Source organism: Mastomys coucha, unplaced genomic scaffold (genome assembly GCF_008632895.1).
Source record: "Mastomys coucha isolate ucsf_1 unplaced genomic scaffold, UCSF_Mcou_1 pScaffold16, whole genome shotgun sequence".
Classification (NCBI taxonomy): Eukaryota; Metazoa; Chordata; class Mammalia; order Rodentia; family Muridae; genus Mastomys; species Mastomys coucha.
Window position 1 is genome coordinate 41,109,180 of NW_022196898.1, and position 60,544 is coordinate 41,169,723.

General features: G+C 38.3%; 4 protein-coding genes and 1 pseudogene across 4 annotated transcripts; 2 read left to right on the forward strand and 3 right to left on the reverse strand.

The window, feature by feature from the left end:
• Positions 1–7,615: 7,615 nt before the first annotated feature.
• On the reverse strand, positions 7,616–9,012 carry LOC116093342 (late cornified envelope protein 1F-like). The gene is made up of 2 exons (XM_031374674.1): positions 8,905–9,012; positions 7,616–8,267 (listed from the first exon to the last, which is right to left on the reverse strand). Exon 2 carries the CDS (start codon positions 8,242–8,244, stop codon positions 7,801–7,803), a length of 444 nt encoding a protein of 147 aa, XP_031230534.1. The 5' UTR covers positions 8,245–8,267; positions 8,905–9,012; the 3' UTR covers positions 7,616–7,800.
• Positions 8,909–21,182, forward strand: LOC116093233 (annotated as a pseudogene).
• Positions 21,183–24,793: 3,611 nt separating this feature from the next.
• Positions 24,794–26,562, reverse strand: LOC116093344 (late cornified envelope protein 1C-like). The gene is made up of 2 exons (XM_031374676.1): positions 26,483–26,562; positions 24,794–25,437 (listed from the first exon to the last, which is right to left on the reverse strand). Exon 2 carries the CDS (start codon positions 25,412–25,414, stop codon positions 24,977–24,979), a length of 438 nt encoding a protein of 145 aa, XP_031230536.1. The 5' UTR covers positions 25,415–25,437; positions 26,483–26,562; the 3' UTR covers positions 24,794–24,976.
• Positions 26,563–33,941: 7,379 nt separating this feature from the next.
• On the forward strand, positions 33,942–35,634 carry LOC116093345 (late cornified envelope protein 1A-like). Its single transcript, XM_031374678.1, has 2 exons — positions 33,942–34,037; positions 34,969–35,634. The coding sequence occupies exon 2, from the start codon at positions 34,991–34,993 to the stop codon at positions 35,414–35,416; it is 426 nt and encodes a 141-aa protein (XP_031230538.1). The 5' UTR covers positions 33,942–34,037; positions 34,969–34,990; the 3' UTR covers positions 35,417–35,634.
• A 4,544-nt stretch (positions 35,635–40,178) lies between these two features.
• LOC116093343 (late cornified envelope protein 1C-like) lies at positions 40,179–41,996 on the reverse strand. The gene is made up of 2 exons (XM_031374675.1): positions 41,903–41,996; positions 40,179–40,855 (listed from the first exon to the last, which is right to left on the reverse strand). Exon 2 carries the CDS (start codon positions 40,830–40,832, stop codon positions 40,389–40,391), a length of 444 nt encoding a protein of 147 aa, XP_031230535.1. The 5' UTR covers positions 40,833–40,855; positions 41,903–41,996; the 3' UTR covers positions 40,179–40,388.
• Positions 41,997–60,544: the final 18,548 nt, after the last annotated feature.

The window sequence follows — 60,544 nt, forward strand, 5'->3', positions numbered from 1 at the left end:
AGGTCCTGTTCTTCATTTCAGGCAAGTCTGAAATCATGTCAGCACCCCATGTTGATTTGTACTATTATGTATAAAATCATAATAGTTCTTGTACTCGGTGTCTTAAAAATTCTGAGCAGCCTGTGATCAAATTACAGATTTATGGCTCTGTGTGTTCCAAGACCAAATATCCCTTCGTGCCTTCTCCTCACTGTTAGTCTTGCTTTCTAGGCCTTCCCATGGAAGAGGGAGCTATCAAGGTCCACAGCTTTCTGTATTTCATGTTTTCATCCTGAGCCCCATTCCACCAGAGGACACATTATCCACTCTGGATTCTTCAGTCAGAGGTACCCAATTCCTTCTAATACCTCCCATGAGATTTAGAGTCCCTTTGACTCTATCACTGCTACCCAGCCTTCGTCTTTCCATATTGCTCTCTGCTCTGCTAGCATGTCTCTGAACTGTGTAGCTTTACCCAGCTCTTTTCCACTTGACACCTCTCCCTCTTAGCTTCCCTCTAGTATAGGCCATGTTCCCAATCCCAATGGACACTCACCAAGATTTCAGGTACACAGGATCTGTGGATACCTCAGAAGGCGAGTGAATGGAGATGTTCTGTCCCTCAGCCCTTTTATTCTGATCCATGGCTCTGCCCAAATCTGTGAGACAGTCGTTGGGCATGAGAGGCCTTGCCTACGCTCACATGATCTTCTGAGTAGTGATGAACAGATAGGTGTTCCTCACCAGCCTTCCTCTGTGGGGCTCATGGATGCTGCATCCAGCTTGGATGATGATGTAGACATGAGATGAGGAAATAGATTCCTGTCAACCTCAATCTTCCATAGGTAAAGGATCCATGAGAGTATCTCATTGCTCAGTTGATCACTTTGCTGCTCTTTCTGAAATGATCCACACTCCAAGTTTCAGGTTTAGGGTAGAAATCTGTGATTTTGCATCTTTCTCACTCCAATTTGCCCATTATTTTATATTTATATTATATTTTATGTTGAGAATAGTTTCTTCTCTTCTCTTTGTCTCACCTTTACCACTATCATTAGTTCCATTTGTTCTTATAGAAAGTTTCCCTTTAAATTTCATGTCACATATACATATACAGCTTTATTTGTCTATGTCTAATTCAGGAATGAAAACATGAGAGAATTCACATACTTTTCTTTCTTCAATTGCCTTAATTCAATTGATAGAATTATCTTAAGTTATTTTCATTTCTCTGAAAATAACTTGCTTCTTTTGGAGGAAAAAAAATTTACCTCATATTTTCTTAATTCATTCCTCTGTTGTTATATATGTAAATTTGTTCTGTAATTTTTCTATGGTGAAGACCCATGATAGTGATATACAAGTATCTGCGCTATGTTGGCTTGTTGTTCTTTGAGTAAATGTTCACAACTATATAGCTAGATATAATAGATCCCTTTTTCATAATTACTAGTATTACCCTTGGAATAAGGTAGAAACTCAATATAGTTTGGATTTGGATTTGTGTTTCTTCTATGGCTATCAAACCTGCTTTTTTCAAATTTTTGGAAGCCATTTGTATTTCTATTTCTGAGAAATGTCTATTAATTTCAGCAGCCCATTTATTGAGTTAGCTTAGTTCTTTATCCATAATAGATATTATTCCTCTGTCAGGTACATAACCAAGATTGCTACTCATTCTGATAATTTATTCCACTGTTTCCTTTTATGCACAGAAGCTTTTTAATTTCCTAAGGTCTCATTTGTTCCTTATTAGCTTTATTTCTTGAGAAACTGAGTCCCATACAGGAAGCCCTCACCCATGCCAGCATGTTGAAGTATTTCTTCTGCCTTTTCATGTCTTATTTTAAGGACTTGGATATACCTGGAGTTGATTTTTGTACAGGGTAGGAGATGGGATTCTAGTTAAATTCTTTGTGATTATATACTTTTCTCAGAAGAAGTTGGTTTTTCTCCTGCATGTACTTTTGGAATCTTTGTAAAAGAAAAGGTGATTCTGGCTGCATGGCTTTGTATCTGGTCCTCTATTTAATTACAATGATCTATATGTCCTTATGTTAGTACTATCATATTTTGTTACTATGGTCCTATAGTGTAACTTGAAATTTCACCATACTTGATAATTCCAGCATTATTTTGTGCTATAATTATCTTGGTCTATCAGTGGTCTTTTTTTATTTGAAAACAAATTTTAAGATGCTTTTTCTTTCTATTTCTGCAAAGCATGGTATTGAAAGTATAATGAGATTGTGTTGAATCTACTGATTGCCTTTAATAAATAGTTTTTACAGTATTAATTATTCTAATCCAGGAGATGAGAGATTTTTCCATCTTTCAGTGTATTCCTCAGTTTCTTTATTCAACCTTTTAAAAATTTTTATTGTGGAAGTTGTTTCAATTCCTTGATTAAAAAAGCTTTTCTTTATGGTATTGATTACTCTCCATGGAACTGCACAATGAAATATGCATGATGTGGTGAGGCCACATGACTTGGGAGATCTGCCATTCTCTCACCTAGTAAGAACTTCTTGGTCTTCTTCAGGTTCCTCCAAAGGTCTTAGTAATAGGGAGAGGTCAGGAACTGATTCCTGAGTTTTCACATTGACAAGTCTGCTCTGCTCAACTTCTGACTTCCAGAATGATGAAGTTTAGATGTCATCTGGTCCATGTCTCTGCTGCTGTGCTGGAGAGCATCCATGTCAACTGACATATGCAATCTTTCGTGAGGAAGACTGAAATTTATCCTCTGAGTGTGAGCTCTGCAGGCTTAAATGTCAGGTTAGTGTAGCTACCTTGACTAACCAACCATTGTTTGGTTTCCATTTGTCATGCTGCCTCTCTATTAGAATGACTAATTTTATTCATTTCATGATTGCAAAAACACTGCTGACTTATAACTAGAAGTAATTCAAATGAATAGTGGGCATTTTTCTGTGCTTCTGAGCTAGTACCAAGTAAATTATTCATTTCTTCTTTGTTTTTCTCATTTTAACCCCTTGAACAGTCATAATCAATGATGCCATGATCTCAGAGTCTAAAAGAAGGTTTAGTTTCTACTTATATATCATTGCTTAAAATTATATTATTTGGTTGCTCCAAATGCTACATTTTAAATTTATTGGTACAACACACTAATAAATAGCTATTTTTCTCTGTTTTTCTTTTTATTGATATGGCATTGTTTCTTCCTCAGCTTATTTAAGCATTCTCTAGTGTTGTATGGTCTCTGAGTATATATATGTAGTTTTATTTTCCTCTGACATTGTTTAGAAGATATTTTTAATACTTGTAGTTCATATTATAATTATATTATACACCCATTGATGTTTTATAATTAACAGACAAAATTACCTTGAATTTTCTTCCTTTTTTCAAAATAGCATTTCTTTTGCCTTGTGGGTTCTAGTCCATAGTCTTGTGGATGTCTTTTTTATGGTGAGTAATCTTAAACTTCTCTTATTATTGTAGTTTTTATACATTTATTAATTTATTTATTTATTCATTTACTTTGGCTGATATTAGTACAAATTCATATGAAATTGATTACTTCACTTTAGTATGTAATTTCAAACCTCAATAATTATTTGAATGAAGAAAGATTACCTTGACCTCATACCTCCACTCTCATGCACACACACATATATGCCCACTAAGTGAACATGCATAGACATACAAACACTATATATACATATATATATACAAACATAACATACACACATATATATGTAACATACACACATATATATGATTATGTATACGTAACATGACATATACGTGTGTGTGTATGTGTGTGTGTTTTTTCCACATACCAGTACAAATAAAAAATTTAGATATATTAAAGTAAGTAAGTATGGGGGCTGGTGTTCCATTGTGGTTCTGAGTCTGGGAATGAATGCTGGACAGAGAGAAGTCCTTCTCTGAGAATCTTAGGGTTACAGCTCCTTTAGATGAATGCCTTCTCCAAGGATCTTCAGTGAAACAACTTCCTTAGATGGCTTTTATCTTGTGTACTTTCCCTTTATTCAGGGTAGAAAAGGACTATGTATGAACTTTGCTGAGTGGGAAGGAGTTTTCAGAATAAATGGAAATCATTGGTTAGCAACTAAAGTACTTCATTTTTATGGAGAGGCATTCCAGGAATATCAGGTACTTGGTGGGAGGGTCCATATCCTGCAAAGGATGAGATTGAATCTGTAGGTCTGCCAAGGAATTCTTCCCCAGGTAGAGGACATGGGGGTCAATGCCCCAGACAAGGCCAGAGAAGTGGGAACCCTTCTGATAAAGGAAGTCCTCCATTTTGTGCCTATCTCAGAAAGCTACCTTGTGACAAAGACTGTAGCTTTAATTAGCAGCGTTTCCTCACATAACTTTACCTTTTGTGAGAATTTTTTGTTTATGTTTTAATATGTGCATGTATTTATAAATTCAATATGAAAATTGACTCGTTGGAGATTTACCAGGAAAAGGAACAGAATGTAGGGTCTAAAGACGTGAGGAGAGTGTGGTGAAAGGGATGGCAATAGCCACTTCCTGCCACGGTCTAAGAATCAAGTGACAGACATAAAGGGAATCACAAGTTAAAAAAAAACAAAAATGTCTGTGTTAATGAAGTGCTTTGATAATTTTATTTATTATGTATTATTTTATTTTCCTTGATTTTTTTTGAAACAGGATGTCTCTATGTAGTCTTAGATGACCTGGAACTCACTCTGTATACTCCCCTAGCTTTAAACTCAAAGAGACAATGCTTTCATTTAAAGGCAAGACACAGAATTACTGGGAAAGACAGACATATGGAAACCCTAATTTCCACATTTAGTATTTGTCTTAATCTCCTACCTTCTGAGACATTACTAGCCAGCAGCATGAGAGATAGGCATTAGGCAATGACAATTCAAGCAGGAAAAATGAATCATCCAATAAGCACTTGGGGACATTGATGTAGGTTCCACGTCAGCACACTGCATGCTTTGGGGGATTCAGAACTTCAACAAGGTGAATGTGGCTTTTCAATGGTTTTGAAAAAAAGTATTTTTTTCACCCAGAGATTAGTCCTCAGATATGATTCAGACACTTAAGCAGCCTCAGGTGGATGAAGAAGTAAAGTACTAAGTGGTCACAATACAGATTTCAGGTAAGAAAAGGAAGTGAAACACAGTATATGTGCTATATCAGAGGCCCAAGAGCATCAAGGAGGAAAGTATGTCAGGACTATATGGGTGAAGACACGACCACCAGCGTTCTCAAAACACTTCTGCTGTAATATTCATTGAAATTCAGCCGACTTTCAAGGCACCTCTTCATTTTATGTTCCACCTCTGGCCTGAGCCCATGTCCAGATTCTTATATTCAAAGGTTTCCCTTTGGGGATCTTATGAAGTTCTTTTGAGTAATCACTTACCAGCACCACAGGGAAAACCAAAGAGCACCAAAGAAGGTGAGTAGATATTCTCTAGTCTTAAAGCCCTTTGTCTTGTCCTTGTTATCTTCCTTCAGCCTTTGACATTGGGCCTGGTTATGTCAGCACACAACTGACCCAGAAATTGCTCCCATAAGTGTTGACTGTATACTCCTCGCTTGCCTCCTTCTTTGAGGTAAAAGGAAGCTGTTTCAAATCTGCATGTAGGAAAAGAGTGGTGAGTTAAAGCTTCCTATCAATGGCCTCATCATCTCCTTGGTTGTGCACACTTTCTACTTTCTTAGAACTTGGTCTACAAAATTTTAGCTACCGGTCTTCAGGTGCAAGCACAGAAAAACAGATCCACTTGAGCTTTTTCATGCTTCTCATCATGCTCCTACTGCTTGCGAATCCTGTGACCCATATTATTGATGTAGGCTGTTATTCTACTCACTTGCTCATAACACTGATTTGGAAGTATGCTGTTGTCAAAAATAAACACAAATCAGAAGATGAAAACAACCTAGATGTTCCGCAACAAAAGAATGGATACAGAAAATGTGGTTTATTTACACAATGGAATACTACTCAGCTATTAAGAACAAAGACATCCTGAGTTTTGCAGGCAAATCAATGGAAATAGAAAATATCACCCTGAGTGAGGTTACTCAGACCCAAAAAGATATGCATGATATGTACTCACTAATAAGGGGATATTAGCCAAAATAAATGTACAGAATACACAAGATACTGTTCACAGAACTCAAAAGGGCCAACAAGCTCAAGTGTCCAAGTGAGGAGGCCTCAGTCCCACTTGGGAGAGAGAAGAAAGCAATCACAAGTGGGGAGGGTTGGAGAGAAGGACATAGGATGGAAACAAGACAAGGAGAGTTCGGGGAGGAGAGGGGAATCTGATCTTGTATTGGGTGAGGGAAAAGGACTGAAGCCCTGAGGGCCAGCAGAAAGAATGGAAACAGGCAATAGGAGAAATAGGAGGTTAGGGGGACCCTCCAGAAAACATTAGAGACCTTGGAGGTGAGAGACCCTCAGGACTCAAAGGGATGGACCTTAACTGAAATGCCCGACAGTAGGGTGAGGGAACTCATAGAGTCCACCTCCAGTAGGAAGACAGGACATCAAATGAAGGATGGGGTTGCCATCTGTCTTAGTCTGGGTTTCTATTCCTGCACAAACATTATGACCAAGAAGGAAGTTAGGGAGGAAAGGGTTTATTTACCTTACATCCACATTGCTGTTCATCACCAAAGGAAATCAGGACTGGAATTCAGCAGGTCAGGAAGCAGGAGCTGATGCAGAGGCCACAGAGGAATGTCCCTTACTCGATTGCTTCCCTGGCTTGCTCAGCCTGCTCTTATAGAACCCAAGACTTCCAGTCCAGGGATGGTACCACCCACAAGGGATCCTACCCCCTTGATCACTAATTGAGAAAATGCCCCACAGATGAATCTCATGGAGACACTCCCCAACTGCAGCTCCCATCTCTATGATAACTCTAGCCTGTGCCAAGATGAAACGCAAAACCAGCCAGTATATCATCCCACACTCACAACTCTGAGCCATAATTGTTTCTGTCTGAAAGAATTACAGGGATGGTAATGGAGAGGAGCCTGAGTAAAAGAAGGGCCAATGACAGGAGCAAAGTGGGAACAAGCTCTAGGGGTGGTCCCAAGACCTGAAAGTATTACTGAGGCTATAGAGAGCTCACAAAAAGGATCCTGTCATGATTACTCTCTGAAAGACCCAACAAGCATCTGAAAAAGACAGATGCAGATATTTGCACCCAACCAATGGACAAAAACAACTGACCCCTGTTGTTGAATTAGGGAAGGCTGAAAGAAGCTGTGGAGAAGGGCAATTCTGTAGAAGGACCAACAGTCTCAATTAATCTGGACCCCGGAGATCTCTCAAAAACTGGACCACCAAACACACAGCATACATCAGGTGATATGGGCCCCCCTCCAACACACACACAGTAGAGGACTGTGTTCATTCAGAGATGATGCAACTAACCCTCAAGAGACTGGAGGCCTCAGGGAGCTTAGAGGTCAGGTGGGGTCAGGGTTGGGGACATCCATGTAGAGACAGGGTGGTGAAGAAGAAGTTTGGGATGTGAAACAGTTGAAGGGTGGACCGGGGTGGGGGTGATGGGAATAAAATATGAAGTGTAAAAAATAAATTAAAAAAATTAAAATAAAAATTAAAAACACACAAATTCAGTCTTATTTGAAAGGAGAGATTTTATTATTGCAGCTTGGTCATTTTAGGTGAAAGTCACAACTTAGTAGAGGATGACCAAGAGTCCAGAATACAAAGCACAATAGAAAGGAGGAGTGGCAGGCAGGAACAATTCTTCTGTACATAGCTTCCTTTTCCATATCTTGTCTGAAGTGCAATGGCCCAGCTCAGCAGCAGCCCCCAGACTGCTGACTACTACCACAGCAGCCACTGCTGCCACCACTGCTGCCACAGCAGCCACCACTGCCACCACTGCTGCCACAGCAGCCACTGCTGCCACCACTGCTGCCACAGCAGCCACTGCTGCCACCACTGCTGCTGCCACTGCTACAGCATCCAGAGCTGTGACGATGGCGACGGAGAGATCTGCGGGGTCTGTGGTGGCTCAGGCAGCAGCCTCCACCCCCAGAGCTGCAGCAGCCTCCAGAGCTGCAACAGCCACCAGAGCTGGAACCACAGCAACCCCCTGATCCCAGGCTACAGCAGGAAGACACAGGGGGGCACTTGGGAGGGCATTTAGGGGGGCACTTTGGGGTCTGGCACTTGGGAGGGCACTTGGGGGTGCACTTGGGAGGGGGTTGGCACTGCTGCTGGTTCTGCTGGCAGGACATCTCTGCTGGTGAGTACTCTGGAGCTGTGGAAGTGTCACACACATGTCAGAGTTAGGACTCGGGACCCTCTTAGCCTCTATAATAGTCATAGACACACTATCTCTAGTGGTTTCTGTTGTAGAATAACCATCCTCTTACATCCTCATTATTATTTATTGGAAGCTTCAGAAACTTACACAAGCCAGGTAAAAACTGACATTTAGTGTCCAGCATTGAATGACAAGCTAGGCATTATGAAATGTATCTAAATCCCAAACTTGTAAATTTACTGTTTAAAGTATCATTTCAGGGAAAATGATAAAGAGAGACTGCAAACAGAGCCTTGTACCCTATTCTGTCTCCATCTCTTCCTTTCAATGCTAGGCCAGGTCTATGATTCAGAGTGCATCAATTGAATATGCACAATTTTCTGTGGTTCTGAGAGACCCACACCATTAAAGAGAAGCTTATTCTGTGCAAAGCCCTAAGTCAAATGGATCCTTATGCGTATGCCTCCTATGAATGTCAGAATGCTCTTTTCTTTACTAATCACTCCAGCCCACCCTAAGTCCTCTGTAAGAATGGCTTCCTGGCTCTCTGGTTCTTCACAGCTTCCCCTCCAGCTCTCCTCTCAGCTTTCCTCTAGTACTGTCCATGTTCTTGCTCCCAATGGACACTTACCAAGATGACAGGCAGCACAGGATCTGTAGCCACTTCAGGAGAACTGAATGGAGGTGCTCTGCCACTCAGCCTTTTTATTCTGACACTGGCCTCTGCCCAACCTGTGAGACAGTGACTGGGCATGGATGACCATGGCTCCTGATACCCATGTGACTGGAGATGACAAGAGTTCCTCACCAGCCTTCCCCAATGGGACTCAAAGATACTCAAGCATGGACTATGTATTAGGCATAAGATGAGGAGGAAGTCCTTAACTTCACATACCTGAAGGGCATATGCTTTAGAGACTGCTCACTTCTTAGTCTTTCTTACTTGTTTCCTATTTCTAGTGTAACCTTCAGTCTTGATAGTCTTTTAATCAAGTGCACTCTAGAAAGAGCTCCTAAAACTACAGTGTTCAAACTTGTCTGCTTGCATAGCTTTCTATACTCTCCCTATCTGTGTGGCACTATAACACAGTTAGACATCTACACAGGTAAAACACTGGCCAAGAAATTTGAGTCAGCAAAGGGATGATGTGAGGCTTTAAAACCTGTTTGACCTGTACAATTTTCCTTTTTAAGTGTAACTATTAAATATAGAAGACAATTGCTTATGTATGTAGTGTAACTCAGTAGTGTATTTGAAAGGGTAGGAGCAAATAAACCATTCTTCTAAAAATTATAGATTATTGAAAACTTTTTTTTTTTTGGGGGGGGGGGGACGGGTTTCGAGACAGGTTTTCTCTGTGTGGTCCTGGCTGTCCTGGAACTCACACTGTAGACCAGGCTGGCCTCGAACTCAGAAATCCACCTGCCTCTGCCTCCCAAGTGCTGGAATTAAAGGCAAGTACCACCACTGCCTGGGAAAACTTTTAACAAACAATATATATTTAGCCTGCTGAATAAAGGGGGAAAAGTTGGTTCTTTTTAAAAAGTTAACTGAATGTGGGTTGATATAGTCAAAATATGTTGTATGCACGCATAAAATTTCACATGGAAACCTCATACTTCATAAAGTTAACCTAATGTAAGAGTAATTTTAAAATTCTTAGTGTTTTCTAGAGAAAATTGATTTCATTGTTTATTGGTTGATTGATTATTTTTCTTAGGGTCATATGGGATGGAGGAAATGATGTCTGATGTCTACAGATGAGAAATAGGTAGAAAAGAGAAAATTCTGTGAAATAAGGTATGTGCATTCTTCCATGTGAGTCAAAGTAGGTAAAAAGAGACACATTTTTCCCTGACAAGAGCAGGGAATTTCAAGGGCAAGAATCATTACTAATTTATGGGATGTGTTTGGACTGTGTTTTTAGGCACATGTACTCTCTTCATTGCCCTGGTTTCCACAAACATCTACTGCTCTACAGTTTTTATGTGAATGGGATTAGAATGTCCCCATTTTGGAGATTCACTGGAAATATATAAGGTTTAATTTAGAACAAGAAAATTATAGAGACTGTCACATAGTGATAACTGACCAAACCCAGGGAGATAACAAATCAAATCAGAAGGAGTCAGGGGAGAAGCAAGGCCTCTTCTCCTAGCTGCCTTGGGCTCTGGGAATGCTTTGGTTAAGACTTTGTAAATAATGTTCAAGTCACGTGGGAATAATTAACACCAAGGAAATGTGAGAGAGATGACATCTACCTATCTATAGATTTGGGTGATATTTGACTGCAATTTATCATGACTCCATTTGTTGATTTATCCATTATCTGTTGTCTATCATCTGTCTATTATCTATAATGTACATATCTGCTATCTCTCTATCATGTACCATCTATCTTTTGTCTACCTATATATATCATCTAATTTTAATCTGTTATCTATTAATAATGTATTATCCTTTATCCATCTTTCTACCTATCATTACTTACCTGTCACCTATCATCTACCTACTACTGCATGTATCTGCCATATATGCATTTATCTATCCTCTAGCTACCTATTTATTCACATATCATTACTACTCAATTTTTCTCAGTCTTCACTATTTATAAGCATTAACACTCCTTGTCAGAATGTTGGCACCAGACTATATGATTTTCCTGAATTACTTTCTAATATCAGATGCAATATTAAATAATTTACATTAATTAATTTTTTAGTCTTGTTCAGGACTCCATACAGGTTAAAATAAAAATACAAAGTACTATCAGATATAGCCTTTTACTTGGCCTCTATGTTAAACATTTTCCATTATATTTTATACTTGGTACAAATTGCTTCATCCTACAACACATGCTGAGCACTTTGCCCTGCCATGTCGACTCATCTCAGTTCCTTTGCTTTTTTTTCTTTTCATGTATCATGTTATTTATATAAGCCTACAGTAAATCATTTGACAACCTTCCCTGCATTTTGTATTTATCTTTGTTAATTCAACCCAGGATGACACATACATTGGCCATTTTAAGACTTTTAAATACTCCAACATTATCAGTGGTATTTCTGTATAATAGTTACTCCTAATGACTAGAGTCACCCAATAGGAACCTGTACTTTGAGACTGCCAGGATGAGGCGTAGTGGCACATCACTTGCAGATCTGCCACTGTCTCACTAACTGTGACATTTGTTCTCCTGGTGAGGTTGCCCCAAAGGCCTTAGTAACAGGGCGAGGCCAGAAACTAACTCCTGTGTTTTCCAGTGGTAGCTCTGCTCACCTCAACTTCCAGCTTTGGGATAATGAGGAGGTGGCTAAGATGCCAACTGGTCCACACCTCTACATGAGTTCAGGACAACACCCAAGTCTTCAACTGACTTGGATAAGTGATGTGTGAGTATGTTGCTTACTTCAGAAAGACTGGAATTTAATCCTTGACTATGACCTGAACTGTATTAGGTGTCAGGTCACTGCAGCTGTCATGCTCAGCCAACCTTTGATTTTCCAAGGCTCACTTTGACATGGTTCTCTCTTCTGGGGTAAAATTTCTTCTTCATCAAATAAAAGAGAAATCTGTTGAATTATTACCATAACCAAATCATACTGAATAGTATTGTCTTCTTTCTTATCCCACAATACTTAACGCATTAGGTCTTCCCTTCAGTTTTATAAACCTGTTACACAATCATTATATAAGGATTTGCATTTTAAAACCAAAAGAATAGGGAATTGGCTGGGTGGTGGTGGTGCACGCCTTTAATCCCAGAACTTGGGAGGCAGAAGCAGGCAGATTTCTGAGTTCGAGGCCAGCCTGGTCTACAGAGTGACAGCCAGGGCTATACAGAGAAACCCTGTCTCGAAAAACAAAAAACAAAAAAACAAACAAACAAACAAAAAGAATAAGGAATTTGGGGAAGCACAATACTAGATACAAGGAAGGTTTTACTCTCTAAAATTTTAACTAGAGGGCCAAAAGAATTTCGTCAGAGATATAAAAACCACTGTTCCATGTTAAATAAGGTAAGCCAGTTACTTTAGCCAAGTCATAGAACATCTGAGTGAATTATCTAAGTTTATGAAAAATGAGACTTAATAATGATTAAAGTTGACTCAACAGACAGAGATCACTGCAGAAAAGTACAACTAATCAAATGGTCACAACAAACAACCATGTTATGCCTAGCTCCTGCACCAAAGTAGAATGTTCAGTTGTTAAAAATCATGCTAAACTTATCCTTCAGCATTTATTTTTCTCCAGAACTATTACTGAGGACATAATAAAATATTAACTTTTACTCACTGAATCCTGTTTTCATAGACAACATTATTAAATAATACTCAGGGTAGAAAACATATTTGAATCTCTTCTCTAGTAGCTATCAAAACAATAACATAATGTAAATTATGACTAATATTATCCTTTCACAAATGAAAACATTTATGTAAGAAATACCAAAGATAAATGGCTGTTTCATGCTGATTCTGCTCATTAGTTTCAAAAGGTGACTGGTAACTCAGTCTCTACCTTTCAAAATGAAAATATTATGTCATTTACCCTTTCTTTTTCTCTCTTCAACTATTCCCTTATAACTCCCATTTTGATCCATTCAAATCCATGGCCACTATTCCTTTAATCATTTTTTACATAGTTATATGCATATATCTATATATATATATCTATATATATGTATATATATACATATATATATAGTCCTAAGTATATAAATATAACAAAATCACTCCATATAATATTACTTATTTGATTATGATTTCAGAGCTAATCCCTTAGTATTGGATAATCAATTTCATGGCTCTTCCCAAGGCAGAATATTTCTCCTGCTCTCAGAATTCTTTAGTTGCCTATATTTTCTTGACTAGAACAGAATCCCAATGAGGTTTCCCACTTCCATGTTAACATATCTATTGGTGCTATCTTTTTTCAGGTCTTGTTAAGGCAGTAATGTTGGTGAGATTACATGGGATGTAACACTATGAACAATTTTAGAAAATTAAATCTCACAGACTTCCTGTTTTTCTGTCTCTTATAATCTTTCTTCCTCTTCTTCCACTATGATCTCTAAGCCTTGGGAGCAAAACCTGTGTTGTTTACATATCAGTTGGAGCTAGACACCACATGGCCTCTTGTTCTCTGCATTTTGATTGGTTGGGACTTTCTGTAATGGTCTCTGTCTACTGCAAAAAGAAGTTTCCTTGGTGAGAGATGACACTTACCTGTGGGTATAAAAATAGATTTTTAAAAAGTACTTAGGAATTATGCTGATTAGCAAAGTGGCAGTTTTAGAATGTCCTCCAACATCCGTGGTTTCATTAGTTATGGGCAGTTGGCTAGATTTCCAGTACCAGCCATGACTTTACTCTTGCTGAGCGAGTTTTAAGTCCAGTTAGAGAGCTGTTGTGTACTTAAAAGAATCTTTGCCACCATTTTACTGTTAGGAATATCTTACCATGCTTGTTGCTCCTGTGGTTCATAGATTTCATATCTGGGTGAGTCTCCTGGTTGCTTTTGTCCCTTGTAAGCTTGCATGATGCCTTTTTGAATTGTGAGAGCTAGTCCTCAGAGAAGCTTTTGGGTCAGAACCAGCTAGAATCCTCTACATACTATGTGTGAGGCCTCACATATAAATTGTTGGCCTAAATTCTTGGGTAACTGGGTCCTAGTCAGAAAGTCCTTTTCTATGCTTATATTCTAGAGGGTACTACATATGTTCTCTTTGGTTTTCTTTTCTTTTTTGTTTTCTAGAAATTTCAGCATTTTAAGTTTTACGTTCTGTTTTTTAAGCCATTTGGAATTGGATTTTGTGAAAGATGGCAGATACGGGTTTAATTTCATTGTTCTACATATGGACATCAGTTTGTCCTAGCACCAATTATTGTAGATACTGCCTCTACCCCAGTGTGTGACTTTGGCAAGTTTACTCAGAATTAGATGACTAGAGTATAAGCAGTTTTGACTCTTCAGTTTTGCTTTAGTATTTTTTTTTTTTTACTTATCTGTTTTTGTGCCAATACTTGATTGTTTTTATTACTATGTCTCTGTAATATATCTTTTTTCCATAACATTTTTATTAGATATTTTCTTTATTTACATGTCATATGATATCTCCTTTCCCAGTTTCCCCTCTGAAAAAAAGAAAAAAATGAAATAAAATAAAATAAAAAACAAAAAATAAAAAAAACTGTTCCCTCTCTCTCCCTGCTCACCAGCCCACCCTCTCCTACTTCCTGGCCCTGGCATTCTCCTACACTGGGGCATAGAACCTTCACAGGACCAAGGGCCTCTCCTCCCATTGATGACCGACTAGGCCATCCTCTGCTATACATATGCTGCTGGAGCCACTAGTCCCACCATGTGTACTCTTTGGTTGGTGGTTTAGTCTCTGGGAGCTCTGAGGGTACTAGTTAGTTCATATTGTTGCTCCTTCTAAGGAGTTGTAAATCCTTCAGCTCCTTGGGTCCTTTCTCTGTCTCCTTCATTGGGGACCCTGTGATCAGTCCAATGGATGGCTGTGAGCCTCTACTTCTGTATTAGTCAAGCACTGTCAGAGCCTCTCAGGAGACAGCTATATCAGACCCCTGTCAGCCAGCAGTTGCCAGCATCCACAATAATGTCTGGATTTGATGATTGAATATGGGAAGGATTCCCAGGTGGGTCAGTCTCTGGATTGTCCTTCTTTCAGTCTCTGCTCCATAGTTTGTCTCTGCAACTCCTTCCAGGGGTATTTTGTCCCCCCTTTTAAGAAGGAATGAAGTGTCACACTTTGGTCGTCTTCTTCTTGAGTTTCTTGTGGCTTGTAGATTTACTTTGTATACTCTGATGATCTTCTGGGCTAATATCCACTTATCCGAGAGTGTATACCATGTGTGTTCTTTTGTGATCTCACTCAGGATGATATCCTCCAGATCCATCTATTTCCCTAAGAATGTCATAAATTCATTGTTTTTAATAGCTGAGTAGTACTCCATTGTGTAAATGTACCACATTTTCTGTATCCATTCCTCTGTTAAGGGACATCTGGTTTGTTTCCAGTTTCTGGCTATTATAAATACAGCTGCTATGAACATAGTGGAGCATGTGTCCTTATTACATGTTGGAGCATCTTCTGGGTATATGCCCAGGAGTGGAATAGCTGGGTCCTCTGGTAGTAGTATGTCCAGTTTCTGGAGGGACCGCCAGACTGATTTTCAGAGTGATTGTACCAGCTTCTGCAGTATATCTTAAGGCACAGACTTGCATTCCTTCCAGAGGTCTTTGCTGTTCAGATGTTTTTTCTTTTTTTTTTTCTTTTTTGTCTATACAGGGTCTTTTGTCATTCCATATGTATTTATGTATTTTAGAATTTTTTTCTATTTCTGGAGGAGATAAATGGGGATTTTAATTCAGATTGAATTAAATCTGTAGATGGCTTTTGATAGAATGGTAATTTTCACAATATTAATTTTACAAATCCATAAGCATTTGACATCTTTCCATTTTGTAGTCTCTTTCTCTATTTTCTTCAGAGGCTTTGTTTGTGTTTTTGTTTTTGTTTTGTATTATTGTAGAGGCTCTTTATTTTCTTTGTCAGGCTTATTCCTAGACATTTCATTTTCTTGAGGTTATTAAGAATGAAAATGTGACTATGGTTTCTTTCTCTGTGTGTTTGTTGGTGGTGAATAGAACAGCTATTGATTTATACAAGTGGGTTTTAGATCCTGCCACATTGGTAAAATTGTTGATGATTTCTAGAAATTTTGAGGTCAGGTTTTTTGTTTTGTTTTGCTTTATTACATGTTTTCTTTATTTACATGTCATACAATATCTCCTTTCCCAGGCTCCCCTCCAAAATAAAAAAATAAAAAAATAAAATAAAATAAAAAAACAAAACCAAAAACAAACCCCTGTTCCCTCCTCTCATTCCCCCCTCCCCCTGCTCAGCACCCCACCCTCTCCTGTATTCTGCCCCTGTCATTTGCCTGCACTGGGGCATAGAACCTTCATAGAACCAAGGGCCTCTCCTCCCATTGATGACCGACTAGGCCATCCTTTGCTATACATATGCTGCTGGAGCCATGAATCCCACCATGTGTACTCTTTGGTTGGTGGTTTAGTCCCTGGGAGCTCTGAGGGTACTAGTTAGTTCATATTGTTGTTTGTCCTAAGGGGCTGCAAGCCCTTCAGCTTCTTGGGTCCTTTCTCTAGCTCCTTCATTGGAGACCCTGTACTGAGTCCATAGTTCAAGTTTTAGGCTCTTTTATGCATCCTTTCATGCCACCTGCTGATAGAGGTAGCTTGGTTTCTTTTTTCCCTCTTGTATTTCTTTAATTTATTTCTCTTGTCTCGTTCCTCCAGCTAGTGCTTCAAATACAATATTGAAAAGTAATGCAGATAGTAGATATCCCTGTGTCATTCCTGATTTCAGTGGGATTTCATGTATTTTTTTTCTCCATTTAGGATGATACCTTTTATTATGTTGAATTATGTTCCCGCAGGTTCTTTATTTTCTTGGACTTTTACTATAAAGTCATACTGGATTTTGTCAAAGACTTTTTCTGCAATGATTGAAATGACCATGCGACTTTTATCAGTTAATCCATTCATGCTGTTCATTACTTTTATTGACTTATGTTAAGTCATCCCTGTATCTCTAAAAATAAAGTCAACATACTCCACCTGTACAATTTTTAAATGTCTGTATATATTCTTTCTGGAAGTATTTTCCTGAGTATTTTCTGTCTATGTTCATCCAGAATATAGGTCTATAGTTTCCCTTATTAATTGTGTCTTTTTTGTGTGTTTGGATATTAAACTGATTCTGGTTTCACAGGAGAAGTTTGGAAGTGCTTCTTCTTTATCTCTCTCCTTTCTCTCTTTTTTTCTTATTTTCTCTCTTGTGTTTGAATAATTTCAGAAGTACTGGCTATAGATTTTCTTGGAATATCTTTTAGTATTCTGTGAATCCACCTAGCCTTGAACTTTGTGTGTGTGCCTCTGTGTGTGTGTGTGTGTGTGTGTGTGTGTGTAAAGGTGTTTAACTATTATTTGAATTTCCTCATCTGTTGTGAATCTGCTTAGGTTTGTTATTTTTCTTGGTTTAATTTTGGTGTGCTGGCTATTTGTAAAATTTAATAATTTTTCTTTTTTAAATTTTCCAATTTAGTGTAGTTCAGGTTTTGAAAGCATTACTTTATAATATTCAGAATTCCTTTAGTGTTTATTGCAATGTTTGCATGTTCATTTATGATTTTGTTATTTTGGGTTGTTTCTTTCTTTCTTTTAGTTAGGTGGTCCAAGAGACTTATTTATTATCTTATTATTTATTTATTAATATCTTACTTATTTATTTATCATCTCAAGGAACAACTTCTTATATTAACTGGTATGTGTATTATTTTCTTTGTTTCAATTTCATTAATTTTGACTCTGATTTATTTTATTTCATCTTTATTTTTGGTCACTGAGTTTGGATTTAGTTGTTCCTACTTTTACATAGTTTTGAGTTGTACAAGTAAGTCATTTATTTCTGCTCTTTCTGATTTATTTTTAAAGATGGGCTTAGATTTTCAAATTTCCCTTATAAGTCTGATTTTAATGCATCAAAAGTTTATTTTCATTTAGTTCAAAGAAGGTTTGTATGTATTTTTTTATTTAACCTTTGACTTTCTTTGGTTTTTTTACTTTTATTACTCAGTAACAAATTGTTCATTTTCTAAAATTTAGTGTATTTACTGGACTTTTTCTGGGTTCTTTTTTCCTTTCTTTTTTGCTTTCTCTTTCTTTCTTTCTTTCTTTCTCTCTTTCCTTCTTTCTTTCTGTCTTTCTTTCTTCCTTTCTTCCTTCCTTTCTGGCCTTCTTTCTGTCTTTCTTTCTTTCTGTCTATTTTAAGACTTACTGAACACAGGACTTGCAGGGATCTGCAACAGTTACTCTGTTGTGACTGTTCACTTGGGTAGTTTGGGGAACTACATCTGTGGAAGTGGGTGTGTCATTGACTCCTTTGTCCACTCTTGGGACTTTCTTCCTCCTAGGAATTTTTCTTTCCAATCTTAGTGCGAGGGCTTTTGTCTTGTCTTATTGTATTTTGTTTTGTGATGTTTGATTTTTGTCTTTTGGAAGCATGCTCTTTTTTTTTCCAGAAAGATGGGGGACAAAGGGAGTTGATCTGGGGAAGAGGGAAAGTGAAGAGAGCTAGGAGGGGTGGAGGAAGGTGAAACTGTTGGTAGGATTTATTATATGAGAGAAGAATCTATTTTCAATTTTATAAAGGAAAAAAGATTTCTTGTATTATAAAAAGATAGGACATGTTAAGTTATTGCAATCTTTCTGAATTGTTTAAGATTTGTTTTGTGTCTCAAGGAGCAGTATATTTTAGAGAAGTTTCCATGTACTTCTGAGAACATTTGTTCTCAAACATTTCTGGATGTTTGGGTAGATATATGTAAATCCATCTATTGAATGATGACATTTAATTCTGATGTTTCTTTTATGAATTTGTTTGTTTGGTTAATGGCCTGTCTATTGGAGTAAGTGAGGAATTGAAATCAGTATTATTGGGTTGATGGTAATCAGTGTCTTTAATTATGGTAGTGCAGTTTTTTGAAATTGGATACACCAAAGTTTGACTCATAGACCTTAGATGTCTTCGTAGTTAACTGTTCTTTAATGAGAATGAAGACTGTCCTAAAAGGCATATTAATAGCACTAAGTGCCTACATAAAAAAATTCAGAGTCACTATGGGTTAAAGCTGGATATCAGCAACAATAGAAACTACAGAAAGCTTATAAACTCATGAAAACTGAACAGCACACTTGAAAGCTGTAGAACAGATTGAAAAACATCACACCGAAAGGTATTCGGTGGCAAGAAATAATCAAACTAAGGGTGAAATCAATAAAATAGAAACAACAAACATCAATACAAAAAGTTAGTGAAACAAAGAGTTGATTCTTTAAGAAACACTAATAAGGTTGACAAACTCTTACCCCGATTAGCTAAAAGGTAGAGAGAGAAGATTCAGATTAACATAATTAAAAAAGGGTGACATAACTACTAGACATTAAAGAAATCCAGAGAACCACAAGGATATATTTTAAAAGCCTGAACTTCATCAAATTGAAAAATCTAAAAGCGAATAATTTTCTATTTACTTTCCACTTACCAAAGTTAAAAAAAATTAGATAAGCAATTTAAACAGCTGAATAAAGATTAGTAAAATACTAGTCATTAAAAGTCTCCTAAACAGGCCTCTTTGAAAAGAAAGGAAGTGGGGGAGGGGAAGGTGGAAAGAGGGACTAGGAGAAGGGAGAAGAGAAGCTATGATCAGGATGTAAACTGAATTAATGAATTAATTTAAGAAAGAATAAAACTAATAAAATAATGTCTTCCAAGGCAAATAAAAAATAACAGAAAAATCAAACTCAGGGCCACATGGTATTAGTGTAGAATTCTAACAGATTTTCAAATAAAAGTTAATGCCAGTACGCATCAGATTATTCCACAAAAATAGAAACAGGAGAAACATTGCCCAGTTTATTTTATGAGGCCACAGTTCCCTAATATCCAAACCACGTAAAGACCCAACAAAGAAAAAGAATTAGGGACCAAATTCCCTTATTAATATAGACGCAAAAATTCTCAATAAATGCTCACAAGAACGCATGAAAAAGATCATCCATCATTATCAAGTAGGCTTAATCACAGAGATGTAGGTATTGTTCAACATACATAAATCGATAAATGTAATCCACCATACGAACAAACTGAAAGACAAAACATACAGGATTATGTCACTAGATGCAAAACAAGACCTTTGACAAAATGCAGCACCCCTTCATGATAAAATTCCCTGAGATGTTAGGAACAAGGGACAAACTTCAACATAATAAAGGCAGTTTACAGCAAGCCTTAAATAGTCAGCATCAACTTAAATGGAGAGAAATTCAAATAAATTCTATTAAAATCAAAATTAGAACAACGTTGTCCACTCTCTCCATAGTTATTCAATATAGTACTTGAAGTCTTACAATAAGAAAACTGAAGGAGATCAAAGAAATGCAAATTTGAAAAGAAGTCCAAGTATTTTTATTTGCAGATGATCTATAGTATATAGATAAGGGACCCAAAAATTCCATCAGGAAACTCCTACAGCTGATAAATACTTTAAGCAAAGTAGCTGAATATAAAATTGACTCAAAAAATCAGTATACTGATATAAGAGACAGGCAAGGCGTCCAGCTGGAATGGCATGATCCTGAAGCACCACTTTCATAAGGATTGGCAGCAGCAAGTGAACATTTGGTTCAACCAGCCAGTACGCAGATCCACAGACACAGGCTGAGCAGGTGAAAGCTCATCGCATTGCCCCTCGTTCCGCATCCGGTCCCATCATTCCCATCGTAAAGTGCCCTACAGTTAGATACCACAGCAAGGTTAGGGCTGGCAGGGGCCTCAGCCTGGAGCACTCAGGGTGGCTGGTCTCCACAAGAAAATGGCTCGCACCATCGGCATCTCTGTGGACACAAGAAGGGGAAACAAATCCTCTGAATTGCTGCAGGCCAACGTGCAGCGCCTGAAGGAGTACTTTTACAGGCTTCATACTTTTCCCCAGGAAGTCTTCGGCTCCAAAGAAGGGTGACAATTCTTCTGAAGAACTTATAGTGGCCACCCATCTGACAGGACCTGTGATGCCCATCCAGAGTGCGTTCAAAAAGTTAAAGACTAGAGTCATCACTGAAGAGAAGACGAACTTCAAGGCTTTTGCCAGTCTCTGCAAGGCCTGTGCCAATGCCCGGCTCTTTGGCATCCAAAAGAAAAAAAGGAAAAAAAGAAAAAAGAAAAAAAGAAAAAAAAGAAAAAGAAAAAAAAATGGGCAAAGGAAGCTGCAGAACAAGGTGTTGAAAAGAAAAAGTAATGCCCGATTGGAGTGTTGGAATCATTTGTCCATAAAGCAATAAATAAATAAATAAATAAATAAATAAATAAATAAATAAATAGAAAAAAAGAAAAAATCAGTGTCCCTCCTATAGATAAAATACATAATCAGAAAGAGAAATCTGGGAAACACTACAAATAATAGCCTCAAATAATACAAAATATCCTAAGATAACTTTTACCATGCAAGGGAAAGACCTGTATTATAAAAAGTTCAAGTCGCTGAAGAAAGAGATTGAAGAAGAATTCAGAAGATGGAAATATCTCCAGTGCTCATGGATCAGTAGGATTAATATGATAAAAAATGGCCATTCTACCAAAAACAATCTATAGATTAAATGCAATCCCCATCAAAATTGCAAAACAATTCTTCACGGACTTTGGAAGGACAACTCTAAGCTGTGTGTGAAAACAAACAGCCCAAGATGGTTAAAACAACCCTGAGTAGTAAAAGAACTGCTGAAGCTATCAGAATCCCTGATTTCAAATTGTACTACAAAGCTACAGTAGTAAAAATAGCATCTTACTGGAATAAAACCAAACATGTTGCTCAATGGAATTGAATTGAGGACCCAGACACAAATCCACACACATGCGGACACCTGGTTTTTTATTCAAAGTCCAGAAATATTCATTGGAATAAAAATATTAGTTTAACAAATGGTCCAGTCAAACTTGATGGCTACATGGAAAATAATCTAAAGAGATCCATATTATTATCCTGCTCAAAAATCAACTCCAAGTGAATCAAAACCCTCAACAGAAAACTAGCATTGAACGTGATAGAAAAGAAAGTAGGGAATAGCCTTGAATTTATTGGCACAGGAAAAGGCTTTCTCAGCAGAACAGCATTGGCACAGGCACCAAGATCAACAATTAACAAATGGGATCATATGAAACTGAGAAGCTTCGGCATGACAAAGTATAACATCATGTGGCAGCCTACAGAATAGGAAGAGATTTTTACCTGCTACACATTCAATAGAAGATTACTAATATCCAAACTAGATTTTAAAAAAAAACCCTCAAGGAAAACATATACACAAACAAAAGATGGGGAGCAGATCTAAGCAGAGAATTCTCAATAGCAAAAACTCAAATGTCTGAGATATGCTTTAAAAAATGTTCAACATCTTCACCCACCAAGGAAATACAAATTAAGGTTACTTCTATCTATAAATATACATATATATGTATATATAAATATACATGTTTTTGTTGATAGATGGATTTTTTTTCTTGATCCATTCAGCCAGCCTGTGTCTTGTGATTGGAGAGTTGATGCCATGAATATTTAAAATTATTATTGAAGTATATGTGATCAGAACTCTAAATAGGATGCTTCCATTAAATCCCTCTCCACAGAGCTCAAGGAACCCTATAGAAGAGAAGACTGAAGGAACTGGGGAGACCAAACAGAGGACTACAGAACTTACCCCTCTAAAACAACTAAGCAAAGCTTATCTGAGCTCACAGACACTGAGGCAATAGTCTCAGGACATCCAAGGATCGGTACCAGGTCCTCTGCACATTACTTTAGCTTTTAGTGTAGTTCTTTTATGAGTCTTCTGAATGTGTGAACAAGTAGGTCTCTGATTCTTGTGTCTTCTATTGGGGCTCTTATATTTTTCTGTTGGCTTGTCTTCAATATAATGGTTTTCATTTTATTTTATATGCTTTGTTGTTATCTCATAGAAGTCTGTTCGTTTTATAAGAAACATCAATGTAGTGGATCCAGATGGGAGAGGAGGTGGTGAGGAACTGGTAATAGTAGAGTAAGGGGAAACTGTATTCTGATTATATTGTATGAGAAACAAACCTAGGTTTAATACAAAAGGAAAAATGTCTATATTAAATATCATGGTGGTGTTGCCTTTTTTGTTGCTCTTTCTTCTGGTATCAATAGTACTTTGCATTATAGTAATTATGGCTCCATATTTTATTCTAGCCTATTGATTAATTATGCTCATTCTCTTTCAGTCTGAAATACTGCTTCCTATATTTTCTTTTAAATTTAATAAAACCTGTTTATATTATTTGTGTGTGTGTGTGTGTGTGTGTGTGTGTGTGTGTGTGTGACCATGAGTACAAGCAAGCACAAAGGTCAGAGGATTCTAATTTTTCTGGAGCTGAAGTTAAAGGCAATTGTAAGCCAACTAATGTTGGTGCTGAGAATCAAACTAGAATCCTCTGGGGAAACAATGTATGCTCTTAACCATGGAGCCATCTCTCCTCACCAAATAGAAAAATTTTAGATTGTTTGCATCATAAATTTTTTTTATTTCCCCATCAATGTGGCAGACCGTGTCACTGGATACATTAGATTAGGCTGGCAGTCATTGGTTTTTAGTGCTTGGAATGCATGCTACAGGTCTTCTGGCCTTCAAAATTACCATTAAGAAATCAGACATCATTCTGATAGGGTTTCCTTTATATGTGACTTGTGTTTTTTGTCCTTCAGCTTTCAATATATTATTTGCTCTTAGTGTATTAACTATGATTTACCAGGAGGATTTTTTTTTCTAGTCTTGTCAATTTGGTGTTCTGTATGCTTCTTGTTTCTCTAGGGGGGTGTGTTTCCCTAGTTTGGGTAAGCATTCTTCCCATGTTCTTGTTGAAGATCTGGTCTACACCAGTGACATAGAATTCTTCTCCCTCATCTTTTCTAAAATTAGAAGGTCTTTTCATGGTGTCCTACATTTCCTACAAGTTTTCCCTAGTGTTTTTTTAAATAATCATGTAATTTCTGTGCTTATTTAATGTAGACTATTTAATATTCTTTGTTTATGTCATCTAGATTGTCTACTTTATCTTTGAATCCTGACATTCTGTCTTCTACTTGATTAACCCTACTTATCACTCTTCTCAAGTTTTCTTCTGGAGTTATTGGCTTTTTCAATTTCATTTTCATTTAAGCTTGAGTCCTCTTTAATGTTTCTATCCCTGTTTTGAATTCCATTTTCAAATCCTAGATTGTGTTTGTTGTTTCCATCGGCTTTATGCTTTTGTTTCTTTAAGAATCCCACAGGCATTTATTAGCTTTAAGTTTATTGAACTTCATCTTTATGACTTCTTTTAATCCCTTAAATTCTTGGATGAAGTTTATGTCTGTTCTTTCAAATTCTGTGTTCTGGGATTTACCTATGAAATTCTGATTGGGAGGAGAAGTTGGAATCAAATCATAGCTTGTTGATTAAATCAACAACCAAATACTTTCCATATAAAGGACTCATAGTTTGTTAGCAGTTTTCACTATACTAAGAGGTATTACGTATTGTTGCCCTCTCACATCATACTGGTTCTTATAAATGCTGCTATCATAGTTACTAACATAATATAGTAGAAGATATAAACCTAGAAAAATAGATGTGAATCCTTAAAGAAACAGTAACACCAATGGGCAACATATGGGTTAGACTGACCATCACTGTATGCAGTAAAGGTAAGGAGCTACTGTCCACACCCTGTGAGTTAACCTGCTACTGTTCCACACAGCCCCAGGCTTCTGAGTCATCTTTGAATCAACTTAGCCTTCATTGGCAAAGCTGATCTGTAAGATTCTTGCAGTCAAATGATCAAAAGTATAGAGAATATGGGTAGGGAAGCACTTTATTATTTTGTCCCCAAGAAAGACAGGTCCTTCAAAGGGGGACATTCAAAACATCTCACAAGATCACAGCATCTTAAAGCCCAGGACACAGAAGGCAGCAGGAGAGAAGAACAGGCCAGGGAAGGTTCACTGAAAATGATTTCCTCCTGAATGGGTTGCTCAGGTCAGCAGCAGTCTCCAGACTGCTGGCTACTTCCACAGCAGCCACTGCTACCACCACTGCTGCCACAGCAGCCACTGCTGCCACCACTGCTGCCACAGCAGCCACTGCTGCCACCACTGCTGCCACAACAGCCACTGCTGCCACCACTGCTACAGCATCCAGAGCTGTGGCGATGGCGACGGAGAGATCTGCGGGGTCTGTGGTGGCTCAGGCAGCAGCCTCCACCCCCAGAGCTGCAGCAGCCACCAGAGCTGGAGCCACAACAGCCTCCAGAACTGGAGCCACAGCAGCCCCCAGAACCCAGGCTACAGCAGGAAGACACAGGTGGGCACTTGGGAGGACATTTAGGGGGGCACTTTGGGGGGCATTTTGGAGTCTGGCACTTGGGAGGACACTTGGGAGGGGGCTGGCACTGCTGCTGGTTCTGCTGGCAGGACATCTCTGCTGGTGAATGCTCTGGGGCTGTGGGAGAATCACAATGCAAGTTAGAACCAGAATCCTGGGGCCATCCTATCTACCTCTAAATATCACTGATAGTCATAGAACGTCTATATTCCTTAGTTTTATTTTTAACAAACCCCAAAGCCTTTTAAAGTACTGGCCTGTAGAGTCAAATTATCTTGCAAATTTTGACAGAAAAAAAATAGGTTCTTATATTTTAAAAAATACATTCTCCTGTAACAACCTGTAAGTTGAGAAATTTCATAGTCTGGAGGCATATTCAGAATAATTTCCTCCTCCATGTAATAATTCTGAATGACATATTTTACAATGCCATTGGGCTCTGTCTATAACTACTATGCCATATGGTGATTCGGATGAGATTTCCACAGATTCCTCAAGCTTCTGAAACTGATTATGATAGGGATGTCAGAGAAGGAAATGATTATTGATCAGTGTTCTAACGTCATTTCATAAAATGCCTAGCTCATTTCTGAAAGCATGAACCATGCCTTATCCCTCCTTTCAGGCAAGTCTGAACTCAATTTAACATCCCCTGTTGACTGGTGGTTGACATAAAAAGTCTTGTGCTGGTATGTCTGTCTTAAAACTTCTGAGAAGCCTGTGATGAAATTCCAATCCATGGCTCCATGTTTTCCAAATCCCAAGATCCCTTGGTGCTCTGTCCTTCCTCTTATTCTTTTTTTCTAAGTTATCCCAGTGCTGTGTTACCAGAAGAAGCTCCTCCTCCTCCTCCTCCTGAGGTCTACCAAGGTCCACAGCTTTCTGTATTCCAGGATCCCTTCCTTAGGGGCCACTCCATGGAAGGGCAGATTATCATCTTCTGATTCAAAAATCAGAGGTACCCAGTTCCTTCTACTGCTTTCCATAGGATCAACATATCTTTCCCTACCACCTTCCCCCAACACTTCCATCTACTATCCCACATTCTATGTTCTGTCAGTGTGGTCTCCAGGCTATCAGGTCCTGCTCTGCCTCTCCTCCAGATCTCCTTTTAGCTTCCTTCTGGTACAGGCCATGCTCTTGTCCCCGAATGAACACTTACCAAGATGACAGGCAGCACAAGATCTTTGGGTACCTCAGAAGGTGTGGGAATGAAGATGCTCTGCCTCTCAGCACTTTTATTCTGATCCTAGGCTCTGCCCCAGCCTGTGAGGCAGTGGATGAGTATGGCCGGCCCTGCCTCCTGACACCCACGCGGTCTTGTGACTAGCAATGACCAAATGTTCCCTACCAGCCTTCCTCCATGGGGTTCACGGATCCTTCATTCAGCTTGGACTATGACTTAAGCATAAGGCTAGCAAGTGGATTCCAGTCATCCTTAATCTCATGTTTCAAGGATTCCTGCCATAGGAGTATCTCTGTCAGGGTAGACAAAATCTTAATCACAAGACCCAGCTGAGCCCAGATAAGCTGAGATGGGATTTTAAAATTTGTTTATTGTGTCTCATTTTCTCTCTTTACCTATAATATTATGATATCAATAAGAATTATTCATAAAGGGTTTGTGAAAGTCAAAGAGCATGGACAGAAATGGAGAAAATGAAAAATACAAAAAAGAAAACAGTGGCTGGTGGAAAGACTTATACATGGTAGTCCTCTGACAAATTACATGTGTAGGGGCAAGCTATAGGGCTTTTCCAAAATTATTTAAGAGTGATAGATATGATTGACCTATGTCATTCTCATCTGAAAAGTTCACAGTGAACCTCACTATTTTGTATAATTAATGTCAACAGAAAGTATTAAAAAAAGTAAAGTATAGTACTTTTTAAAGTCAGTGAATCTACTTGTTGTTTTGAATATATTTTAAAATAGCCTTCCTTTGTTTCTGATGAGAACTTAACTGGAGAAATCTTAAGACCAAAGCAGTATGAGACTCTTAGAAGAAGAATCACAACTTTGCTCTTCATCTTCATGTGGAGTTTTGGATTTCTGAAGGCTATGACTGAATATGATGATGACCAAAGATGAGAAATGAAGAGACAAGGTTTGGGCTGTTAACGTCTGCTTCTCCAAGTTGACGGCCAAGTAATAGGGACTTTCCAGGGGGTAATCAGGTGAGTTTTAAGGCCACATGCCCTAAATACTTACCGGGAATGGGCTTGTACTTTTATTTTTAAAGCCTCTCCCCTTTCAACATTTCCTCAGTCCTTCACAGCCATAGACTTTATATAAAATATATACAAAAGTATTTTTAACTTATAAAAAGTACTCTTTTAATGAAAAGGGTTGAAATTTATTGCAAGCCAAAATTCTTGAAAAGACAAACATGACTATGAGGTTTAATTTTTAAAAATATACTAACACAATGAGATATCAACAAACCAAAATCAGATTGAATCATATGAGGGGAAATTTGTTTTTAGTTTAGCCATTGATGGACCCTTCACAAGAAGCCTTTGGGACTAATCTGTTCCTTCAATGCGTTTGATAAGCTAAGTGAAAAGTGGGGAAGACATACACATGTGTAAACAGAGGCAGAGCCTACATATTTAGAGAGGCTCATGTTTTTTTTTTAATCAAAATTTATTTTTTCTGGTTATCATCTGTTATCTAAGCTGTCTGTCTGTCTGTCTGTCCCTCTACCTATAATCTAACTCACTTTTGCTCTGAGCCTCTAACATTGACATGTAGCCAGATGCACAGAATCCTCTGAAAATTGTCTCTACTACCAGGCAGAGCCAAGGATAGTTATGAATGAGGACCAATGCCAAGCCATAAACAATGAAATAAAACACTATGATGGTTTTGTCGATTATTTTCTTGACTTCAAGGTTCTTGGTTATGAACTTTGAAGAAGACAGCATGGTTTTGTAACATGAAAACCCTAGGCAGAAGTGCAACAATGTGGTCATTCCTTAACTCATTTTTACATCACACCTAAATTGTTAACACTGAATTACTGGTGAAATCTGTGCCCTGCTGTGCTGGTTGGATTTTGTCAACTTGATATAAGCTTGAGTCATCTGAGAAGACAAAACTCCAACTGAGAAAATGTGTCCATGAGATTGGCCTATGAGCAAGTCTGTGGAGTTTTTCTTAATTAATTACTAGTGGGGAAAGACTCAGCTCACTGTAAGCAGTATGATCCCTGGGCAAATGGTTCTGGGGTAAATAAAAAGGCAAACTGAGAAAGCCAGGGGAACAAAGCCAGTAACACATATTTGTCCATGGTTTCTGTTTCAATTACTGCCCTCCATTCTTCCTTGGCTTCCCCCAAGGGACTATGATCTAGGATATGTAAACCAAATAAACCCCTCTAACCTTCAAGTTGATTCTGGTCAGTGTCTTATCACAGCAATAGAAAGCAGACTAAGAAAACTAAGAGATTCAAATGCCAGTGTGAACTATGGCTTCTACTCAACCTCCGTTCAATTATTTATTATTTTCCATCTTACAGTTGTTCAGGGCTGAGCCACATCATTTTCGGTAGTTTCAATATGCTTCTCAGTGTAACGCAATGCTGTGACCTTTGCTCATCTGGAAAGTACTAATCCATCAGTCCTGTATTTTCGTGTCATTCATGTGCTAGACCATGTACCTGAGATTATAATGAACTCTTTGAAAACTTGACCAAAGTTTTATATACTTTGATTTTCATTAATTAAAATAGAGTGCTTAGGACTGGAGAGATGGCTCAGTGATTAAGCCCACTTGTCACTCTTGCAAAGGACCTGGGTTTGGTTTTCAGCACCCACATTGAATAGCTCATAAAAGCTTATAATTTAAGGGGATCCAACACTCCCTTCTGACACCCATGGTATTAAGCATGAATATACAACGCATACATACATACGAGTACTCATACACATACACATAAATGAACCTAAAATACCAGAATGATGTACATGTTGGCTATTTTAAATCTTTTAAACCATGGTGTAAACATGATCAGTAATATTTCAAAATATAAATAACTACTCCTTATGGCTAAGGTTACTGTATAACAATGTACATTCTGAGACAGTGGAGTGTGAGGCCACATCACCTGAACACTTGCCACTATCTCACCAGCACTGACATTTGTTCTGCTCAGGTTACTCCGAGAGCTTAGTAATGGGTACAAGTCAGGAATTTCTTCCTGGTTTCTGCAATGGCATATCTGTAAGCCCAAACTCCACCTTCTAGTATGACAAGATTGAGATGCCACCTGATCCATACCTCTGCCTCTCTTCATATGCATACTCAAGTCCTCATCTCACATGTGTGACTATGACAATGTGTGAGTGCCATGCCTGCTTTAGGAAGAATGGAATTTAACGCTTATCTACATACTCTGTAGTATAGGTATCAGGTTCACATTACCAAATGGTTAAGAAAAAGTTAGTTTACCAGTGCTCTATTTGTCAAGGTGCCTCTATTTCTCCATCTCATGCAATATAAGGAATGCTGGTGACCTCTATCCAGAAATTGTTTAATCTCAAAATTAGTTTTTCTATGAATTTTACAAAAACCAATGATGAATGAGTTCTCTTTTGTTTTCTCCATTTTACCTGTAAACAAGCAAAGGAATGAAATAATCATATTAGAGTACAAAAGAAAATACAATTAATATTCACATAACAATATTTAAAGTTATGTTACAATAGACAAACCTTTAGCCAAACTAAGTAAAAGGCAGAGAGATAGTATCCAAATGAACAAAATCAGAAATTAAAAGGGAAACATAACAACAGACACTGAGACAATCCAAAGAATTATTAGGTCTTATTTTAAAAACCTGTACCATATAAAATTTGAAAATCTAAACAAAATGGATGATTTTCTTGTACATACAGTTTCCAAATCTCAGGTAAACAATTTAAATAGCCCTATAACCTCCAAGGAAATAAAGGCAGTTACTAAAAGTCTCCCAACCAAAATGTATCTCAGGGCTAGATGGTTTTAGAGTAGAATTCTACCAGACTTTCGTAGAAGAGCTAATACCAATACTCCTCAAAGTATTCCACAAAATAGAAACAGAAGAAACATTACCAAACTCATTCCATGAGGCCACAGTTACCCTGATAAACTACAAGAAGACTCAACAAAGAAAGAGAATTCCAGACTAATCAAAGATTACAGCTGTCTCTGTGTAGGGTTATCTTTTGCTTCTGAAGTCTACATTAGTGGTATACCCAATATTTCCTGGTATTATTCTACAGTTTATACTATTTAATATAATACTTTTGTTCTGAAATATAAAATTTGAATGTAGGTAATATGATACTTATGGCCTTGAGTTTTCTATGTTTGATAACTTTGTTTGTATAAGCTCTATTAAATACCATGTAAATTTTACAATTGTTTTTCTATTTCAGTTAAAATTCCTATCATGTAGTATTTGATGAGGATTGAATTGAATCTGAATATTGCTTTTTATAATAGTTATATTCACAGAGTACTGCTATTATGTTAAAATGGGAAGCCTTCCCATCTTTAGTGTTTCCTTCAATGCCTTTCTTCAGTGTCATAAAGTATCAATGTAGAACTCTTTTGCCTCCTTGATTTTGTTTATTTCAGGAAAGTTTTTTCAAATGCTACAATGAAAAGGAGATATTTTCTGAGTTCTTCCATAATGTAATAAGTTCTCAATATATAAATAATACTGAATATGGAATATTGATTTTGTAAAACACTGTATCTGAGATTTTTCTTGTGTCAATTTAGGGCATTTCACATATAGGCTAATACTTTCGACAAACAGAGGTAATTTTTCCTTTTCTGCTTGAATCTTTTTTATAATTTTCTATCTCATGCCTCTACCTAAAATGTTATAGATGTAGAAAGAGAACATCCTTCTTTCTCTTCTTCTCAATTTATAATGAAATAACTTTACTTTTACTTTATTTAGGTAATAGTTGATACATCTTTCTATTCCTGATTTCTTCACTGCTTGATTCATGAAGAATGTTTCATTTTCTATAGGGTTTTTTGGCATCAATGTCGAAGAATATCATAACTTTGATCCTAAGTTTATTCGTACACTCCATTGCATTTACAGATTAGCCACTGTTCAACAATTCTAGAATCCAAGTACTCAAACCAACCATCATGTCATTATTATTTAATATGCTCCATTCTCAATGTTTTAATATAATACTTATCAATTCATCAATTTTTGTCACATGCATATCCTATAGTTTATTGATATTCACCCCTTATTTCTCCTACTAATCCCTTCAAGATCCCCTTCTAGATCTTAATCTAAATTCAATACCAGGTATGATTTTTCTCTCATTGAGTAGATCTTAAATGTAATTAGAGAGCTATTGGATAACCCCAAGCTTATACCACAACTGCAACTTTGGGATTGTTGATTCTTCCTGCTCCTTGTTGTGCCTCATAGGAAACACCTGATACCTAAAACCTCAGACTGTCAACAGCTTACTAGTCATGATATTCATATTAGCTTGAGGCTTAAGTCTCCAGAACTACACTCAAGACTTGGTTCTAGTTTTCTTCCAACTAGCATGCTACTCATACATAACTATGCTCATGCAGGTCAGCTGAGGACCTGGGTGTTGTTCTATACAGAGGTAGAAGTATGGACTAGCTGGTATCTCAGCCAAATCATCCCAGAAGTTCCAAGGTGAGATAGACATGAATGCTACTATGGAAATCAGGGGTCATTTCCTGACTTCTCCCAGTAACTAAGGCTTTTGGAACAAATGAGCAGGAGAATAAAGGCAACCAAGTTGAAACAGTGAATGATACTTCAAGGTCATGTGACCACACATACCTCACTCTGTGTCACAGGATAGGTCTTTGAGGTGATCCAAGTTAGGAACATCTGTTCCTAAGCTTAGGCATCAATAAAGAAGCTAGTGAGAAAACGTAGACAACACCAAATGTCTATTAGGATGAATGTATTCAACTACTGAGTATAAGAAAAAAAAATTTTAAGAAAGTTTAAGGAATTGATCTTGACTATATTAAACATCATAGATTAAAAGGAAAAAAGGTGAAATCAAGCTGCATTGTCAAGGCACCTAAAAGATATAACATACATTTTAGGGAAAAATCATAAACAAAGACCAGAAAACAATCTCTATCACCTAAGAACACATTTGAGAGAAGGTAGAAAATTCTTCAGCTTAAGTAACATAAAAGGCTGTTGTCATAAAGGTATTTATTTCTCTTAAAAGTCCTCTATAATGACTTTGGATAGTTATTGTTCGGAATGTATGGCCCATTAGCTGCTTTGTCTCAGATGCAAGAGTAGACTCACAATATGTCGCAGCATATGGTGTGTTCCTGTGTTATTTTATAGGTGAACAACAGTCTTTTCATATCTTGTGAACTGTTTTTCTGACTTTCTTCTTACTAATGTGCCATCTGACATTACCAGGATTGCATGCAGTTTCTATGAAAGAGACATGCTAAATTCTGTAGAGATACCCAGAAATATTGAAACAGTAAGAACAAGAGTATCATATTCCTAAAGAAAGATCAGATTTAAATTCATGAAATATCCAATATAAAAATACTTAACAAGACAAATGCAAAGAAACAGATGAAAATAAGGAAATTCACTCTCCCTGGTAAAGATCACTGTCTTATTATTTAAATAAATAGTATATTTGCAAAAATTTGGGTTTCCTTGGAACATTTTCATTGACATTATGAATATTTCCATCTTCTTTTAATTATTGTTTCCAAGTTATAGTTTTATTTTTTTAATTTGTATGTTTACATGTGTGTGTCTGTGTATGTGCATGCTTGTTTGTGTATGCGATTTGTACCTTTAGAGTTAAGAAGTGGGTGTTAGATGCCCTGAAGCTAAAGTTACAGTTTGTTTGGAGCTGCCCCTTCTTTGGTGCTGGGAATCAATTTCAGATCCTTTCCACAAAAGCAATATGCATTCTTCACTGACATGAGCCTCTCTTAATTGCTGTGTTTAAAGAGCAGATTACTCACCCCATATTTCGCAGTTTACATACATGCCTGTTATAACCCATGTAAAATGATGCTTTTTTCCTGTGAGACATTTTTACCTGTGACTTGAAATTTCATTAATTTTCATATATTCCAAAATAGAGTCCACTTAATATTCCATTGTGCTTGTTTAAGTGCAAAATGACACAGGCTAAATTGACTTTCAGAACCACACCTCAACATGTCTTGGTGCTGAGCCAGAACCATCATGCTGGGTTTTACTGCTGTGGATGTTTAAAGTTCATACACATAGGGACAACTGTAGATGTGTGTGAATAAAAGCAGTCATGCAAGAAACTTGAAGGTTGTATTAGCTCAATGTGGGCTTCAAGTTGCACAAATTACAGTAAGACTCAGATGAAAAGGAGGGTGATGGAAAAATGGCCCTTTCCTAATACAGATACCCTTTAGGAGTGCCAGGTTTAAGTATCTAGGAATTCACCTCTTCCCTTCATGCCTAAGTCATGCTCTAAAATCATTGCAGCATGCCTTGGTCTTGAGAAGGCTAGTGATCTATCACAAAACCATGTGGGTGTCAAGAGGCAGGGCATCCCATCTCCAGCCACTGTATCACAGGCTGAGACAGAGTCTGGGATCAGAATAAAAGGACCGATGGACATCGCATTTCCATCCACTCACTGGCTGAGATACCCACAGATCTTGTGTTACCCTTCATCTTGGTAAGTGTCCACTACAGGTAAGGGCAGAGACTTCAGAGTGAAGCCAGACTAGAGATGGACAGGAGACTGGGAACAATTGTGGCCACATTGATATATCTTGTTCAAATGTGAGAGTTAAGGCAATGGCAACATTGCCAGACAGTAGCCACAGCCATGGTTCTGAAAGACACTGAAAAGCATTGGGTGTTCTGGCTCTGGAAAGCACAAACTACTATCAGTGTATGGGACGCCATAGGATGAGATAATTGAGCACAGAGGACTGTACAACTGAACAGGTTTCCAGAGGAAGTTGGCTTTTGAAGAAAATACTTCCCCTCCTTGCTGATGAAAAGCTAGAGTCAGGAAAGTCAGCAGAGTCTCATTTTGACTTGGCGCAGAAAGAGAGCCCAGCTTCTGGGAACTGTTCATATATTTTTCTGATCAAGAGATCACCACCAGGATAGCATTGATCTTGCCACCATGAGCCTGAGCAGGTGGTGATTTGGATGCATCTGAACCCTTCCCTCAGAACAGGGGCTTGTGTTCCCAAGGAATGTCTGAACAGGGTTTACATATTTGTCTGTCATAGGCTGAGCTAGAAGGTCAACTTCAAGTAATGTTCTTCCCTTTATAATTCGTTATCTCTAAAGTAGCACATATACTGCCATATGTACTAGGACAAAGATAGCAAACATCAGACCTTTTTAAATGTCACTAGATAATTATTTACTGCTTCTGGATTCAAAAACAAAAACAAAACAGGATATCATGTGCATGTGTTTCTGATGTTTAAAGACATGAAGAACAGGATAGAGCAACCTGTGAGGATATTATAAATGAAATAACTATAGATGGTGTTTCTATGAAGATCAGGAATCCTTCTGGAGGGTGAGGGCAGAATTGGTTAGGTGACTAGTGTCTGGTGTCTAACATGGATGTGACTCTCCCACAGTTCCTGAAGACCCACAGCTGAGATGTCCTGCCAGCAGAGCCAGCAGCAGTGCCAGCCCCCTCCCAAGTGCACCCCCAAGTGCCCTCCCAAGTGCCAAACCCCAAAGTGTCCTCCAAAGTGCCCTCCTAAATGTCCTCCCAAGTGCCCCCCTGTGTCTTCCTGCTGTAGCCTGGGCTCAGGGGGTTGCTGCAGCTCCAGCTCTGGAGGCTGCTGCAGCTCTGGGGGTGGAAGCTGCTGCCTGAGCCACCACAAACCCCGCAGATCCTTCCGTCGCCATCGCCACAGCTCTGGATGTTGTAGCAGTGGTGGCAGCAGTGGCTGCTGTGGCAGCAGTGGTGGCAGCAGTGGCTGCTGTGGCAGCAGTGGTGGCAGCAGTGGCTGCTGTGGCAGCAGTGGTGGCAGCAGTGGCTGCTGTGGAAGTAGCCAGCAGTCTGGGGACTGCTGCTGACCTGGCTGATGAAGACTTCAGACAAAGGGTGCAGGAGGATCACATCACATGCTCAGAAGACCCTCCCCCAAATGCTTCATGCTCTCTCCTCCTGCTTCCCTCCTTGCCCTGCCCTCTGAGATGCTGAAATTTCCAGGGAAATGTTCTGCATTCTATTTCAGAGATGACAATGCCTCTTTGCATCTTTGTTACAAATAAAAAAAGCCTTGAGAACCATTCCAGACAAGATTCTTGTTTCTGCTTTTCGCTTTTTTTATTTTGTTTTGTTTTGTTTCTCTCAGAATCATCCTGATTCCTATCCCATAGTCATCTTTAATTTCAGAGAGTGGCACTCCGAGCCATTGTTATCTTTTATACATGTATCTGCTTCCTGTGACTTATACCCATGGCTCTACTTTATCTGTAAGATCTTCCTTGATCTTTTTAACATAAAGGTGATATGAGAACTTAAAAAAGGAAATCACTCCTCACAATTATAAAACCTGAAGATAAGCCCAACTCAAGAGAGTTAAAGATAAATATCCACTATTAGACACTTATTAGGACAATGTTCAACAGTCAGATAAAATAAGGATAATGAGCACACCAGTTAAACATTTTTCTTTCTCCTTTGTTTTTGTTGCTTTCTTGTAAACAAAGTTGTAACCTAGAAATGTAGAAACTTACATATCTTTTTCTTTTTTTCCCTTTCTCTTCTTTTATTTATTTATTTTTATTAAATATTTTATTTACATGTCATATGATATCTCCTTTCTGAGTTTCTCCTCCAAAAAAAAGAAAGAAAAAGAAAAAATAAAATAAAATAAAACAACAAAAAAAATCCTGTTCTCTCCTCCCTCCCCCTGCTCACCAACTCACCCTCTCCTGCTTTCTGGCCCTGGCAATCCCCTACACTGGGGCATAGAACCTTCACAGAGCCAAGGGCCTCTCCTCCCATTGATGACCGACTTGGCCATCCTCTGCTACATATGCTGCTGGAGCCATTAGTCCCACCATGTGTACTCTTTGGTTGGTGGTTTAGTCCCTGGGAGCTCTGAGGGTGCCAGTTAATTCATATTGTTGTTCATCCTTCAGCTCCTTGGGTCCTTTCTCTAACTCCTTCATTAAATAATAAAGGTCACAGCTGAGCTTCCTTCCTGGGAGCCCTGCTGCCACTGGGGACAACCAGGTGAGCTATCCCTAAACCCCTGCCTGCTGGGACCCTAGCAATCCCAGCCGAGAGGTCTGCCCTGTCCACTCTGCCTTCTACACCTCTACCTGCAATCCTGAATCTGCATACCACTGCCCAGGCCACAGATGAGCATGCCCCACCTCTCCTCCCCATGACCCCAGGAAAGTCTGCAGCCACCTGTGACAACTAGGACAAGCAATGCTGCCTGCTTCCTTGGAGGCCTTCTGACACCCCAAAAATCCAGAGGCCTGTAGCCGTTAGGAACTATCAGCTTTACTGGCAGTCTAACAGTCCTGTTACCACCACCTACTACCAGACCAGCCAATACCAGAGATAACCAGATGGCTAAAAGCCAGGAAAAGGCAAAGAAACCAGGGCAATATGGCCCCATCAGAACCCAGCTCTCCTACCACAACAATCCCTGGATGTCCTAACAGACTTGAAGAGCAAAACAATGACTTTAAATCTCATGTTATGAAGATGATAGAGACCTTGAAAGAAAAAATAAATATATCTGTTAAATTACAGAAAACTACAATCGAACAGATAGAAGCCTTTCAAGAGCAAATGAATAAATATAAAGAAATACAGTAAAATACAATCCAACAAGTAAAGGAAATGAATAAGACTGTTTAAGACCTGAAAATAGAAACAAAAGCAGTGGAGATAACACAAACAGAGGCAATCCAGGAGATAGAAAACCTAGGAAAGAGAAGAGGAACTTCAGAAGCAAACATCACCAGCAAAACGCAAGAGATAGAAGATAGACTCTCAGGCAGAGAAGATGCCATAGGCCTGGCAGCAGTGGCACACACCTTTAATTCCAGCACTTGGGAGGCAGAGGCAGGCAGATTTCTGAGTTTGAGGCCAGCCTGGTCTACAGAGTGAGTTCCAGGACGGCCAGGGCTACACAGAGAAACACTGTCTCTAAAAAAAAAAAAAAAAAAAAAAAAAAAAGATGCCATAAAATAAATTGATACATCCATCAAAGAAAATGTCAAATCTAAAAAGTTCCTAACAAAAAAAATCTAGGAAATTAGGGACACTAAGTAAAGAAGGATGCAATATGAATTATATGAGGGGCTTCTCAAGTCTAAAGGAAAAAAGGTGGCTACATTAATGAGCTAGCTTGTTAGAAAGATAAAAAAAAAAGCAGGCCAATACAAAGGCAGGCAGATTCCTGAGTTCAAGCTCAGCCTGGGACACAGCAGAGTCTGGCCCCTGTGTGGTAGAAATGGTAATTTCAGGACAGGGTCCCACCCAGCTAGCTTATCACCTGTGTTTAACAGAGATAGGCAGGTCTTTGAATTCTTTTGTAGTGTTAAAAGAAAATGTGAGCCTGCTGTCTCCTAAGAATTTAGGGGTTAGGGACAGGTATGCTGATTCAAAGGATAATCAAAAGGAAATCTGAAGTAAATGACTGAATTGATATGTAAAATAAAAGACTGGGCTTATGATCTGCAGGAGTCTAGCAGGACCTAGGCCCTCTACATATTTGTAGCAGATTGCAGAATGTGGATCTCCTCACAATTGGAGTGAAGGCTGTCTCTGACTCTGTAGCCATTGGATCCCCTTCTGCTAGCTGGGCTACTTGGTAGGGCTTCATAGGAAGAGGATGTGCTTAGTCCTGCAGTGACTTAATGTCCCAGGGGTGGTTGATACTCAAGTGGGGCTTCCCCTTCTCTGAGGAGAAGGGAAGTGGGTAATGGGAGGAGGAATTTGGAAGGGTGGAACTGAGAAGGGAGGCTGGGTGTGATTGGGTTGTAAAGTGAATAAATAAATAAATCAATGAAAATAATAAATAAAGTTATATATTTCATTGCTGCCAATGCCACAAGTTTAATATTTTGTTGGCATGTGTGACAATAGCATGATAAAATCTTATCGCTTCTTAGTTGTCACAGTTATCATGCTTCTTGAATAATTGATAAATCACATAATGTTCAATAACTTACACAGTTTTAATTCTGAAACTGAATAAAACACAATTTTTAGATACTTTAGTTTTCTTTATTAAAATTTTTTTTTCAGTTTCATACATGTATACAATACATTGTGACTTATAGGTATTTTATCATCTTGCAAAACTGAAACACTATACTCCCTCATCAGTACACTCGCACAGATCCTCTTCCTGGCCTTTGTAAATCAATACTCCTTCTTGCCCTTATGAATTTGAATATTTGCAGTTTCCTATAGAAAATTTGTATAGTGTGTGTCTTTTTCAAATACATATTTTAATTACTACATACCCTTTATATTGCATCTATATTGTAGCATACATATCTATTTCCGCAATTCTTTTCTTTTGAGAAAAGGTCTCACTCACGTGGACTGGCTGGTCAGGAAAGAGCTATGCAACCAGGCTTCTCTTACACCTGTGATTCCTCCTGGCTTTGACTATATGAATGAGCTATTATACCTTCCACTCTAAAGTTTATATCATATTTGGAGTTTTAGCACCATATTTTAAAATACAATCAACCAATCAATGTACAATTGAATCACCTTCATCTGATGGCTATTGTAAATAGTGCTTCTGTGAACAAGATATAGAAATAGCTCTTCAGGTCTTTGTTTTCAATGCATATGCTACATACATATGCAGAGAGAAAAATACATGCGTATACATGTAGACAGGTACATAGATCAGAGACAGATAAAAAGATGAATAATATAGTGTAGGTATGACCTATTAATCCTGTTAATTTTGAGGAAAAAGTATTTTTCATATTCATTTGCACTCCAAACAATGCACAGAGGTGCCAATTCCTCTGCACACTCCTCAAGAGCTGTCACTCTGTGCTGTGGCCACTGTGGCCACCCTCTTGGTTCTGAAGTTATATCTTATTGTGGATTTTATTTGCCTAATAGTCATAGTAAGCAACTTGACCTGTGTTTATGGATCATTCTCTATTATTTTTAATAAATGTACATTGGAATGTTAATAAGCTGAAGGTGTTTATTACACACTCTGAAGAATCTCTTGTTGTCAGATGTACTTATACCAAAGATTGTCATTTTGACGTGTGGGCTTTGCACAGTCATTCATAGAAAATTTTATCATTAATGTAGTTCATGAAATCTACTTTCATTTTTGTTATTGTGCTATAATTTTACAGAAGTTGAAAATTCCAATATTTCAGACTTTTTCCATGATGTGTTCTTCTAGTAATTATTTTTGTCTTCATTCTTATATTTAGGTCCTTTGTTGAATAATGGGTACTTGGCTTGCCTAAATTTTAAGACAATGAAGAACACCTGGTATTGATCAGTTCTTGATTCATGTGAGATGTTAGAATACCACGACACTTACTTTTAAAATATAATAGATAGTACAGGATACCAGAGAAAGAACATAGATAGCCAAAAATGAAAGTAGCCTAAACTGAATTACAACAGTTGGATTGACCTCATCTGTGCACAGTAAAGGATGAGAGACATTTACCACCTGTACACTGTGGAGTGATCCATATTACTGGTTATATCATCCAGCCAACTAATATAAGCTTCTATTCAATTCAAGGCACCACTGATCCCCAGATGTTAAAGGTAATATGAGATAGTAGCCCTGACCAAGATAAACAAGAGTTTTGGTAGATTCAATAAAGAAGACTTTATTATCACAAAATACTGAAGAAGAGAGAAGGTTACTGGGACAGTTTTAGAACTTGATATAGAATTTCAGCATTTCACAGACAAGGACATGAAGGACTGAAGAAAAGGAGAACAGAAAACATGGGCTGGTTTTCTAAACATGGCTTCCTCTGCATAGCATGTTTGAGATCTTCATGGCACTGGTCAGCAGCAGCCCCCAGACTGTTGGCTACTGCCACTGCTGCCACCACAGCAGCCACTGCTGCCACCACTGCTGCCACAGCAGCCACTGCTGCCACCACTGCTGCCACAGCAGCCACTGCTGCCACCACTGCTGCCACCACTGCTACAGCAGCCAGAGCTGTGACGGTGGCGTCGGAGAGATCTGCGAGGTCTGTGGTGGCTCAGGCAGCAGCCTCCACCCCCAGAGCTGCAGCAGCCACCAGAGCTGGAGCCACAACAGCCTCCAGAACTGGAACCACAGCAGCCCCCAGAACCCAGGCTACAGCAGGAAGACACAGGTGGGCACTTGGGAGGACATTTAGGGGGGCACTTTGGAGGACACTTTGGGGTCTGGCACTTGGGAGGGCATTTTGGGGTGCACTTGGGAGGGGGCTGGCACTGCTGTTGGCTTTGCTGGCAGGACATCTTGGCTGGTGGATGCTCAAAATCTATAGGAGAGTAAAGCAGAAGTCAGAACCATGACCCTCCAGTCACCTCACCCTGCATGCTTAGCATCCATGATAATCATAGATACACCATCTCTAGTAGCTTCAGGTCTAATACACTCATCCTCTCACATCCTCATCATCATGTCTTGGAAATATCAGAAACTCAGGTTAGCCAGGTAGGAACTGGCATATGCTGTCCAGGAGAAAATGACAAGCCCAGGTTATCTTGAAAGTCTCTAAATCACAAACTTAAATGTGGAAAAGGACACCAATCCAAACTTGCCTTCAGACTGAAATCTCGGGATTAATGCATCACTTTCAGGGGAACAAAAATCTATTTTAAAACAAAAGCCAATCATTCTCTTTCATAACTTTCAACCTAATTTTATCACACAAGTGGTAAACTTCTGCAAAGAATCTGGGTTCCTATTTGGTAAGTAAAGAGATTCGCTCAATAAAATGTCTGAAATATTCCATATTTCCTATAGACCTAGACATATTTCCTATGATCATGAAACCCTGTCTCTGCTCTCTGAAAAGCTTCCACATATGCTAAATTCCCCAGCTGCTCAACAGGATAGCACCAGCAGAGTGGGGCTGGTAGTATTCCTGTCATCCCTGTAAGTGTGTGAACAATCCCAGACTTTTAACTCTAGGTTTTACAAGTCCAAAGGAGCACCTACTACCCTATTCTGCCTCCCTCTGTTGCTTCCTTTAAATGCTGGGACAAGGATGAATTTCAAAGTAACCATTTCAAGATTATTTAAGGTATATAAACTGTTGTGCTTCAGTTTCCTGTTATGACAGATTCAGTTTAACGAGAAGCTTGTTCTTTGCAGAGCCCTTTATAATAGATCCAGTCTACTCAAGCCTCCCATCGATGTGGAAGTGCCCTTTTCTCTACCCATCATTCTGGCCTATCCTAAGACTTCTGTAAGAATAGCCGGAGGGATCTGTGGCCCCGCTAGTCTCTCTTCCATCTCTCATCTCAGCTTCATCTCATCTCTCTGGTTACAAGCCATTCTATTGCCCTCAGTGAACACTTACCAAGATGACAGGCAATTCAAGATGTGTGGATGGACAGCTTAGGAGAAGTGGATGGAGGTGTGCTGTCCTTCAGCCCTTTTATGCTGTTCCTGGGCTCTGCCCTGACATGTGAGACAGTGGATGGGCATGGATGGCCCTGTCTCCTGACACCTTCATTGTCCTGTGACTAGTGATGACCAAATATTTCTCACCAGCTTTGCTCCATGAGTTCAGGGATGCTTAAGCCTGGACTATGATTTAGGTATGAGGTGAGGAGGAAATAGATCCATGTCATCCTTAATTTCACATACTTAAAGAGTATCAACCTTAGGAACTACTCATTTCTCAGCTTATCTCATATACTGCCTATAGCATGAGACTGCAGTATTCAAGCCAGTCACTTACATAGCTAACTGTACTATGATAAACACATGATTGCATCTTATAGTTAGACATCTACAGGGGCAAAATCTAGTATGAGAGACCTGAACCTTTTAGGGGAACAGCTAAGGGTGTGTTTTGAAATATTTTTGGCCCTCATACTTCCCTTTTTAACTGTACTATTAAAATATTAATGAAAACTAGCTTAGTGCTATTAGTGTTAATAAAGTATTAGAAAATAATAACAGAACCTACTAGAGAATCAATTATGACAGATTCCTAACAGATGTCTCTTTTGACTTTCTGAATAAAGAGATATGAAAACTCTTTATTAAGAAAAATAATTGAAAATGTGGAGAGACAGTTCAGTGGGTAAGGTACTTCATGTTTAATCATCCTGAATTGGGATCTCCAGAAATAACAAAAACATCAGATACACAGAACATGCTATAATCCAAGTGGAGTGGTATAGATACTGGGTGATTTCAGAAGATTTAAGACTAAAATAGGTTGCCTAAAATGGGGAGCTTTGGGTTCTATGAGAAACCATGTCTCAAATAAAAAAGGTGCTGAAGAGACCAAGACAAGACATCCTGATATAACCCCTGGGCTTCTCATATTCCTGCATAGGGCATGTACTCATCAGGCACATGCACACTGACTATGCACCAGACAGGTACACATAAAAATTAACATAATAATTGTAGATATGTCCTCAGTAGTTATACTTCTTAAGTAGGAACATGTTATGGGAATACCCATTCTGTAAAATTAATACCTACTACTAATTAAAAAACAGCATTTCCTTCTGGAGAAAATGGATTTATTATTTGTCAAATGGCCTTACATTTTTTTAGGTGGACTGCTCCTTTGTATCATCTTGCCCATGGGCTGTGGTAATGTCACTTTTATTCCTCCTGAGTTAGCAAACATGCTACAGAAGGGAAAATATATCATTGTTCTCACAAATGTGAGTTCTAGTTTTTTATTTTGTGTGTATCTCTGTGAGAATGTAGATATGCATATAGGTGTCAGTGGATGTGGAAAAGGTTGTCAGATCCACTGGGGCTGGATTTACAAGCTGTTATAGTGTTGGGGTTCAAACTCTGGTCCTAGCACTCTTAGCCACTGGACCACCTTTCCCATGTGCTTATTTTCAAATGACAATTTCTGTGAAAGGGTGAAATGGTAAGATAAGAAGTGAGAAAATAGTCAGTAAAATAAATAGAACACACATCTTTCTTTTCTGTATTAGGGTGAGGTTTGGGGCTTAGGGGTTTGTATAGATGGAGGTGATGATGTACACAGATGGTAAGAGAAGAGAGAAAATTTTGTGGGAGAGTGCATGTACATTTATCCATGTAAGGCAAATGGATAAGAAGAGATACATCCCCCCATGACAGGGTCAAGAGCAAGAGTTCTTACCGGTGGGATGTTTTTGAACTGTTGCATTTAGGCCCCTAAGATCCCTTTATTCTTCTGGCTCTCATATTTTTTTTACTGCTGCACAAGTTATGTATGGAAGAGGGGATTGAATTTACTGTTTTAGCATTTCAATGAAAATAGTTAAGATATAATGTAGTACAAGAGAGTTATAGAATCATACTGTGATGTTCCCTAAAACTGAACAAACTCAGGGAGATTGTATACCCAAGCTGGAATGAGTCAGGTGAAGCAAAAGTTCTCTGAGAATAAAGGATTGACTAAGACTTTGGAATAATGTTCAAATCACACGAGCATGACAAGCATCAAGAAAATGTGAGCCAGATGACTCCATATATCTTTCTTTTTGTCTTTCTCTTGTCTATCTGTCAACTGTCCATTGGCCTATCATCTACTTATTAATCTGGTTATCTATGCATCTCTTCATGTCTACTTTGTCCCAGAGACTCTGTTATCTACAGGTGACAAGACTCTTCTCAGAAAATACTGACACCAGATTATTTAAATATCTTTATTTTATTCAAATATCATGTCCAAATAAACCACTCTCTATAGTAATATATGTCTGAGGTATATTAGGGACTCCATACAGTTTAAGGGAGGTTTGACCTTTTGCTTTACCTGTACATTGTGTATTTTTCACTTTCCCAAAGAAGTGATTATAACTGGACCACTTTGTTTTCTATACTGGTAATACATGTATTTCCCTGCAACACATGCTGTGGATTTTCCCCTTCCAGGTTTGTTCACCTCAGTCCTTCTGATTATTTTTTTTGATCATGAATATGGCTACAATAAGTGCATGAAGACCATCCTGGGTTTTGCATTTTATTTTCATTAATTCACAGAATGCTGCATACTTTGGTTATTTTAAGACTCTTAAATCCTCTAACTAATATTACCAGTAACATTTCATAGTATTAGTAGCTATTCCTAATGATTCATGCCACCCAATAATGACTTGCACTCTACCAGTGTGAGTCATTGTGACAACATCACTAAAAAATCTGCCACTGTCTCAACAGCTGTGACATGTGTTCTTCTGGTCAGGTTATTCCAAAAAGCTTAGTAACAGGGAGAGGCCAGGAATTGATTTCTGGATTCAAGGGTCAGTCTGCTCAGCTGAACTTCCAACTTTGGGGATAACAATGGGCTAAAATACCAGCTGGTGCCCACCTCTGCCAGTGTACAGGACAACACCCAAGTATTCAGATGACCTGCATAAGTGATATGTGAGCACCCTGCTTGCTTCAGGAAACTGGAATTTACTCCTTGACTGTGAGTGCATCTGGCTTATGTGTCAGGTCACTATAGCAATCGTAGTTAGTCAACCATTTGCTTTTCAGGGTTTCCCTTTGTTGTGGTTATGTTATTTGCAGGCAAATTTCCTTCTTATTGTTGATTATAAGAGAAATTTATTGAGTCCAAACTAGAAACAATTTAAACTGGACACTGTGGTTTCCTATGTGATTCAGGGATGCACCAAGCATTTTATCTATAAACCCTTGAAATATTCATGAACAATAAAACAATTATTTTGTAGTGTGAAAGAAAATTCAGTTAGAATTTTGTATCACAGTTTAAATCTATAACTTTTAAAAATCTTCGTTTTTGTGGATACAGGTCGCTGTGGATATGTATACATATCACTGGAGAGAAGGTGTCTGTAGAGGCTAGAAGAATGAGTTGGAGCCCCTAGTACTGTTGTCACTGGAATTTATGAATCATCATGTGAGTACTGGTAATTGAATATGGGTCCTCTAGAAGAGCAGCAAATGATCTTAGTCTTTGAACTATCTCACTTGCTCCCTAAAATTAAGTTATTTGGAGCAATCGAGAGGGTTCAGTGGAGAAAGGTGCTTTATCCTAAGCCTGACAACCTTACTCTCATACCTGGATCAATATGCTAGAAAGAAGAACAAACTCCTAGAAGCTGTCCTCTAATATCCACATATGTGCCATACCATGTAGGTATTCATACTCCAAAGACACATACACTAGACAGACAGACAGACAGACAGACAGACAGACAGACAGACAGACAGACAAGTGTAATGAAAATTTAATTTTATTATCTGGTTGCTGTTAGTACCATGGTTTTAACTATGGCATATGTGGATAAACCAAACTAAACTTATAACATTTCTAAGTAGTAATAACTAGCATTATGTCCACAAAAATGTCAAACACACCTCACAAAATTTAAAATCTAATCCAATTTTAATAATTTACCTCTATGTGTTGAATACAATCACATTGTTGTATATCTGCTCTGTAGACTAATTTATTGCAAAGCTAAAATTGCATGCTCATTCATCAATAACTTTCTATTACTCTCTCTACCCGTCTACTAAAACTGAACATGTTCCTGCTTGGGTATTCAGAATAAGAAGGTGCTGTAGCTGAGTCTTGCTAACCTCAACATCTCAGGAGATTAGGAAAACCCTACCAGTCTCTTGGCCACTAGCTCATTATAATTAACACATTGTGTTTATATTCCATGTTTTAACATACATATATTTATCTTGTAAGAGTATTTAGTATTACATTTTGTACATCTACCAGAACTTTTAATAACATCATAAATCAATGGACAATTGAATTACACCAGCCTTTGAGTTTTGTAAACAATGCTACTGTAAGTGTGTAAACAAATTCCTCCTCAAGGTGCTAGACTTTCTGCTTCTCATGAAATTGCTGAGTATTTTTGGCAACATCATGCAGCTTTTCATAATCATAATTGCATTTTGTGTTCCCTACATTGAGTAAGGATCCTAATTCCTTGCATACTCATCACCAGCTCTCAATCTCTGCTGTTTATACTACACAGTGTCAAGTTTGAAGTATCATCTGGGCGTATTTCCATTTACCTAACAGTAATTATAAGCTTTTCATATAATTAATATTTTTTTTAATCTTCTTAGGGAAAATATGTATCCAAGCCCTTTCTGTGTTTTACATCAAGTTGTTCATTCTTTTGTTGGAGAGTTGAAAGAGTTTTTTTCATACTGTGGATAGTGCTACATTCTCAGAAGTCTGATATACACATATTTAACTCTTATCCAAAGCTTTTCATTAATTGTGTTCCTTGAGCACTTGAGTAACAGGTTTTTTTATAGATAGAAAGAATTTTGGTATCCAGTCTAGGCAGTCATTGCCAAATCCAATGTTGCAGGGTTTCCTTTTGTGCCTTGTTCTCAGTCTTAGGCCTTTGATAGTCATCCTCTGTGTGTGTTCTGATGTTCCAGCTTCGTTGTTCAGCAAGTAGATACCTAACTTTTTATAATTCTGCTGAGAAGTCTGTGTCCCTCATTGGGACTCAGCCTTAACACTCTGGTTGAGAGTCATTTATTTAACAATATATGTGAGGATCTCTCTCTGGTCTCATTCCATCCCTTATTCCAGTCACCATGCACTGTTTTCTTACTAATTTCTTCCAGTTAGCATGCATGTCTATATACTAGTACCTTAACAACTTCATTGTTTTAGATTTGCAATAAATTTTAAAATCAGAAATATATTTTCAAATTTTCACCTTCTAATATTCTTTGAATTATTCAGAAAATAATTTGTAATAAGTCATATTGTATGCAAATTAGAAATTATTATATTTATCTTTTATTGGAGGGAGGAAGGGCTGATTATGTGCTGTGATGAACAAGAGGAGATCAGAAGAGAAGCGTAGGAATTAGTTCTCTTTATAATGTGGGTCCCTGGGATTGAACTCATATTGTCATGCATAGTTGTTGGATGTGTTGGTGGAATAGCACTAGCATATTAGAATGACTTTAGAAGTATTCATTTATTTTTTGCTTTTTGAGAATGATTCAAGTATGTTTGGTGTTGATTTTACTTTAAATATCCAGAATCATTTGCCAGTGAGAGTCTTTAGGTCTATACTTTATTTGTTGGAAGATTATTCATACATTCAATCTTCTTGCTCAGTTTGCACTTTGTCCTGAAACCACCATTGTATTTCTTGGAATACTCAATTTATTGGCACACAGATATTCACAGAATACTTTTATAATACAATTTATCTTTTACAAACTAATTGCAATGACTACTGCTTATCTAGTTTTATTTTCTGCTTTGACTCTATTCTCTTAAATTTTAACAGTACAAAAAAACCAATTCTTCATTTTCTTTAACATTTACTTATTTTCTTAAACATTTAGTTATTTGTATTTTGGAAGTTAGGATGTTTTGCCTGCATGTATGACTGTACACCACTTGTGGACTTGGTGCCTGTAGAGGTCAGAAGAGAGCTAGATTCCCTGGAATTTTAGTTACAGGCACTTGTGAACTGCCATGTGGGTTCTACAACTTGAGCCCTGATCCTCTGGAAGGGAAAACAGTGTTCTTACATACTGAGACATCTCTGCTACCTTTACCTCTTGTTTTCTTTGGGTTTGTTTGTTTGTTTTTGCTTAGTCGTTTCTGCATCTCACTGATCTTTGGTCTTATCTTTTTAATTTACTTCTTTCTTTTAATGTGGAGGTAATTTGTTCGTTTTTGACTCACTGGTGTTGGTGTTATGTAATGTTTATTGGAATAAATTTAACTCAGCACTGCTTTGCATGGAAAGACAAAATCAAGTTGTAATAAACATTGAAGGGTTGACATGATATAAAATATGATTTCTTATCATAATCAGGTGAATCTAAAATGTAATGTCAAAAAAGAACAGGAAACTCCACAAATATGTTAGTCTTAATAACAAATCAAGCTAAGAATCACAAAAGAAAGCATAACTTACCCCTCAGTCATGCCATTGAAAACATAGTGTTCCAAAGTACCTGGCATTTATGTAATTCCATTCTTTATACCCCATAGTATCTCCTCCAACCCCTCCTATTACCCCACTATCTCTCAAATTCATAGCCTCCTCTTTAAGTATTATTTATATACGTGTGAGTACTAATACAACCTGCTGAGTCCATTCAATGTTGCCCGTGTGTGTGTGTGTGTGTGTGTGTGTGTGTGTGTGTGTGTGTGTGTGTGTATAAGACTGACCACTTGGTAATGAATAGCCTATCCTGAGACTTGAATTGGAGAAAACTGATTCTCCTCCTTTTAGTGCCATTAATTTTCCAGAGTTCTTAATCTGAGAATAGAGTCCATTGAGTGCTGCCAATATATCCTTAGGTGTCTGTCCATCTACTGGGGTATGTTAAATCTATTAGGGGCATACACCTGCTACATTCTACATATTTAGGGACTAATCTGACTGGAGCAGCAAGGGAATGAAAAGAGGACAGAGTCAAAGATACATGTACAAAATGGCTGTGGCCAGGTGGTCATGTGCTCTGATGAACACCAACATCAGGAACTCAGAAAGTTTATTATATGCATTACAATACAGAACTCACATTTATGTATACAGTGGAATAAGGAGGCAAGTTCTCTTAGTCTCAGTAGGGGAACTCTATAAGGGTACAGTCTTAGGCAGCAAATATCTGGAAGGTGAATGTTGTGATTGATAATTTTGATATACATCGGTCAATCATGTGTAAACACTCATGCTTGCAGCAGAGGAAGGCTTTGCTATGACTCTAAATCTCACCTGGATCAAGCTGCATATCTGCTACATATGTGTGGGGGTGCTTAGGTACAGTCCATGAATGCTTTTTGGTTGGTGTATCAGTCTCTGGGAGCCCCCAAGGGTCCAAGGTAGTTGAGTCTATTGGTCTTTCTGTGGATTTCCTATGCCTTTCCTCAAATCTTCCACAAGACTCCTGGAGCTCCGTCTAATGTTTGGTTATTGGTCTCTGCATCTGTTTCAGTCAGCTTCTGGGTGGAGTCACTCAAAAGACAGTTATGCTAGGTTCCTGTCTGCAAGCGTAACAGACTATTATTAATAGTGTCAGAGTATTATTAATAGTTGTTGCCCACTGGATGGGTTCCAAGTCAGGCTGACCATTGGTTGCCATTCCCTCTGTTTCTGCTCCATCTTTCCCTGCACCTCTTGAAGGCAGGACAAATTTTGGGTCAAAGTTTTTTGTGGGTGGGTTGGTGTCTTTATCACTTGAGTGGGAGTCCTGCTTGACTATAGGGGGTGGTCACTTCAGGTTCCATATCCCTCACTGCTAGGAACCTCAGTTAGAGTCACCCTCATAGACTTGGTGGAGACTCTCCCATCCCAGGCTCTGACAAATATTAGACATGCTCCTCCCCTGCCCCAACAGCTGATTTTGTTTCACTCTCCTGACCTTCCCTTCCCTTAGCTGATTTCACCCACCTGTCATTCTATTCCCCATACCCTCTATCATCCATTTCCCTCCCTCCATCCACCTCCAGTATCTATTTTATTTCTCCTTCAAAGAAAGATTCAAGCATCCTTCCATGGGCCCTCCTTGTTATTTAACTTCTTTGGGTCTGTGATTTGTGGTGTGGGTATCCTGTACTTTATGGCTAATATCTACTTATGAGTGAGTTATATACGAGTGTCTTACTAGGTCTGGACCACCTCACTCAAGATGATATTTTCTCAATCTATCCATTTTCCTTCAAATTTCATGATAACCTTATCTTTAATAGCGAAATAGTATTCTATTGTATAGACTAACCATATTTTCTTTATCCATTTTTCCACTGAGCTACATCTTCATTGTTTGCAGTTTCTGACTATTATTAATAAAGCTGCTATGAACATATGTCCTTGTGTCCTTGTGGTATGGTAGAACATATTTTGTACATATGCTCAGGAGTGGTATAACAGGGTCTTGAGGTAGAACTATTTTCAATTTTCTGAGAAACTGAAATAATGATTTCTAGAGTGTTTGTACAAGTTTGCATTCCCACCAGCCATGGAGGAGTGTTCTCATTTCTCCACATCCTTGCCAGCATGTGTTGTCACTTGAGTTTTTGATCTTAGCCATTCTGATGGGTGTAAAGCAGAATTTCATAGTCATTTGAATTTTCATTTCTCTGGTGACTAAGGATGCTGAACATTTCTTTAAATGTTTCTCAACCATTAGAGGTTCCTCTGTGGAAAATTCTGTTTAGCTCTGTACCTCATTTTTTGATTGAGTTATTAGATTTATTGGTGTCTAACTTCTTGAGTTCTTTATGTATTTTGGATAGTAGCCCTCTGCTGAATGTAGGGGTGGGGAAAATCTTTTCCCATTCTGTATGCTCCTGTTTTGTCCTATTAATGGTGTCCTTTGATTTATAGAAACTTTTCAGTTTAATGAGGACTCATATTTTGTTCAGGAATTTCTCTCCTCTTTCAATACATTAAAGGCTATTTTCCACTTTCTCTTTTATTAGATTTACTGTATCTGCTTTTATGTTGTGGCCTTTGATTCACTTGAACTTGTATTTTGTGCAGGTTAATAACTATGGATCTATTTGCATTCTCCTACAATCAAATATCCAGTTAGATCAGTACCATTTGTTGAAGACATCCTCCCCTTTCCATTGTATGGTTTTGGCTTCTTTGTCAAAAATCAAGTGTTTCTAGTTGTAACAGTTTATTTCTGGGTCATTAATTTGATTCCATTTATCTACCTGTCTGTTTAGTACCAATGTCATGCACTTTTTATTACTATTGTTCTGTAGTACAGCTTGAAATCAGGGATTGTGATTCCTCGAGAAGTTCTTTGATTGTACAGGATTGTTTTAGCTATTGTGGGTTTTTTCATTGTTCCATATAAAATTGAGGATCATTCTTTCAAGCTATTTAAAGAATTATGTTGGAATTTTGATGGGAATTGCATTAAATCTGTAGATTGCTTTTGGCAAGATGGCCGTTTTTACTATGTTCATCCTACCGATTCAGGAGCATGGGAGATTTTTCCATCTTCTAATATCTTCAATTTGTTTCTTCGGAGACTTGAAGTTCTTGTCATAACAGTCTTTCAGTTTCTTGGTTAGAGTTACACCAATCTGTTTTATATTATTTGTGGCTATTGTGAATGGTGTTGTTTCCCTGATTTCTTTCTCAGTCAGTTTATCATTTGTATAAAGGAGTACTATTGATTTTTTTAAAGTTAACTTTGTGTCTAACCACTTTACTGAAGGTGTTTATCAGCTGTAGACATTCTTTAGTAGAGTTTAGGGGTTAATTATGTATACATACTACCATTTCACTATAATTAGAGATACTTTGACTTCTTCCTTTTCAATTTGTATCCTGTTGATTTTCTTTAGTTATCTTATTGCACTAGCTAATACTACAAGTGCCATATTGAAGAGATAAGCCAAAAGTGGACTACCTTGCCTTGTCCCTGTCTTTAGTAGATTTCCTTTAAGTTTCTCTCTATAATAAAGCACTTGTCTCCAATTTCTTTGTGGAGGCACCTAATGATATGAACTAAGTGCCTCTTAGTACTGCTTTCATTGTATCTATAAGTCTGGGTATGCCGTTCTTTCATTTTCATTGAATTCTAGAAAGTCTTTAATGTCTTTATTTCTTCTTTGAACCAGTGTTTATTGAATAGAGAGTTATTCATTTTCCATGTGTTGGCAGGCTCTCTATTGTTTCTGTTCTTTTAATGATCCAGTTTTAATCCATGGTGATCTGCCAGTTTCATGATTTCTCTGTTTAGTTTCTGTTTTAATGACCTGTGTATTGGTGAGACTAGAGTGTTGAAGATTAATGTGTGGGATTCAATGTAAGCTGTAACAATGCTTCTTTCATGAATGTGGGTGTCCTTGCATTTGGAGAATAGATGTTCAGAATTGAGATGTCATCTTGGTGGATTTTTCTTTGATGAGCATGTTGTGCCCTTTCCCATTTCTTTTGATTAGTTATCATTGACATCCTATTTTAGTAGATATTAGAACGACTACTCCACCTTTCTTTTTGGTTCAGTTTGCTTTGAAAAACCCTTTTCCAGCCCTTTCCTCTAAACTAATGTCTATCTTTGTTTCTGAGGTGTGTTTCTTGTATGCCGCAGAATGATAGATCCTGTTTAAGCATCCACTCTGTTTAGATTTATTTATTTATTTTATGTATGTGAGCACACAGTCACTCCCTTCAAACATACCAGAAGAGGGCATTGTATCCCATTACAGGTGGTTAGGAGTCACCATGTAGTTGCTGGAAATTAAACTGAGAACCTCTGGAAGAGCAGTTATTACACGTAAGCCCTGAGCCATCTTTCCAGCTCCTAGCCTGTGATTTTTTTTTTTATTGATGAATTGAGTCCAGTGATGTTGAGAACTATCAGTAACTAATGGTTGATAGTTCCTGTTATTTGGATGTTGGCGATATTACTCTGTGTATGTGTGTGTGTGTGTGTGTGTGTGTGTGTGTGTGTGTGTATGTGTGCGCGCGCGCGTGCGTGTGCGTGTGTTTCTCTTTCTTTGGTTTTGCTGTAAAATTATTAATTTATTGTGTTTCCTTGTGTTACTTTCCTTGTGTTAGACTTTTCTATTATCCTCTGTAGGGCTGATTGGTGGAAAGATATTGTCTAAACTTGCTTTTGCCATGAACATCTTGGTCTGTTCATTTATGGAGATTGAACCTTTTGCTGTGTATAATAGTCTCTGCTGTCATGTCTGGTCTCTTAGAGTCTACAAAGCATTGGTACAGGCCCTTTTGCTTTTAGAGTCTCTGTCAAGAAGTCAGGTGTAATTCTGATATGCCTGTCTATATGTTACATCCACTTTTTCCCTTGCAGCTTTTCATATTCTTTTTTTGTTTGTTTGTTATGTACGTTCAGTGTTTTGATTGTTTTGTGGTGAGAAGATTTTCATTTTTAGTCCAATCTATTTGGTGTTCTGTCAGTTTCTTGTACATTTATATCCATCCTTTTCTTTAGCTTATGGAATTTTTCTTCTAGGATTTTGAAGTTATTTCCTGGCCTTTAACTCCTTAAATCTGGGAGTATTCTCCTTCTTCTATTCCTATTATTCTTAAGCTGAATCTTTTGATAGGGTCCCAAATTTCTTTGATGTTTTGTGCTAGAAACTTTTTAGCTTTTTCTTTGACTGATGTATTAATTTCTTCTGTGGTATCTTCTACAACTGATATTCTATCTTCCATCTCTATATTCTGTTGGTGATGCTTGCATCTATAGTTCTGTTCCCTTTCCTAGGTTTTCCCATATCCAGGATTGCCTCTATTTCTGTTTTCACACAGATATCACCATTAAAAAGACCAAAGATTTTCTTACACATACAATATACAGCATAAAGTCTTAGGAAACACATAGATATGTAAAAGAGGAAAATAGTTCTAGGTGCCATGCACTGCTTGAAAGAAAAGATGGTGAAAGGATATTCATCAGGCTGATGCTGAGAGAGAGAGAAAAAAAATGGCCTTCTTGTCAAGAATGATTGTCAAGACATTTTTTAATTTGTAACAAAGGGGGAAAGGGAAACATTTCCTGAGGCAAACACAGAACATTTCTTAGGAGATTTCAGCACCTCAGAGGGCAAGGAAGGAGGGAAGCAAGAGGAGAGGGAGCATCAAGCACTAGGGAGTCTTCAGAGCCTGCGCTCCAACTACACCCTTTGTCTGAAGTCTTCTTCAGCCAGGTCAGCAGCAGTCCCCAGACTTCTGGCTACTGCCACAACAGCCACTGCTGCCACCACTGCTGCCACAGCAGTCACTGCTGCCACAGCAGCCACTGCTGCCACCAGTGCTGCAACATTCAGAGCTGTGGCGATGGCGACGAGATCTGTGGGGTCTGTGGTGGCTTAGGCAACAACCACCCCCAGAGCTGGAGCCACAACAGTCACCAGAACCCAGGCTACAGCAGGAAGATGCAGGAGGACATTTGGGAGGACATTTAGGGGGACATTTTGGAGGGCACTTTGGGGTCTGGCACTTGGGAGGGCACTTGGGGGTGCACTTCGGAGGGGGCTGGCACTGCTGCTGGCTCTGCTGGCAGGACATCTTAGCTGTGGGTGTTCAGGAGCTATGAAAGAGTCACACACATGTCAGGCCCTAGACACTGTGGCCACCTGGTCCATCTCACCCTACCCTGCCAAAAAGTATCACTGATAACCATAGAAACACCATCGATAGTCACTCCATCAATTCTCACATCCTGTTCATCATGTCTTTAAGCATCACAAACACAAGCACATAAATTACCTGAAATCAGCAGCACTAAATCTGTCTAGAGACATTTTAAAAGGTCTTCTATCCTTAGTCCTTAGGCATATACCAGTATACATGATGTTTCAGAGTAAATATTTACTAATTATAAAGAATAATCATTAATTGAAGTGATTTTAACTTAAGGTCAGTATTTCAAATGACCTTGTAGCACCCTTAGGGAATAAGCTCAGCCTCTGGCAGAAAATAAGTAAACCCTGTTCACCCCTGACATGTGAGCTCTAGTTCCTGATGGGAAGCCAGAGTTCAGATGTACCCAAATCACCACCTGCTCAGTCTAAGGGTGGCAAGGTCAGGGTCATCCTGGTGGTTTTTCTTTGGTCCAAGAAATATATGAGCATATCCCAGAGGCATGATTCTCTTTCTTCCCCAAACCAAAGTGAAATCCTGTTGACTTTCCATGTTCTAGCTCTTCATTGTCAGAGAAGGGAAACATTTTCTTCACAAGCCCACCTCCCCTCAGAAAGGAGTCCAGATTCACGGGTATTTGTGTTGAGCTTCCCATCCTAAGCTGTCCTATAATATTGAAGGTACACTGGGCTGTCCAGAGCCAGACTAACCAATGCTTTCCAGTGCCTCTCAAACCAAAAACTGTGGCTAGTATCTGTCAAAGCCACCATTGCCTCAAGCCTCGGACTTTACCATATTTTATGATCCATCAATTCCAGTCACAAGGCCGAGGGATCTTTTCCACTCTCTTGTCCAGCTCTAGTCTAGCTTTACTCTGAAAGTCTTTGCCCTTGCTTCCAGTGGACACTTACCAAGATGAGGGGTAGCCCAAGACCTGTGGGTATCTCAGCCAGTGAGGGAATGGAAGAGCCCTCTCCATTATTGCTTTTATTCTGACCCTGGGCTCTGTCCCAGCCTGTGAGACAGTGGCTGGAGATGGGATGCCCTTCCTACTGACATCCACATGGCTTTGTGACAGATGATGAGAAGATATTACTCATCAGCCTTTCTCTTTGTGGGCAAGGCAAGCTACATCAATATTAGAGCATGACTTAGGCATGGGATAAGGAACTGGATTCATAGATCCTTAAACCTGGTATTCCTAAGGAGTGTCTGCACTAGGAACTGCTGATTTCTCCATCATCCTCCTTTTCTGCTGGTTCTTACTGTGACATGTGCAATTGGTAGCCTTTGCTAAGCTAAAATGTATGTTGAAATTTCTTGTATGTCTGCTTCTGTCCAAGTACATTCACAGCTGTGCCTGTGTGGGTGCACTTTAGACATCTAAAGAAGTAAAACCCTGTGTGGTGGTCTGGCTCAGCACCAAGACATATTGAGGTGTTATTCAAAAAGATTATTGAGCCAGTATCATTTCTCATTTAAACTTTTACCTTGGAATATTCAGGAGAATGTATATGGGGATATGTGAAAGTCAATGAAATTTCAAGACATGGATAAAAATGGCCCACAGAAAAAGGACATTCTCTTAATTGGCTTTCAAGAGATATATGTGCAAACTGCTAAATATGTGGTGGGTAATATGCTGTTTAAACACATCAATTTACAGATGGTTCATGAGTGGGGAATGCACACTGCTCTCGAAGAACATCTGAGATTGATTTCTAGCACCTAAGTGGGGCAGTTCAGGACCAATTATAACTATAGATTCAGGACATGTAACACCCTCTTCCTAACTACAATGTTATAATCACACACACAAACAAACATGCAGACATAAACACACAGAGGTATACACACTGACCAAATAAAACACAGACACACACATAAACATACAATTAAAATAGTAAATATTGGCCTTCGAAACAATAATTGAATGCAGCTGACTGACACAGGTACGGACAGCAACAGCCAAACAGTGGATGGAGACTGGGGACTCATGGAAGAATAGGAAGAAGGATAGTGGTCCACCAGGAGGATAGGAACTACACAGGAAGATCATCAGAATCAGCTAACCTGGACACTTGGGACTCTCAGAGACTGAAACATCAACAAAAGAACATACATGGGCTGGACCGAGGCCTTCCTGCAGATGTGAAGCAAATGTCCAGCTTGGTCTCCATGTGAGTCCTGAACAACTGGAACAGGAGCTATCCCAAAAGCTCTTGCCTGAATGTGGGATATGTTCTTCTAGCTGTAGTGCTTTTTAAGGCCTCAGTGGGAGAGAAGGTACCTAGACTTGCAGAGACCTGAAGTGCCAGGGTGGGGGGATACTCAGTGGTCCCCACCCTCTCAGAACAGAAGGGTAGGAAGGATGGGGGAAGGATTGTGTGTGGGCTGAAAGGGAGGGTCCGTGAGCAGGATGTAAAGTAAATAAGTGAAAAATATTAATTATAATTGAAAAAAAGATGGACATGTTGAATAACTAATGTATATGAAAAGTTCCCAAAGAAATCCAAAAGTTTGCAAACTAATATGCCTTAATAATAATAAAACAGTGGTTATTACCACAGAGAATATGTTTCCTTACTTTTGTGTGTTTCTTCATGTTTGTCTTAGAAAATATTTTTATATTAGACTTTTAATGAATTTACATATAATCCTCCTTTAGGAATATGCTGGTCTTTAATTTTTCAATATTACTGAATGTATAGAAGTCACCACATATCGTTCATGGAAACTGAATGTGATTACTGGTAATGTCAGATGGTACATTACTAAGAAGAAAGTTAGAAAAGAGGTTCATATGGTATGGAGAAAATGATGTTGCTCATCAATAAAAGACACAGGAACAGTCATATGCTATGATGTATTGTCAGTCTACTCCTGTATATGACACAAAAGACCTAATGTGTTATATGCACTCCCAAGAAGAAGTGCAACAAACTCATTAGCAAAGACTTGTTCAGGACTGTATGTCACTTAATAGAAATGAAGACCTTTATGAGTTCCCCTTCTTATGCTAGTTCATCTGAAACATTTTCACACCAACTCTCAAATTTGTTCTTAGGTGAATAATGTGATTTTTGGCACTTCACTTATGATTATCCATAAAATGTTCATTATAACTTTAGGTACCTTAATAATATAACTTGAATCCACCTTTCTTCCTTTTAATCTATGGTGTTTAATATAATCAAGATGAATTCCTTGAACTTTTTTGGGGTTTATGTTTTTTCTTATAATCCCTAGTTGAACACATTCATCCTGTAGACATTTTGTTATGTATAAGCCTCTGACTAGCATCTTCATTGATGTCTAAGCTTAGGAACAGATATTCCTAAAGACTTGGATCACCCTAAAGGAGCCTAACCTGTGAGTGAGGTATGTGTGGACATATGACCTTGAAGAGTCATGTATTGTTTAAACTGGGTTGACTTTATTCTCTTGCTTAAGTTATTACAATAGCCTTAGTTACTGGGAGAGGTCAGGAATTGATCCCAGATTTACCCAGTGGCAGTTATGCCAGGTTCACCTTGGGATTTCTAGGATGATGTGGTTGAGATAGCACCTAATCCACATTCCTGTCACTGGGCAAGACAACACCCAGGTCCAAAACTGGCTTGCCTGAGCACAGTTATGTAAGAGTAGCATGCTTGCTGGAAGAAGACTAGAATCGATCCTTGAGTGTGATTTCTGGAGACCTAAACCTCAAGCCAATGTGAATATCATGGCTGGTACACTGTAGACAGTCTGAGGGTTTTAGTTATCAGGTGTTTCTTGTGAGGCACAAGAAGGAGCATCAAGACTAAAAAACCCAAACTTGCAGTTGTGGCATAGATTGGGGTTATCCAACTGCTCTCTACAGTTAGGATCTACTCAATGAGAGGAAAATCATGCCTGGTATTGAAACCTAGACAACTGTCCATGTCCAGTGATGTCATAAATTTTTGAGAATTATTTACCACAATCACATTACTTCAGTAGCATAATCCCCAACTGCACTCTAAACATCTGTCTCTACCCCAGAGAAAAGTGTCATCCTCATCCCCGATTAAGAAAAACTCTCCTCTAAAAAGTAGCCCTTAAAGAAAACAACAGCAATTCAAATTCCTGATTGAGAGGTGCAGTCCCAAACGCCCTCTGTCTGAAGATAGCTACAGTGTACTTACATATAATAATAAATAAATCTTAAAAAAACAAAAACAAAAACAACAACAACAACAACAACAAAAAAAAAACAACCAACTGAGGCTCAGCTGTCATTTTGGAATAGTGAGTGAAAAATTTGTAAGGGCCAGATCAAGACATTTGCTGTGAGAATGTGTCTTTCAGTAATATCATAGGCTAGACCCATAAAGTCTCACCAGCATGGCTATGTAAACGTGAGTCTAACAATAGTAACAATAAACATTACAAAGTAAACAGAGGAAAGCCCCTGAGGCTTCAGCCCTACTGAAAGGACTACAGGCAACTAAGGAATCCTGAGTGCAGAAAAATCAGTCTTCCCCGGTGAAGGGCATATCTACAAGTTATCCAGTATCAAAGAGTTACCTGTAAAAATGTACATGCAAATAACTTGATGCTGACTGAGAAGGTTATAAAATGTCTGGAGCAACAATTACAGGAAAGAAAAGAGATCAAGGATTTGAAAGGATCAAGAAGGACTATGTGGCAGAGTCTACAGTGATAAAGGGAAACAGGAAGAGCATGTAGACGCCTTGTCTATCATCATCATTGAGAAAGCAAAACCCCTGCTACATCACACGTAATTTTAAAAATTACCAGAAAACTACATAAGGACACAGTAAAATACAACTGTAAAACCATTTCCATAATCAGCTCAGACACCCACGTTCTGTTTCTAAATGTAACACATAAAGCACATATTTCTTAGTGGATATTATTCTTCCAGGGTTGGTTACCATCATTATGTTTATCTCACTATTATATCAATGGACTGATTATGCCATACTTGTCATGATTGTAGCTCTCTGGATTCACAGCCGGTCAGTACTTTTGAAGAACTTTCATCCCACCTACCAGAAACTAAGCATAGCATGTTCTTAGACTATTAAAGGTAGCCAGCATGCTGTGAATGGCCTCATCAGTACCAATGGGTTTCCCTATGCACTATGACAAAAATGCTTGGGGTTTTCATCAAAAGGGTCTTAATCACCAACCTCTGGTGCCCAGCCCCAAACGATCATAATAGTTTATGTTATTTTCCTTATCTCTCGAAAAGGCAGTGGCTATCTTAGCTTAGTTGTGGACCGATACTACACTACACTGTATTTCAGAGAATCATTGTACCCTGGTGCTAGTAATACACACATATACATATTTCCACATGGCATTGTTAAACATCTGTTGTGTTAGACTTTTTTGTACTCACCCCTCACTGCCCTTTCCTCCCACCTGTGTCCTTTTGAATTTAGAAGAAGATATAGCAGATGATCCTGTAGGACTTAGTAGGAGGGATTGAGTATGAATATCACCAAACTCCAGGAAATCCATGGGAAAAATAATAATCAAGTAATTAAAGTGATATTAAAATGTTGAAAGGAAGCACATTAAAGCAGTAGTGCCATCATGGTTGGTTTGATTAGACAAATGCAAGGATTCTGAAAAAATTCCTTAACTTTAAATGAAATAGATTGTATGAATAGACTTTGGCACAGAGTTATAATACTCATTTTCAATGGGGCCAAAAAAGGCTACAGAAAAATGAAACATTATTCATGACTCATGCCATGAAGAATCTAGAAAGAGAGGACGTACTGAACATTAATAAATAAAGTGAAATGAAGTTATTTCATTAAAACTTGAGAATAGAACAAGGGTATTCACTTTCTCTACTCTTAAACATTTAGCTGGAAGAGAGAGAGAGAGAGAGAGAGAGAGAGAGAGAGAGAGAG

Bases quoted from the DNA above. Each gene is read 5' to 3' on its own strand.
- LOC116093342 (XM_031374674.1), bottom strand. From the start codon at position 8,244: ATGTCCTGCCAGCAGAACCAGCAGCAGTGCCAACCCCCTCCCAAGTGC.
- LOC116093344 (XM_031374676.1), bottom strand. From the start codon at position 25,414: ATGTCCTGCCAGCAGAACCAGCAGCAGTGCCAGCCCCCTCCCAAGTGT.
- LOC116093345 (XM_031374678.1), top strand. From the start codon at position 34,991: ATGTCCTGCCAGCAGAGCCAGCAGCAGTGCCAGCCCCCTCCCAAGTGC.
- LOC116093343 (XM_031374675.1), bottom strand. From the start codon at position 40,832: ATGTCCTGCCAGCAAAGCCAACAGCAGTGCCAGCCCCCTCCCAAGTGC.